The sequence below is a fragment of the Silene latifolia genome, chromosome 2 (assembly GCF_048544455.1).
Source record: "Silene latifolia isolate original U9 population chromosome 2, ASM4854445v1, whole genome shotgun sequence".
Lineage (NCBI taxonomy): Eukaryota > Viridiplantae > Streptophyta > Magnoliopsida > Caryophyllales > Caryophyllaceae > Silene > Silene latifolia.
The window spans coordinates 119,844,731-119,916,819 of NC_133527.1; the positions used below are offsets into that span (position 1 = coordinate 119,844,731).

The 72,089-nt window shown below is 37.1% G+C and overlaps 2 long non-coding RNA genes across 2 annotated transcripts; both read right to left on the reverse strand.

Annotated features, from left to right (window-relative positions):
• Nucleotides 1-17,684: 17,684 nt before the first annotated feature.
• LOC141630119 (uncharacterized) lies at nucleotides 17,685-19,934 on the reverse strand. The gene is made up of 3 exons (XR_012537439.1): nucleotides 19,708-19,934; nucleotides 18,507-18,563; nucleotides 17,685-17,936 (listed from the first exon to the last, which is right to left on the reverse strand). It is a non-coding gene; the product is annotated as an uncharacterized LOC141630119 (long non-coding RNA).
• Nucleotides 19,935-35,590: 15,656 nt separating this feature from the next.
• LOC141630123 (uncharacterized) lies at nucleotides 35,591-38,366 on the reverse strand. Its single transcript, XR_012537440.1, has 3 exons — nucleotides 38,123-38,366; nucleotides 36,921-36,977; nucleotides 35,591-36,352 (listed from the first exon to the last, which is right to left on the reverse strand). It is a non-coding gene; the product is annotated as an uncharacterized LOC141630123 (long non-coding RNA).
• Nucleotides 38,367-72,089: the final 33,723 nt, after the last annotated feature.

Genomic DNA, 72,089 nt, shown 5'->3' on the forward strand with positions numbered 1-72,089 from the left:
ACCCTACTCCCTCTCTCCTCCTTTATAACCCCAACCTCCACCTTTTACTTCCATTAATCCCAAATCATTTCCGAAAAACTCTCCCTCTCTCTAAACCCTCAACCTTCCTTTTCTCTCACCTCGTCGGCTCCACTGTTCCACTCCCCATCGTCTCTTCCACCAGGTCTTCTTCCCCTTTTTCTTCTTCATTTCCATTTTTTCTTTCTTCACCATGGGCAAAACCCGACAATCGTCATCGACCTCCGCTCCTGCTGACCGTAACCCCGACCCAGTCTTTCCTTCTCGGGGACTCTTCACTTACCCCCACGACTGTGACTCCGTCTTCACTCCTGCTGACATTCCCATGATCAAGGTCTTGCTTGGTCTTGGTGATGGGGTGGGTATCGCCATCCTTGAACTGGGTCAGAAACTAATGCCCTTCGTCCCGGATGGGTTTGTTTTTATCTGTACCCGTTTAGATATGGCTTGCGTTTCCCTTTTCCCAAACTCATCCAAGACTTCATCTTTACGAATAATTTTGCCATGGCACAAATCTCTGCCACCGTCTGGAGGGTTCTCCTTTACTCCTTGGCTGCTGGTTAAAACACCGGTAATTCCATCTCCCTGGGCGATCTGGCCCATATGTACAACATCAGGTCCCTGGGTAGGGGCCAATTCTCACTCCGGGGCCGTGGAGAGGCTCTCTTCAGGCATGTGTCAAAATCCCGAGATGAGAAATGGTTTGAGGACTTCTTTATCGTGAGGAAGGACTCCATCCAGCCGCCTGCTAATTATATCTTCGAGAAATGGGTCATAACTTCGAGTAAGTAGCCTTCCTAGCACCTGATTTATTTATCTCGCTGCTTACTAGCTTACTTCATCGTCCTCGTGCAGGCCCCTGTGACCTGACTCGCATTGGTGCCAAGATCCCTGCCTAAAGCAAGTTGTTCTGTATCTCTGAATCCGAGAGAAAGTTCCCTGACCTGCTTCCTGGTTTTTCACCTGCTACCTCCTCCAACCCTCTTCAGTCAGCTCACATCATGTCTTCTGGTAAGCTTCCCACAATTGTTTCAGTTTGCATGCAGCTTTTACTTAACGCTTTAATTGTCTTGACGCCTGAGATTATGTCTGCTTGCAGGTTCAAAAGCCGATCCTTTAGAAATCATCCTCCAAAGCGCAAAAAGAAAGAGATATTCTGCCAGTCCTGACGTGGCATCCGCCTCCAAGAGGAGTGCTCCTGCTGCCTCTTTCCAGACCCCTCCTACGTACTCCAGTTCTGCTAGGCCTGAGCCCTTGGAGGTTGATCCATTGTCTCGCCATCCGCCTACTCCTCCTATCAGTCCTCGTACCTCAGCTAGCGGAAGCACTATTGCTCACTTCCCAGAATGTTTTGGGAATGTTGACAAGGTGCCGTACTGGCCAGAGATTGACCAGCTTCTCTTTCCTCCTCTAAAGGAGGCGTTCTCAGAGTTTTCTCCAGAGGAGATGGTTGAGAATGACGTGCACAATGCCTTTATGGTGAATGATATTCGTCTTCTACCTGTTCTAAACTTTACCCTTTTGATTTCTCTTGCTGACTTCTGAATTTTCTTGCCCCAGACCCTCCAGTCTGCACTTTACAATAGGAAGATGATCAACATAGTGCAGACCACCAGTCGCGCTACCAATGCCAAAAACCAAGAGCTGAAGGGGACAGTTGCCGACTTGGCGCAGCAGCGATCTGATCTGAAGGAACGCGTGGTGGAATTGAAGGCTGAGGTTGCTGTCGCCAAGAAGAAGCTGAAGGAAGGAGCTGATCAGCTGGCCCGCACTCAGGAGGTGTGCATCACCTTCTCTGACTCCCTCAAGCGTTTTGATGATAAGATCAGTGAGCTGATCTCCCTGGCCACCAATGTTGTCGCCTATGCTACCTGGTGGGGAAAAATCAGCGGGATGCGTGTTGCTCTTGAGGAGGCTCCCACCCAGCAAGCTATAGAGGAGGAGGAGAGACAGCTGGAGATGCTTTATCCCGCCCAACCTGATCTGAGTGCATTGATGCCTGAAGTTGGGGAGGTGAATTCTCCTGCGCTGGCTGAGCAAGCTGCTGGTGGAGATGTTGGAATGCCCCAAGATGCTGCTGACAGAGCTCTGGATGCTATGGCAGCTGAGGGTGTGCAAGCTGGTGCGGTACCTGAAACAAAGGGTCAACAGGCAGAGGAGGTGCCAGAAGTGGAGGTCATTAATGTGACCGATAATTAAGTATTTTTTTATGTTAATGAACTTTTTGGTAGTCTTGCCCAAAGGTGGCAGACTTGTAAGTTTTTAAACTCTTTTTGGTTGTTCTGCCAAGGTAGCGGTTAAACTCAGGGGCCGTACTTTGGCCATATTTTGGGAATATCCCTTGCCGTAGTTTGGCAAGGTTTTAGTTTATATCCTGTGTGGTTGTTTCTTAGGTTTCCTTAGTTTAGGAGGTTGTCGTGTCAACCTGTTGGCTGATTTAGGCGAGTCCTGTCATCTTGAAGAGGCTGACTTTCTGACTCAGCTAGCTGCCGTTTCAGCCTGATGACTGATTTAGGCATGTGCCGCAATGTAAGGAGGAGTGGCCGTGTCAACCTGAGAGGCTGATTTAGACCAGTCTGGTCAGCCTCAAGAGGCTGATCCAAACTAAGCTAGCTGTCGTGTCAGCCTGATGGCTGATTTAGGCGTATGCCGCAGTTTTAGACTACTTAACCTTGTTCATGATGCAAGGTGTGTTCATCACATTTAAAGCCATCAGGGGCGTAATTTAGGCAAGTTTATCGTCATTCTAGGACCAATAGGACGCTGCAGGATTCTGGTAGCGCAGAGATCCCTACGTTCCATGTATGTGCATGCATGCTGGGGCCCTGATTAATTGCGATTAGTGCGAGCTACGTCTAGGGGGTGGTATCAGGGGTAGCTGGGTAAGCGTGTTTAGCTGTCAACCAGGCTCCCTTTCGTATGTTCCATAGTTCGCCTGGTGAGGGTGCTCCTTGTGGAGAAAATAGGTTAGGCATGTTGGAGTGCCATGTGCCTTGTCACCCCTCGTTGGCAGTTGACAGTCCTGCTAGATACCCTTTCAACGAACTATAGACACTAGGATTCAGAGTGATGTACCTAGAGAAGCCTGAAAATAGAAAACTCTATTAAAATGATGTGAAGTACCTGACGCCATCTCATGGGGTACCAGAGCAATTATGGTCCCAGGACGTTGCCAGACCACACCATCTAATAGCAGTTTAAAATCTTAAAATAGTTAGAGACACCAGAAATAGGAGTGAAATTGGCAGTATGCCTACTACTAGATTTTTATTTTAATTTCAAAATGATTTGGATTTTCATAGTACATCATCCTGAAGGCTAAAATCTACTTATTATTAAAAGTAATATCTCTTCAGGTGAAGTATGTTCCATGGGCGTTGTATGATTTGACCGTCCATAGTCATCAGTCTGTATGCACCATGGCCAACAACTCCTTCTACCTGGTATGGTCCTTCTCATTTGTAGGCGAATTTGCTGGCCTTTCGATTCTTAGTGTTTTCAAACACCTCTCGGAGAACCAGGTCTCCTACCTCCAGGAGCCTGACTTTCACATTCTTGTTGTAACTCCTGGCCACTGACTGCTTGTAGGCAGTCAGACGTATTTTTGCGCTTGCTCGCAGCTCGTCAACTGTGTCCAGGCTTCTGACCATCTCTGCATTGTTCAGTTCCCCTATCATACATCCATACCTGTGGGTGGGAACTAGAACTTCTGATGGAATGATTGCTTCCGCGCCAAACACCAGGCTGAAGGGTGTTTGACCTGTTGCTACCTTTGGTGTCGTTCTATTTGACCATAATACCAGTGGCAATTCATCTGCCCACTTTCCTCCTAACTTCTGTAACCTCCTTCTCAGATTGTCCATGATGATTTTGTTGCTGGACTCAGCTTGCCCGCTGGACTTTGGAGTCCTGGGTGCTGACTTTTTTAGGGTGATGTTCCACCTGGCACAGTATCCCTCGGTATCGTTGGAGATGAATTGTGAGCCATTGTCACATATGATTTCTGATGGGATACCAAACCTGCAAATGATGTTTCGTTTTATAAACTAAATGACTTGTTTGTCGTTTACTTCTGTGAATGCTTCTGTCTCTATCCACTTGGAGAAGTAATATGTCATCGCCAGCATCCATGTCCTATTTCCTGTGGCTCTTGGCAGAAGTCCTACTATGTCCATGCCCCATGCCATGAATGGCCAGGGAGAAATGATAGGGTGCAAGGGTTCTGCTGGCTGATGGATCATTGGTGCTGAGCGCTGGCAGGCGTCATACTTGCGTGCATATTCTGCTGCATCTGCCTTCATCGCAGGCCAGAAGTATCCCTGCCTGAGAGCTTTATTTGCCAGACTCCTGCCCTCCACATGGTTTCCACATTCGCCACTGTGGAGAGCATGTAACATAGTCTGCGCCTCTTCCTTGTCCAGGCACCGTAAGTAGGGGCCTGCCGGTGATTTCCTGAATAGTATATCGTCAATAAGTATGAGCCTGGAGGCCTTCCCTCTGAAAGCCCTTACTTTCTTCTTGTCATCCGGTAGCTTGCTATGACGCAGCCAGTTTAGGTAGGGTGTGCGCCAATCCCAGTCATCTGCCTGTTCGGTCGTTTGGTCGGTCGGCTGATCGGCTGGCTGAGAGTCTTCACCTATCTCTGTAGCTGCCTGGACTCCTTCTCCGTTCTGTGGATCCTCCAGTTCTCTTTTATCTATTTTATCTGCCTTCTGGATAGAAGGCTCTAGCATGTGTGCTATGGGGATGCTGGACAGTTATGTCGGTTTAAATGTTGCCCCCATAGTTGCTAAGGCATCTGCTTCCACGTTCTGATCTCTAGGGATCTGCTTAAGCTTGCAAGTTTCGAATTTCTGTTTTAACTCCTTTGCTACTTTTAAGTATGCAATCATTTTTGAATCTCTGGCTATAAACTCATCATTTACGTGGATTTACGTGGTTGACTATTATTTGAGAGTCACTGGATATGCGCAGGTGCCTGACTCCTAACTCCAGAGCTAGCTTCATTCCTAATATCAAGGCCTCGTACTCTGTTTCATTGTTGGTTGCCTTGAATTCACATCTTACCGCTTGTGCTATCAGGTCTCCCTGTGGTGACCGCAAGATTAACCCTACTCCTGCCCCCCTTTGGTTGGAGGCTCCATCAATATACATCTGCCAGACCTCTGCTTCCTTGTTCCCCCCTAGGGCGAGGATTTCCTCATCTGCCAGATTTTGGATGGCTGGGCTGAAGTCTGACACAAAGTCGGCCAATGCTTGCGATTTGATTGTTGTTCTGGGGTCATACTGGATATCGTACCCTCTGAGCTGTACAGACCACTTCGACATTCTGCCTGACAGTTCAGGCTTCCTCATGATAGATTTTAGCGGGTAGTTGGTCACAACATGTATGACGTGGGACTCAAAATAGGGGCGCAGCTTGCGAGATGCTACTACCAGTGCTAGTACTAATTTTTCAAGAGATGTGTACCTGGTCTCTGCCGGCAGCAGAGACTTGCTCACGTAGTATACTGGCTTCTGCTCCCTTTCCTGCTCTCTGACCAGAACAGCGCTTACTGCCACCTCTATGACGGCCAGGTATAGGAATAATGGTTCTCCTGGTTCCGGCTTCGATAGCAGTGGTGGGCTACTGAGGTAGTGCTTCAGCTCTCTGAAAGCTTACTCGTAATCCGTGGTCCACTCAAACTTCTGGCTCTTTCTCAGTATGTCGTAAAACACCCTGCACTTATCTGAAGATCTTGAGATGAACCTGCTTAAGGCTGCTACCTTTCCAGCTAGTCTTTGAACATCCTTAGGCTTTTCAGGTGATTCTAGTTGTAAGACGGCTTTGATCTGCTCGATGCTAGCTTCAATCCCTCTTTGAGTTACAATGTAGCATAAGAATTTGCCAGAGGATACCCCGAAGGTACATTTAGATGGATTTAGCTTCATTATGTATTCCCTCAGGGTGCTGAATGTTTCTGCCAGGTGCCGCATGTGATCTTTGGCTTTTTCTGATTTTACCATCATGTCATCAATATATACCTCCATAGTTCTTCTTATCTGCTCTTTGAACATGCGGTTAACCAGCCTTTGATACGTGGAGCCTTCGTTCTTTAGGCCGAATGACATGACGTTGTAGCAATATATTTCTCTCTCAGACATGAATGCCGTCTTCTCTTGATCTGCAGGATCCATCTTGATCTGATTGTATCCACTCCATGCGTCCAGGAATGTCAACATCTCATGTCATGCTGTCGCATCTACCATTACATCAATATGAGGCAGCGGGAAGGGATCTTTAGGGCATGCCTTGTTGAGGTCAGTGAAGTCCACACATACTCTCCACTTCCCATTCTTCTTAGGCACCACCACCACGTTAGACAGCCATTATGGATACTTTACTTCTCTTATTTTCTTTGCTGCTAGCAGACTATCTACCTCTTGGTTGATCACCTTGTTTCTTTCTGCTGCAAACTTTCTTCTTTTCTGCTGGATGGGTTTACACTTTGGGTCCACACTAAGCTTATGCGTTATGATGGACGGATCTATTCCTATCATCTCATCGTTTGACCATGCGAAACAATCCATGTTATCCTGCAAGAATTGGATTAGTTGCTGTCTCAAGCTTCCTGTGCATCCTGCTCCAATTAGCACAGTTCTTTCTGGGTGCAGCTTGTCCAGGTTAATTTGATCTAGCTCTTCTGCCGGGGGCTCGATGTATTCGTCCTGGACAGGCTGCTTCTGTAATTGCTTTGCGGGAGGGCTAGTAGTGCACTTTAGTGCCTTCTTATAGCAGCCTCTAGCTTCCTCCTGATCTCCTATTATTGTCTCTACTCCCCATGGTGTGGGGAACTTTATGAATTGGTGATATGTTGAGGGGACTGCTTTCATCTGGTGTAGCCACGGCCTTCCAAAATGACATTGTAGGTGGAAGGTCCGTCTATAACCAAGTACCTGACTTGCTTGTTGACTCCTCCCACATAGGTTGGGATGACTATCTCGCCTAGTGAGTTGGATGTCTCCCCACTGAAGCCTACTAGCGGAATAGTCTTCTTCTACAAATCCTTCTCGCCGAATCCCATGTTTTCTATGGTCTTCAGCATGATCAGGTTGACCGAGCTGCCTGTATCTACCAGGACCTTTCTAACTGTGCAATTGGCCGAGCCAAGAAAAAAGGAGCTGTTTTTTTAATTTTTTGGTTTGCCAAAAGAATAAGAAAAAAAAACTGTTTTTTTTTCTTTCATTTTGTCGAGCTCATATATAAAAAAAAAAAAATCTGCTTTTTTTTTTCTTTTTCCCTGTTTTGCCGAGTGCAATCAAAAAAGAAAAAAAAATTCGTTTTTTTTTTTGTTTTGTTTTGGCCAATTTTGATTATACATTATTATCTATGATGTATAATAATTGTTGCGAATAGGTTCACAAATTAAAGATACCTAATTATTTTGAAGAGGTTTAAAATAATGTTGGATTAATTCATATTACAAGATTAATATGTATTAAGATTAAAATTATTGTGAGTGATTGAGGAATTGTCACATAATTTGATCATTTAAATAAGTGGTTTGGATAAATTACTCTACATAATTAAGGAATTATGTCTTGAATGTTTAATTTATAGTTGATGCATTTTTATTTAGTTGAATGTTTTATTGAATGGTTTAATTTACATTTTTTTTTGCAATTGGTTGTAATTTGTAATACCTAGTGTGGCCTTAGTTAATTATATTTTCGTAATGATGGAAACATAATTTTTATGTAAATTGAGATAACGTATCTCCTTTTGGTTTTCTTTAAGTATTATGGTTTTGAAATTAGAATGTAAATAGGTTTATTATATAATTTTTAAATTGTAATTTTGAGAAGACTAAAGATGGAGATTGGATTGCTCACTCCCGCTACATGGACCAAGATGGAACATCAAGACAAGCTTCTCGGGTCCAAGGATGGATTCCAAAGTTGTATTTATGTTCATTTTGGTAGATAGGCCACACTAGGACTTTATTTTTGTTTTACGTTTTACCATTCTTATTGCTTTTCATTGCTTGATAGTTAGTGCATCACTTTCCGCCTAAACCAAACCACCTACTAAAATGCATGAAAATTGACTCATATAGATTGAATGTTAGTTTTCATAGACATACAGATGTCACACAATTTTAAGCCATCATCTTAGTTTATTCATTCTCACATGCTAGATATTAGTTCACTTAAAATGAATTAAAATAATGTTGATGGGTTTTTCCTCTAAAACTGAAATTGAGACTAGTCTTTATAGGCCAAACAGCTATGAATCCCTTCTTCGTCGGTAGGCATATAGAACCTTACTCTCCATATGACCCCTTCTACGTTGGGTAAGTAGTTTGTGTTGACTTAGTTTACCTCAAGATTATAATCCGAAGAGTTTCTCGTGATTATGATGGACTAAAGATAGAATTTACAGAAATTTATCGACCGAGAATTCTATAAGTAGAATTAGCCAAGAGGTTGGCTTATCAATTTACAGATAATTGAGTCTTGGGATCATTTATATAATTCTTGAGGGAGGTCAATTGTATAAATGCTTGAGTCTTCGCGTTATAACAGTATTGCATTAGACTTAAATCGTAACGATGAGTATGCTTATTATATCTTTTTCCTTTTCGCAGTGTAGAATACGTTTTATTTTGATAATACTGTTACAACAAATGGCTGGAAATAACGAAATCCATATGCCATGTGCCACACTTGGACGCGAGTCCTGGCTAAAAGCTTTCATGGACCACATGAATCAGTTCACACGTCTGAAAAATGACGGGTCCAACTTTGCGGACTGGGAGGCATCATTGCGGAATGCTTCCATTGCTGACGGTAAGCTCAAGTACTTAACTGAGCCAATACCGGTAAACCCAGGCCCCAATGCAGGAGTTAACGAGTCACTTGCTTATAGTGACTTCGTCATGGAAGCGGGTGCGATAAAGAATGTACTCATTTTTGCAATGGAAACCAATTTGCAAAGACGCTTCATTGCCCAAGGTGCAAACAAGATTTTCACCACGCTCACTAATGAGTTCTCAAAAGCACCGAGAATCGTTACTTATGAGCATACCTATCGCTTCTTTGATGCGAAACTCCAGAAGGGCCAACCGGTTAGCCCACACATTCTTAACATGATTGAGAATGTCGAGAAATTGGAGGCGCTTGATTGCAAAATCAGTGAGAGCATAGTCATTGACCGTATGCTTCATTCACTTCATGATGGTTTTGCCCTCTTCAGGGCAAATTACTACATGAATGACAGGAAGAAAAGTCCTCATGAGCTACACTGATCACTTCTCGTACAGACCGAGAAGGATATGAAATTGAGTGGGAGCATGAAGCAAGATGTTCTCATGATTTCCAACAAGAATAAGGGTAAGGGTAAAGCTCTTGGCGACCTAACTGTAGGAAAGCCAAAGTTTAAGAAGCCAGGAAACGGTAAGAGTGGGCCTGGTGAGACTAGTGGCTCACAAGGCAAGACAAAGAGCAAGGGCGGTGACATTGAGTGCCACCATTGTCACAAGACTGGACATTGGAGGAGGAACTGTCCCGTGTACCATGAGGACATAAAAGGAGCTCGCGTCACTCCTGTTGGTATGTCATCTTATATTCATATGATTGAGATTAACCATGCAAGTTTCAGAACTTGGGTACTTGATACTGGTTGTGGTTCTCATCTGTGTAATCATATGGAGGGCCTAAAAAACATCACACCTCTTAGAAAGGGTGATGTGGAACTGCGAGTCGGGAATGGAGCTAGAGTTGCTGCAGTCTCAAAGGGAACATACGTAATCCAACTCCCAAGTGGTTTTGAGTTATATTTATGAGTTATATTTATATAACTGTTACTATGTACCCAGTATATCTAAGAACATTATTTCTGTTTCCGTACTTGATAAAGACGGTTTTTCATTTTCATTAAAGGATAATAGCTGTATTTTCTCTTTCAATGAAATGATTTATGGCAAAGCAGTTTCCATGAATGGAATTTATATCTTAGATCAAACCACAGACATATTACACGTGAATAATAAGAAATTAAAGGTTGGTGACAAAGATCAAACTTATCTATCGCATTGTCGTATGGGACACATAAATGAAAAACGTGTAAAGAAACTCGTCGAGAATGGGACTATTCCCGCATTCGATTTTTCTACTTTTGGCACGTGTGAATCATGTCTTATCGGCAAAATGACTCGAATTTCCTTCAAAGATGTTGGAATGCGCGCTAGTGACCTATTAGGACTCATACATACTGATGTATGTGGACCTATGTCAATTACCGCTAGAGATGGCTATAGATATTTTATCACTTTCACGGACGATTTGAGTAGATATGGATATGTCTACTTAATGAAGCATAAAAGTGAGTCCTTTCAAAAATTCAAGGAATACCAGAATAAGATTGAGAACCAACTCGGAAGAAAGGTTAAAGCACTCCGTTCAGATCGGGGTGGCGAATATCTTTCAAATGAGTTTGATCAACACCTTAAAGACTGTGGAATCATTTTACAGTTAACTCCACCTGGAACACCTCAATTAAATGGTGTGTCCGAACGGAGAAATCGAACACTACTTGATATGGTTCAATCCATGATGAGTCACACGGTAGTACCTGATTCATTATGGGGTTTTGCTTCTTTGTCAGCTGCTCTTATACTTAACCGAAGTCGGACTAAAGCTATCGACAAGACTCCATATGAAATGTGGAAGGGAACGGTCCCTAACTTGTCCTTTATTCGGGTTTGGGGCTGCGAGGCTTATGTCAAGTGGAGACACGAGGATAAGCTCGGCCCGCGATCGGTCAAGACATACTTTATTGGTTATCCAAAAGGAATGTTTGGTCATTACTTCTATCCGCCTACCGAACATCGAGTTTTTGTTGCGGCTAGTGCGACGTTCTTAGAGAAAGAATTTCTCGAGAACAGGTCAAGTAATAGAACCTTCGAGCTGTCGGAGATTCAAGAACCAACAACCGAGGAACAGATGGAGGAAGTTGTTCCTTCAACTGATGATACGGTTAATAGTCCTTAGGAACCTTGGAGGTCGGGTAGAGTCTCTAATCCTCCAGACAGATACATTGGTATGGTCGAGGAAAATGACGTTTTACTCCTCGAGAGTAATGAACCCGCTACCTATAAAGGTGCCATGACCATTTCTGACTCAAAGCTATTGCTTGAAGCCATGCAATCCGAGATGGACTCCATGTATGAGAATAACGTATAGGATCTTGTTGATTTACCTAATAAGGTAAAACCTCTACAGTGCAAATGGCTTTACAAAATAACGCATTCTGTAGACGGACAACCAGATACCTATAAGGCACGACTAGTAGCAAAAGGTTTCACTCAAGTGCACGGATTGCATTATGATGAAATTTTTGCACCCGTAGTTATGCTACATTCCATTCGGATAATCTTAGCGATTGCCGCTTTTCAAGACTATGAAATTTGGCAAATGGATGTGAAAACCGCCTTCTTAAACGGTTATTTGGAGGAAGAGTTGTACATGGTACAACCCGAAGGTTTCATAGACCCTGAAAATCCTAAGAAAGTGTGCAAGCTTAAGAGTTCCATTTATGGACTTAAGCAAGCTTCTCGGAGTTGGAATCATCGTTTCGACCAGGTGATAAAAGAGTATGATTTCACTCGATCGGTCGAGGAACCATGCTTATATATCAAGTCGAGTGGGAGCAAGATTGTTTTCTTGATATTGTATGTCGATGACATACTCTTGATTGGGAATAACATTCCTCTCTTATCTTCGGTAAAAGGATGGTCCAAGAACCATTTCCAGATGAAAGATCTGGGTGAGGCACAACGCATATTGGGAATCCGTATCTATCGAGATAGATCACGACGGACGTTATCACTGAGTCAGGAGTCTTATTTGGATAAGATTCTTGAAAGGTTCAGCATGACCAACTCCAATAAGGGAAACCTTCCAATGACTTCTGGGATGCATTTGAGCAAGTCTCAGTCACCCACGACGCCTGAAGGGATTGAGCGCATGAGCCGTGTTCCTTATGCATCTACAATAGGATCAATCATGTATGCCATGATATGCACACGTCCAGACGTGGCATATGAATTGAGTATGACGAGTTGGTACCAAAAGAATCCAGGTGAAACACACTGGATAGCTGTTAAAAACATCCTTAAGTACCTACGGAGGACTAAGGATAGGGTATTGACTTATGGAGGAGATACTATGTTGGAATATGTGTCCTCCGACAATAATGCGATCACAACTGTCGATCATGATGATCACATGTTTAAATCGCATTTTAAGAATACATGTGGGATGTAATATTTTTACAGTCAACTGGTCCACACATATCGGTAATGATTGGCTGACTAGAGTTTGACATTACTGTCGTGCGACGGTGGTGATTGTTGGGAAATGTGTCCTCAACAATAGTGCGATCACATGATTTAAATATCATTATTAAATCTCATTACAAGAATACGCTTGGGATGATTCTATTATATATAGTCAACTGACCAACATTTATCGGTAATGATTGGCTGACTAGAGTTTGACATTACTGTCGTTTGACGGTGGTGGTCAGTTGATCCCTTGAGGTCACACCTAAAGGACGATTCCCATAATAGAAAAGATTAATTAATTGTATGACAATACGAGTTAATTAATTCCTTAAAATTGACTAAAAGGTAGTCGAACAAATTATTTAGAGAGAGTTCGAGTTTTGAACTCAAGGCACGGAAATTATTATTTTTATTATGCGATAATTGAATAATAAATTATTTGAGACAAGAATTAATAATTAAGCGGTTAATTATTAAATTTGTACTAATCGATTAATGTGATTAATATTCGTACGTAAAATATATGTGCAGTTGTACACGTATATTTGCGGAGTGACGTTAGACGAAATTAATTGGGAATTATTTAAAACATGAGACGATGTTTAAAATAAAATTACACGTATTTGTGCGACAAATATAAGAACCAAAATGGACCCGTAAATGGGTCATTTTGGACCGTGTAAAATGTGCCTTGAATTGTGTGCACAAGACACAATTAGACACACATGAGACAAGCCATTGTTTTTCATTGGCTCTTGTCTTTCCCATAAATTTTTCTCTAATCCATGCCAAAAGCTATTGGGCATAAATAACATCAAAAATTCACTCCCCATGCTCTCCTCTTTTGACCGTCCTCCCACATCACCTTTGGTGATTGTATTCTCCATTTTTTCATACATTGAAAAGAAAATACTCCAACTTCTCTCTAAACATAAAATTGTTTTTATGGAATTTTGTTCCTAATTTCTAATATATTCTCAAGATTACAAATGTAGTAATCATAAAATATTAGAATATTTTTAAGGTTACTTATATTATTATCTAGTTAATAATAGTGTAAGGATTATGGGATTAGTCTTGGGTGCAACTAATTGGAGGCATTCTACTTTGAGTGCTTGGAGGATCATCCTAACATATGGAAAGCTCAAGATCAAGTGGAGGAAGGAGTTCTCCACTTGTGCCCTTTATGATCCGATTTTTATGGTGAGAAAATTATTTTTCTTCCTTAAATTGTTTAAAAGTTTGCATGCATAAGATCACTTTTAATTTTATGACAAATTAAAATAAAACATATATGAATATGTTAAGTATATAGATCTACTTTTCCTTCAATCGGTATCAAGAGCCATGGTTGTTTGCATGCAAATCGGTTAAAAGTTTTTCCGAGTTATAAAGATTAACATATAAAACTTGTAAAATTTGTGTTATTATGATATATCAGGAAATTATTTCATGCATGTTAAAATTTCTGGTCCTAAAATGTTTTAGGATTTTTTGGTTAAATTTACGGATTTTTATTGTTCATATAATACAATAATGGCATTTAAATGTGATTTTATGAGTAAAAATGTCATTTTTGGTCTAAAATTAGCTATACTTCGAATTTTCGAGTGATTTTTGGATATGTTGTCACACATATTATTTTGAGATAACCTGTAAATTTTCATAATTTTTGGACTTGTTATGCTCGAAAAATGGATATTTCATTATTAAATTCGGATTTAGGTGAAAAATAGGTTAATATGATTTAAATTTCGAATCTGGTCATAGAAATTTAATATGTTGTCACATGTAATTTTACAAGATGTGTGTAAAATAATGGGCTATAGTGAAGTCGTTTTGCATGATTTATGGTTTTTTGAAGAAAAATAGCATAAATAGTGACATTATTAGTGAAAAATTAATAAAACATAATCTATGACTAAGGAAAAACGTCAAATGTTGCATTTTATAATATTTTTCAGATCTAAAATTGAAAAGTTGATGAATATAATTTTTCTCATGTTTTTATGATTATTTTATTAAAAACCGATAAACCGCAACATTGTTTTTCAGAAAAATTTTCGAAATTTTTAACCTAAGTTTTTGAACATTATGAGTGTCATGGTATTTTTTCAGAATGTTCATGAGTTTAAATTTCAAATTTTGAATTTATTTGAAATTTTGTGATTTATTTGAAGTTTATAGTTTATTTTTGTAATTTTTGGTCCATTAATGAACAATTTTAGAAATATGAGTTAATTATGGTCAAATTATTAGTGAAGACTAAATTTTTAGTCCTAAAAGGTTAGGGTAATTAACTTTTGTATAAATATGAATTTATGTAATTTTAGTGATTATAAAAATGTTGAAATCACGCAAATCCGTAAAAACCGAGTAATATACGATATTGGCTAATTAAAGGCGATTTAGCATAAAATTGGGCATGTTCATACATATTATAATGCTGCATTTTCTTTATGATTGTCATAATTTTAATTTATGTAATTTTTGAATTATGTAATTTTACTTAGTATGGCCTTAGATTTTAATTGGTATTTCCCGAAATGTATGGGAATATCGATTCGGTTGTAATTTCATTGTGATCTCGTATCACCGTTTTGTAATTTAATAGATTTATTTTATTTTAGTTACAAATGTATAATAGGAAATTATGTAATTTATTATGTAATTTAAATTCATCTCGGAGTTCCCAAAGACGGATTTCTTCAAGATGGCGATACATAAAGACGGTGTTACCTCGAGATACGTGCCACAACCGAAGTTCAAGGCACCAATGGAGTTGGTTTCCGAATATGTAATAGTTAAATAGTTTTTCTATTTTAGGAAAGGCCATACTAGGATTTATTTATTTTTATGATTGCATTTTATTTTATGTCGCATGCATCGCTAAATCGCCATAACTAAAACATGCATCTTCTTTTATCGAGTTTATCGACCGTGTCAATTAGAATTATCGTAGTTCACCGCTTTAGTTCACTTAAAACGTGATAGATAATAAATTGACATGACCTCTCGCTAAAACAATTAATTGAGACATAGCCTTACCAAATAGTAGAAACCATGAAAACCTATTTCGCGAGGGAGTGCGCTCGGCCCCACCGGGGTACAAACCTTGTTACGTAGGGGAAGTGGGTGATAAATGTCTATCCACCGAATTCATGTTGATAAGGGACGTATCGGCCACACCGTGCCCAAGTTAATGTGGGTTTGGATCATGGACACATTTATTCGAAATTTGGATTGAACTCAACAAAAGTTTTTGATAAGGGATGTATCGGCCCCACCGTGCCCTTGTCGGATGTGTTTTGGGCTAAAGATAAATGTTAATGTAATATTATCGACCAAGAGTTCTAAAAGTAGAATCGATTAAATGTTAATCCACCGAGTTATAATGATAAAGGATGTATCGGCCCCACCGTGCCTAAGTCAATATGAATTTGGGTCTTGGAATCATTTATCATAGTTGGGTAGAGGTCACTATGTAAATGCTATACTTGTTTTTCAAGTATTAATAAAACGATAAATGTTAAGTTTTCCACTATTCCGTTTTTATATTGTTCTATTTCTTTACCACAATTCATATACGATATCATTTCGATTTTGATACAAAACTCCATTAAAACATCGTAACTAAAGACAAAATTTGAATTTGCTTCTAAAACCTCAAACGAACCATTGCTAAGGATCTCTTGTAAAGAGTATAGATTAAAGTTATTCATTATCAAACAGGTTTTTGATTCTAGACTAACACATCTACTTACAATGGATTGTTTTTCATGTACTTAAATGAATTAAGTACCTTGAAGCGATAAATTGTTTTGGTAATTAGTTTTGTCAAGAATTCGTAATTGACCAAAATAACGCAACCACTTCAATGAAAGTTTTAAGACTAAAACGAACAAATGAAGAGTAATCTTCATGAATTCAATTTTGCTTCTCAAAGCAAAGACTCATTGAAATGAGTGGGAGCATTCTCTTAAACCGTTAAGATGGGGACGAGGTTCAAGAAGTAAAGATTATAATGGAATTGATACAAGGTAATGTTAAAGGTAAAGTTGTTGAGAATGACGATACTAAACCTATCAATCCCGACCGATAAAGTTTCCATTGTCTTAAATGTTGGACACAAGAATGGAAACTACCCCAAATTATTGAAGAATCAACAAGTTAATTGTGGGACATCTAATGGGACCTTCTTATTTAAATGTTTATTTGATTAAACATAAATTTTGCTAGTACCACTTCGTCAATATTAGAAACCAGTGGAGGTTTTCATCATTGTACTCGATACATAGGATGATTAGAATATGACGACAAGCAACAATAAATGTCGAGAGATAGAGTAATTGTGTACTCAATCTAGTTTTTAGATTTAAAGTTGTACTTAATTGTGACTATTAAGTGCATAAACTCTAAATAAGAATATAAACTTGTTAAGTGACAAAAGAGGTTTCACTTTTGTGACCCTATACACCACGATTTGATGTATGGCTAGCCCATTATCAAGGTGATTATATTCTAAACCAAACTAGAAAGATATATCATGTAGATGATGTAAGACTCAAATTGGTAACCCAAGATTAAACCTTAAATTTTGGAATGATGAACGCAAAGAGTTATCGAGTACTCTTGAAACCATTAGATTGTTAATGGTATATGCGTATCTTGTATTCAAAGCAAGATGTCTCGTGCCTTTTGGTTGAAAAGGAGATCGAGGTTGTAAATCATCGATCCAAAATAGGTTGATCATTATCTTTACCGACGAGTTAAGTTGACACTAATATGTTCACTTAATAAGGTAAATAGAGAAATCTTTGAAGAATTTCAAAGAGTTCAAGGAATTACGATTTAGTCGTGATGGGATTATCAAAGTGAAGACTTTGATATAAGCCAAATAAATTGTGATATAGTATCACAAATTAATCTCTCTTAGCACGCATTATGGAATAATGTGTGGTTGGATAAGAATTCAAACGCTATTCGATATGGTTTGGACTTCAATCAAGTTACTTTGAGTTACTTGATCCTTTTGGGGAATTTATCATTTTGTCTAAATTATTTTTCCACTAAATCATATGAGATATGAAATGGTAATGTACCATGTTTGTAAGTTTTCACAAGAAACAAATGCTCATTTTTCCCTTACAATTATCACGAGTACGACGGGTTTGCGGCTCGTGAAGCTGTCTTTCTAAAATACAAGTTTATTTTTAGAAGACAGAGTGGGAGAAATTATTCAAGAGCCACAAAGAATGTTATGTTGCAAGAAACTGGTCTTTCTTTGCTACATGAGACGTTTAGTGTAAGTGTAACACCCCGATTTATGAAGGAGCCTTTAGCAAGACATTCCCTAATAAACCGGACTGTTACCATCTCGGGTTCCCGAGGTAGTGAATAACAAATTAAACTCCAAGGCAAATTATATAAATACTTTAACTTAATTATTACAAAACCTCTTTTACATCAAATTACAAAGAACTAACATAAATGAAAGTGAAAGTCTTCTAAATGATGATCTAGTTACTAAGTCTTCTGTTCCAGTGTCTCACGCCCATCAAGCTCCCATCCTATCTCATAAACCTGTCAAGTCTGCTCCCCAATATTTGGATCATCACAGGTGTTCACGAATACACAGGGTCAACCACGAGGTTGAGTAGGGAATACAATGAAACAACAAAGTATGATATGCATGCTCCTCCGTCACCTCCATCTCCATCTCAACTCATATCTCATAACCCGTACAACCCAGCCATACCGATCCCCGGTAGACTATATATCGACCGTAGCCGATCTGCCAGCTCGTAGCTGAGGACACCAGGGCAAGTCCTGCAGAACCCGCCTGGGCCTTATCACAACATCATCATCACCACACCACGTCACCACAACATCCTCCATCTCTAATGCATATGAATGCTCAAGAAATTAATGCAACACAATATGTATATCACTGAACTGGTAAATCATAGAATCATGTCGGATACCGAATGTTGTGATAATATACCCAATACGATCAATTCAGTCAAGCACATTCCAGGATATGAATCATAACAGGAATCAACAACCACGAATCCAGTCAACGTTCACAGTTTGGTCATATGAAACACAAACAAGTCAACACAATTCAACAACAACGATAATAAGTCAAGTGTATTTCCCAACCTCAGTACCGCAGTCAAATAGTTGGGTGCTCAGTAATATTCCACAACAATTCGTCCTCTGAAAGACAAATAAATGATAAACAATTACTTAAACCATTCCCATTCCCAAAATAGAAAGTTACTAAAATAGAAACTTCTTTAAATGGAAAGTTTTCTTAAATGGAAACTTTCCCGATATAGCAGCTTAGTTTTGGTCACGGCGTGGAAACACAGACACGTAAAAATAAAAATAAACACATAGAATAATAAAAACACTCCCCATAAACTAATCTCAAGCTCAAAGCTATTCCACAATATTTAAGTGACTCTCGTCCCCATAATTAACTCAATCTCAACTCATTACTCCATCTCACTCATTACTCCGTCTCATAATATAATACTCCAAGTAGCCACGTATCGTATTTTCATTGTCGAACCTAAGCCAAGGACAAGGGGTGAGTGAACTGGCGGAATAAAACCGCGAAACAATACTTCCATCTTAATATCGATTCCAAACAATATAACTAACTCAATAACCATGGTCATACTAGACCGTAACACATAACTCGGCACAACGGCCCCAATAACTCAATACCAGTAACCAATATTCATCTCAATTTCAATATCGATATTGTCAAAAGTTCAAAGAACCGTGCTCGACACTTAGAGTAAAACTCTAAGCTACTCACCTACGAGTCGAAGGTCAAAGGAAAAAACAAATTAAATACAATACAATCAAGCTCAACCAGCGACATAATATAAGTAACACTTCCCAATATAATACATTCAGACCATGATCTCTTGTAGCAAAATAGAGGTCAGACCAAACTAATTGACAACAACATCACGGACAACTTAGCATACCATAATCAATCACCATTAGCAATTCTAACTCTTTAATTAATATCGAACAGCCCACAAGTACATTACTTATTACAACCCAAATCCACTCTAGTTTCTAAACTAACCTCAACGTCAAGCGCAGCAAAACCATAGTATAGCATCGCCCTAATCGTATGTATAAGCAAACTCATTTGTACCCCATCTCACCAATAATAAAATTAACTTAACAATTGAAAATATAATAGCTAATATTATCGAGTAATAATAATCGCGGTCCAATGCTAATGATCAATTTAAGCACATACAACACGAATAAATAGCACATAAGCATATAACCCCGAACAATATTAATAATAATAGGATCGGTAGAATCGTGTTACCTTAAATTAATTATCACGGATTACTCAGACAAATGAAACATAGAAGAGTTGGTTGATTGCACCAAATTTACGACAAGAGGCAACTATTTGTCGCAGGAGTGAACAAAGAAAATATGCAATAATAATGGTGATGTAGAATCATGTTGACTATCTTAGATAATTGTGTGGTTGGCAATATATATGGGTACAAGAATTAGATGAAGAATAAACTTTTGTTTTGTCTAGGAAACGGCGAACACATGGAGGCAATATGAGTTTTATAAGGAAAGGGTAAATAGGTTTAGCTTGGTATAAGATTAGGCTTTGTATGTCAAATCCGATCGAATTAGGACACCAATTTGACGGAGGTAAAAATAATTATCTTAAATAAATGACGGAAGTTATAAAAAAAAAGTTAAATAAGAAGGTTAAATAGTTGGGCTATTACAATCTTCCCCTCTTGAAAGAAACTTCGTCCCGAAGTTCGATTTTGAAATAAAAACAAATTGAAAATTTGATTGGTATTACATTCCACCCTCCTTAAAATGAACTTCGTCCCGAAGTTCGCCACCCCGTAACGATAACCAAACATCCACAAGCATAAGACAACACAAGTAGTACATATACATAAGCTCTAAAACGCGAAGTGTTATATTCTATCCTCCTTAAGAAACTTTGTCCCCAAAGTTGAACATACGACAGAGGTATGTGGCACTTAAAGAGCCACAACATTGACCGAATAATAATAAATTAAAACAGCAGACTCCATGCATGGTCAATTCTCAGTCAGCCAATCATAACATACCACTTAGCCAGGTCGTAAACCATCAAGATTTTACAATCCTATCCTCCTTAAAACATGGTTACGTCCCCGTAACCCCATTATAAAATTCCACATCCAATGTTCAAGAAGATTACTGAAACAATAGACACAAATCATCTGATAAGCTAATTACTCTATACTGGCAACTAGCATCCGACTTTTCAAGCAACAAAACACACTTGTCAATTTCATGCTACGCATTACACAAAATCAAGGTAACAAATACTTGGATGCTTTGACACCAAATTAACACATTTACATCAATGTAGACAATCAATTAACTCATAGTTTATACTTGACGAATTAAAATATTTCATATCAGTAATCATATCATAGAAGTAAAATCCATATTTCTGCAAATCAGGTTTAGAGAAAGACACTAGGCAAAATTCAAGCAATGTAATAGCGTTTGTATAATTGAGACTACTTTACATAAAACTCACCGAAACAATTAAGATTATATTATCATATAGCAAGGTTCATACTCATATCATATGCCTACCGTTCATGCTACATTCATATCAGTATTACATGGTTACATCACATAATTCATATTTGATTAAACTTTTATATGAAACTCACATAACTTACAATTTCAACAATCAAACATCATGCAACAACTTTCAAAATTCCTAATTAAATAACCGCTTAGCTATTTTGCGAGCTATTATCGTTTTTAGGAAATATAATGAATTAACTAATCCTAGGAAAGAGAATCAATTGCAAAGCTTAAGGAATTTATTTATAACAAATTTTACAACTCAGTTGGTCGGAACAAAAACTTTACAGCAATTAGACAGAAAATTGGGCAACTTGCAAAAATCACTATGAAATAACGACTCGTTAAGATTTTACGTGGCTTATCATTTTGAAAACGTGAATGAATATTCTAAACAGTGAAGTTGGAATTATGCATAAACAATAAACACGTTTTAAATGGTTTCTTTTTCAAAAACATGGGTCGAAACAGAATCGTGCGAAACAATCGACCACTTTGTCAACTAAAATATTTATTTCTCTCAAAATATAATTCATATTAGAATGAATCTAAAAGCATTGAAAAGCTAAATCATAATGTTATCACACATAAAATTTTCACCATCATATAGAGAACACATTTTAAATGGCATCCTATACAAACAAGGTAACATTCTGGAATTTATTAAAAATTTTGGTTCCTTTAAATTACTTCACAGTATCACACAACCATTCTTCCTCCAACACATGTTACATATCATTTGAGGCATAAAAATCACGTTGCACCGTATACATGTAATTGCCATCTAGAAAACGGTAAAGATTGCGAAACCGAAAATAAAATCAACTAAATAACTCAATAATCATGTATGTATATGATGTGAACATTATTTGCGCACATTTAGTCCCCTAATTGAGCCTATTTTGCATACTATTATAGCATGTCATGGCCATTTTATCCGTTAAAACCTTCCTATTTGCTTTTCTATCGCATTTTATATGTTTTGTAGAAAAGGAGATGATAAGGCGGAAATCCCCGTCTTTCATGCATATTTGGAAGCTACTTGACGATACTAGATGGACTAGTATGAAGAGGAAGCAAAGACTAAAGACCAATCCCGCAAGAATAAAATGGGAATGAGCAAAAGGGAAGAAAAGAAGGAGAATCACTGCTGAAGAACAATCCGAGCGGATTGTCTCCAATCCGCCCGTCTCCTCACTACACAATCCGAGCGTCTTGCTTTGAATCCGCTCGGATTGCCCCACCAGAATCCGCCCGGATTCCATCGAATCCCCTCGTCTTCCGTCTGCAGAATCCGCCCGTCCCGACCCCAATGCGCACGGATTTCTTCACAGCATAATTTCGTCTTCTCCAAGCTGCAAAGAAAGAAGCCCTTCCTTCGAAAAATACCGGCTCCTCCTTGCTCAATCTAAAAAGTGTAATTACTATTTTAGCCTTAGTTAACCCTAAATGCATCCACCTAATTTCCACTATAAATACCCCATCTTTGTAATTAATCAAGTGTGTGGTTTTTAGGAGGAAATTCTCTTAGATTAGATTAGGAGTAGATTAGAATAAATTATCATTTAATGTTTCCATAAATTACACATTAATCTCTCCTTAATTATTGTTCAAGTTTATTATTCAAGTTTATTATTGGGTAATTGAAGATTATTGGGTTATTATTGGGAGATTGACAACCTTCCATCAATCATCAAGTTTCTTCTATTATTCTTTGCATTATTATTTGGATCATCTCAAGTTTGGTATAAATCCTTTACTCTTTACTCGTTATTGTTTATTTCCTCATTTTATTATCATGTTTATACTTGTTGTGATGATTGGCACCATTAATGACATGTTTCCCATGATAATGAGTGAGTAGTTTCTTTAGCTAGGATTAGTGGGTAATTAGGGGAAACCAACATGGGATTGATTCATGCTTAATCTAATATGTTCACATGATTAAATTGCTTGCTTGTTGTGATGTCAACTTTATGCATATGTTATGTTTGATGAAATGCCAAGCCTATGAATCCTTGCATTTACAACCATCTCTTATCTATTCAACTTGACTTGTAAGATATAAACCAACTCGAGTGTTGTTAGACCATGCATAGAAGTTGATTAGGAGGAAAGTAAGTCGACTTGTAGTTGTTGTACAATCTAATCGATTCGGCTCCGGGACCCAACTCTTCCTAAGAACCGTAAGATATAACCCAACTCGATTCCCCCACAACATTAATTGCTTGTAACATTGTGAACATGTTTGTATGATCAACACCATGAATCCCCTATGCCCCCATGATATCCTAGCACCTTCTATCAATTATTTACATCCTTCCTTTTTTTACTTGTTTTACCTTATTGTTTGCATTAGTCTAGACACAACTACAAACCCCATCAATTGTGACACTAGCATAAATTGAGATAGATAGATTTACCAAAGCACACCGTCCCATGGATCGACCTCGACTACCACTAACTAGTTGTATGTTGAGTGTAATAAATGTGTTTGATGGATGTGTGACGACCAACTCTTCTCACATCAAAATGGCGCCGTTGCCGGGGATGGTGCTATGTGATTAAGTTCTTACTTGTTTGTCTATTTTGATTTTGCTTTCAGCTTGAGGAACTTGTTCCTCAAGGATTGTTCTTACCATTTTTGTGTAGTTTCCATGTTTGTAGTTGTTTACTTGTCTTAGCTATGATGGCTCAAGACGTGACATATGGAGTATGTGGTGGATCTTTTGAGTATGACTATGGGTATGGGGAGTTTGAGGAGCAAGTCAACACAAACCTACCTTATTATTTGTACAACGAAAATCCTAACCACTACCCCAATTTTTCCCACCAAAATTACCACACCCAATATCAACAACAACCACCCACCCGATACCCATTTCACAATGAACTTCAATTGCCACAATACAACCACTTTCACACCCACCCACAACAAAAAGATGAACCCATTCAAAACATGATTCTCCAAATGATGGGAGACCAACAAAACTTCTTCAACCAAATGCTAGAAGAGAGCCGAAAAGAAGATAATGTTCTTAAAGACATTGTTATCCAAAGAGAGGAGTTGAGGATTCAAATTGCCCAATTAAAATAATTCCAAGCAAACACTCACCACCGTTCTTTGGATATTGAGCATAAATGCGAGTTTGAAGTAGTGACATTTGACATGGAAGATGAAAAGTGGGAGGAGCCAAGTCCCTTGAGCTCTTGTGACTATGAGAGTGTTGTATTCGATGAGGAAGACATGAGGTTGAGTAAGTCAAACACTCTTAACCTTTGTGAGTATGAGGGTGTGTCTTTTGATGTGAATATTGAGGTGTTGAAAAAAGAGTTACATGGAGACCACATTTATGATTCACGTGAGGATAGCAACAATGATGATGAGCCTAGAGGAGGGATTCATATAATCACCTTGCTTGAGGAGCCTATCCTTGAGGTATTTGAGATACCCTATCATGAAGAAGAATGTCCTTCCTTTATCCTTCATGAAGACCACTGGGACCTATCATGGAGCCAATGATCATTGAAGAGGATATGTTAGACCTTCTTCAAAAGGCCAAAGTTTCTTACAAGAGCTATTTGTTAAAAAAGCTTAAAGAGAAAATTGCTCGTGAGGCTACTTGTGAAGATTTGGCACCCATAATCTCAACTCCTATGGTATCCGATCATCAAAGTCATGAAAATTCTCCTTCTACTCATGAAGGATTGATAAATTCAAATGCTATCGTCATCACCAAAATTGAAGAAGAAGTTGGTAAGTGGAAGTCCACGGATGAAAATGAACCACACTTCATGCTTAGTCTTAACAAGAATCATGGGTGTATATATTTGAGGCATCGGGAAAGCTCTAACGCTAAGGAGGAGGCAAGGAAAAGAACATTCTACAAGCCTCCTTGGCCAAATTTCAAATTCAAATTGAGCAACCCATACTTGTGCTTATTTGGAGCTTGTTCACAAGCTTTTGATCTTTTATTAAGAGCTTTGAGCTCTATGGATAAGAGTCTCTACAAATTGAACTAGTTTGGTGGAGTCCTATCTCAAACCACCATTTGTAAGATATTTCTTGGACCCTTTTACTTTGTATAATATTGTACATTTACATTTGCATTTAATTTCTTGCATGAGAGAGAAGAGAGAGAGAGTCATCTTACATGTTTCATGAGCAAATTTCAGAAAAAGAAAAGGAAAAAGAGAAAATCAGTGAAAAGGGGTGTGTCATTTCACGAAAGAAGAAAGAAGAAGAAGGAAAGAAGCAGAAAGACGCCCGGATTCTAGCAAATCCGCCCGTCCAGGGCCCACGGGAAAGAAAAAGTTGAAGCTGAAGAAGAATCCGTGCGGATTCAAACAAATCCTCCCGTCCTGAACAATACGTCCGTCTTCTCCACGGGACGCCCGTCCCGTATGTCGTCCAGAAGCAAGATTTTGAACTGTGTCAAAATCCGTGCGGATTATCGAGAATCCGCCCGTCCAGATCAAGCCGTCCGTCCCGAACAAAATCCGCCCGTCTTAATCCTGCTTCTCAGCCAAAGAATTTCTCTGTTCTAGAATCCGTGCGGATTCTACCAAAGACGCCCGTCTTCTTTCCCCAAAATCCGCCCGTCTCGACTGAAATCCGCTCGGATTGTACTGTTCCCTCGAATAAAACGGGTTCGATCCAATCTTATCCGTTCGGATTCCCTACTTCTTCTATATAATCACCCCCCTTCTCCTTCATTTCCTCACCTTACCAAACCCTAAAACACTCATCTCAATCCTCAAAATCATCCTCCAATCCTCAAAAACACCCCCATCACCAACATCCAAATGGCACCATTGATGAACACCAAAGGAAAGGCCAAGAAATTGATTGAATCAATCGGGAAGAAGCGCAAGGGATCAACCTCTTCAACACCACGAGAGGTAATACTACCAAGGAACACCCGACCCTTAATGAGGGGAGGCATTGAACAACTCAACAACTTCCAAGAAGTGATCTTCCTATCCGACGACCACTGCGAAAAATTCGTCGAGCTTCTAGGTAAGAAGTACGAACCTACTCAATTTGTTGATACTAGGGTGTTGGAAATCCTTAAGATAAGGTACCCTACCGAGATGTTCTTTAATGGCCTTGGCATTGGGAACTTTTTCCACGCCCATGAAGAGACTTACCGTAGTCTCACCCTTGAATTCTTGAGTAGCCTTCGCATTGTGGCGGATACCCACAACAATGTAGGCATGGAGTTTAGGTTATGCAACCTAGACCATGTTCTTTCTCTTGAGGAATTTGCCTATGTTTTCGGTCTTGAAGTACTCACCGACTATACCGAAAAGCCCGATAATTTTAGTGTGGACTTTCTTTGGAAAGCTATCTCCGGGAGGGACTTTACCCATATAAAGCGTTGCTATACATTTGCTATCCAACATCCGGTGATTCGATTCACCGAACGCTTTGTAGCCGGTTGCATCAATGGGAGGTACGAGCAAGATCGGTGTACTCTCATCGACTTAACTTTTCTTGAGTCTTATTTGAATGTTCGAGCGGTGAGGCGTTATAACTTCAACACGCCACTTGAGATACTTACTAGGTTCCATGATTTTGCTCAAGGGACCACCCAACTCAAAACCTTTGTGATGGGAGGTGTAATTACAATTTTGGCCAAACACCTTTGTCCCGGGTTCAATGCCCGAGGAACCTATATTCCTCTTGAGGGGAGGACTTTGATTGATGAGCACACCATCTTCCACAGTCACCGATGGTGCAACTACACTCGAGATGGGAGTGTGGAGTGGCACACCAAGGGATGCACTTCGATGATCCTTGAGGGATGGAAGATACCGGGCATTGACCCAAGATTGAGTCCATACTCTCCTCCACCAAGCTACCTCCTTGAAATCCAAATTCTTGATAATCCCCCTAAAAGGGAAGAACCACACCATCAACCACCTCGTGGAGGGCCGGGAATACCTATTCGCCCACCTTCCTACGTACCCATCCCGCCATACCCTACTCCTTATACCGAATTCCAACCGGAAATCCCCAACACCCCGGGTATTAATGATTTGATGGCACTCATGAATAGAGTGGACCTTGGGGTGCATAAAGGAAGGGAAGACAACTACTTGGCCCTCTACCCCCAATACTATAACATGGCTCAACAAGGGTATGTTGGCCCTAATGGCCCTTTGCCCTCTTGGGCACAACCGGAGCTATTGTTCCCAAATTATGGGGACCAAGCTTGGGGTCGAGGAGACGGAGGGCATTCTAGCCAAGGTGGAGGGTACTCGGGTCAAGGAGGAGGATTTGACCAAGGAGGATATTGGGGCCAAGCACCCGGATATGATCAAGCCGGAAGCTCTCATGGTTATGGCTATGATCAAAATGAGGAAGACGAGTGAAAGAGGCCTACTTCACCACTTCCATTTGTATGATACCCATCTCTCCCTCTCTCTCTTTTGTATATACATTGCATTTAGTGTAGCTTTTGCATGCATTTGTATTATATTTCATATTGCATTTACATTAGTTAGTTCATATAGTATAGTTGCATTGTATATATCTCACATGATTCATGTAGATAGTTGCATATAGAGTAGAATTCATGCATAGTCACTAATGACCAATCCTATTCTTTTCTACACTAGAGATAGTGTTTAAATCGGTTTGGGGAGGTTTGATCATAAGTGACCATAGTTTAACATGCATCATATAATATAGTTTAGATTGCATTCATTTGTTATATATGTCATATAGAATTGCATTTAGTTAGAGCATGCATTCATTCATACCATATCATTGCATTTGTACTTCAATTTCCCAAAAATCAAAAATCCAAAAACATGTTTTTCCTTTTTATTCCTACTCCTACATGTACATTGAGGACAATGTCCAAAATAAAGTGGGGGATGGGAATTTATATTCCAAAAATGATAAAAATTGAAAAAATTTGAAAAATCCCAAAAATATGTCTTTTAATTTCATAAAAACAAAACCCATAAAAATTTGAAAAATTTAAAAATCCAAAAACAAGTTCATTTCCTTTGTAGTGTAGTCATGTATATATTATTGTATATATTGTGTTTGTTCATCCTTTTTCACATTGATTGACTACGCCAGATCCGAGACATGAGGATATTGAAGACCGCATGGTATGATCTTTCCAATCTCCTTTTTCCTCTTTATGTTAATGACTATGTGGCTTTATTTTGATTGATGCGTTATATAAACAATGTGAACTTAGGACTTGCATTTAGTTTATATGGCATATTAGTTGGTAGAATCATTTGCATTAGGATGTATATATGTTAGTTGCATCATGGCATGTAGTTGCATGTTAAAAAAATTTTGCGAAACCGTCTACTTGGGAAGCTTGACAAGTGTATATAGGCCCTAGTAGATGCTTTTTCTTCTTAAGACTTTGCTTGTTAGAATACTTGTAAAACACCCTAGGATGTGTCATACTAGTATCCTTTGACCCATGGATTAAGGCCTAGTCAAGAGTACCTTGTGGTGTGATAACTCCTTGGCTACCGTTTATTCCAAGGTGACCCTTGAAACCATGCATCCATCCATCCATCATCCATGTTCTACCACATTTTTGTCATCAAAGGGAATGGGCACAAAAACAAATTGATTTGAGTTCAATGAAATGAAAAGTGAAAGAAAGTTTGCAAAAATGCATCAAATGAAAAGAGGAGCAAAAATAGACTCCTAAAAGCTTCAAATATAAGCCACCCTCCCTACATATGGGGTGACTTTGAAAATGTTCAAAGAGAAATGCAAAAGAAAATGCAAAAAAGTTGTCAAGTATTGAAATGCCAAAAATCAAAAGAAATGGCAAGAAAGTGTTCTCAAATGTTATATGCCACAAGACATTTGGGGGGAAAAACAACAATGAAAGCAAACTCCCAAAATGAAACTCAAATACTATCAATCCCTTTTCCATCTTATCCATTTTTGTGCATGGTAGAGAGGGGACGACCCTTCTTCTTGTCTAGGCAAGAGGGGGAATTTCGCGATCCTCCAGTGTTTCTAACACCATAGGGAGTCTACTCTTGACAAAAGCATTTAACGATTGAGGACAAAGGTACCCTAGCTTGACACAACTTGGAGGTGATTTATTGGTATCCTTCTAGGCTTAGTAGTTTGAACAAATTGCATCTATGAAGGAGTGTGTACCCTTGAATTGCTTCCCTTGTAGATAATTTCCGCCACTTAGATGAGGAAAGTGGCTATTCTTTTGTAGATGCATCCATTACTTGATTTTGTGTGCTTTAATGTTTGGATGTGTCGCCATTTTGGCAAGACCCACCTTGCCTTGCAAGAAGGCATCCTACCTCATGGTTGTCTTGTTGTGAGTTGAAGGGGCGGAGTGAGACCCGCTAATTGTCTCATATCGGCTATGTTATTAGGTTAGTTTAAATAAAGGTCTAGTTTTAGTCACCTCTTTACTCGGGACGAGTAAAGGTTCGGTTTGGGGATATTTGATGTGAACATTATTTGCGCACATTTAGTCCCCTAATTGAGCCTATTTTGCATACTATTATAGCATTTCATGGCCATTTTATCCGTCAAAACCTTCCTATTTGCTTTTCTATCGCATTTTATATGTTTTGTAGAAAAGGAGATGATAAGGCGGAAATCCCCGTCTTTCATGCATATTTGGAAGCTACTTGACGATACTAGATGGACTAGTATGAAGAGGAAGCAAAGACTAAAGACCAATCCCGCAAGAATAAAATGGGAATAAGCAAAAGGGAAGAAAAGAAGGAGAATCACTGCTGAAGAACAATCCGAGCGGATTGTCTCCAATCCGCCCGTCTCCTCACTACACAATCCGAGCGTCTTGCTTTGAATCCGCTCGGATTGCCCCACCAGAATCCGCCCGGATTCCATCGAATCCGCTCGTCTTCCGTCTGCAGAATCCGCCCGTCCCGACCCCAATGCGCACGGATTTCTTCACAGCATAATTTCGTCTTCTCCAAGCTGCAAAGAAAGAAGCCCTTCCTTCGAAAAATACCGGCTCCTCCTTGCTCAATCTAAAAAGTGTAATTACTATTTTAGCCTTAGTTACCCTAAATGCATCCACCTAATTTCCACTATAAATACCCCATCTTTGTAATTAATCAAGTGTGTGGTTTTTAGGAGGAAATTCTCTTAGATTAGATTAGGAGTAGATTAGAATAAATTATCATTTAATGTTTCCATAAATTACACATTAATCTCTCCTTAATTATTGTTCAAGTTTATTATTCAAGTTTATTATTGGGTTATTATTGGGAGATTGACAACCTACCATCAATCATCAAGTTTCTTCTATTATTCTTTGCATTATTATTTGGATCATCTCAAGTTTGGTATAAATCCTTTACTCTTTACTCGTTATTGTTTATTTCCTCATTTTATTATCGTGTTTATACTTGTTGTGATGATTGACACCATTAATGACATGTTTCCCATGATAATGAGTGAGTAGTTTCTTTAGCTAGGATTAGTGGGTAATTAGGGGAAACCAACATGGGATTGATTCATGCTTAATCTAATATGTTCACATGATTAAATTGCTTGCTTGTTGTGATGTCAACTTTATGCATATGTTATGTTTGATGAAATGCCAAGCCTATGAATCCTTGCATTTACAACCATCTCTTATCTACTAAACTTGACTCGTAAGATATAAACCAACTCGAGTCTTGTTAGACCATGTATAGAAGTTGATTAGGTGGAAAGTAAGTCGACTTGTAGGTGTTGTACAATCTAATCGATTCGGCTCCGGGACCCAACTCTTCCTAAGAACTGTAAGATATAACCCAACTCGGTTCCTCCACAACATTAATTGCTTGCAACCTTGTAAACATGTTTGTATGATCAACACCATGAATCCCCCATGACCCCATGATATCCTAGCACTTTTAATCGTTTGTTTACATCTTTCCTTTATTGCTTGTTTCACTATATTGCTTGCATTAGTTTAGACACAACTACAAACCCAAACAAATTGTGACACTAGCATAAATTGAGATAGATAGACTTAGAACCCAAAGCACACCGTCCCATGGATCGACCTCGACTTACCGCTAACTAGTTGTTTGTTGAGTATTATAAATGTGTTTGATGGATGTGTGACGACCAACTCTTGTCCTATCAAAATGGCGCCGTTGCCGGGGATTCTAGCCAAGGTGGAGGGTACTCGGGTCAAGGAGGAGGATTTGACCAAGGAGGATATTGGGGCCAAGCACCCGGATATGATCAAGCCGGAAGCTCTCATGGTTATGGCTATAATCAAAATGAGGATGACGAGTGAAAGAGGCCTACTTCACCACTTCCATTTGTATGATACCCATCTCTCCCTCTCTCTCTTTTGTATATACATTGCATTTAGTGTAGCTTTTGCATGCATTTGTATTATATTTCATATTGCATTTACATTAGTTAGTTCATATAGTATAGTTGCATTGTATATATCTCACATGATTCATGTAGATAGTTGCATATAGAGTAGAATTAATGCATAGTCACTAATGACCAATCCTATTCTTTTCTACACTAGAGATAGTGTTTAAATCGGTTTGGGGAGGTTTGATCATAAGTGACCATAGTTTAACATGCATCATATAATATAGTTTAGATTGCATTCATTTGTTATATATGTCATATAGAATTGCATTTAATTAGAGCATGCATTCATTCATACCATATCATTGCATTTGTACTTCAATTTCCAAAAAATCAAAAATCCAAAAACATGTTTTTCCTTTTTATTCCTACTCCTACATGTACATTGAGGACAATGTCCAAAATAAAGTGGGGGATGGGAATTTATATTCCAAAAATGATAAAAATTGAAAAAATTTGAAAAATCCCAAAAATATGTCTTTTAATTTCATAAAAACAAAACCCATAGAAATTTGAAAAATTTAAAAATCCAAAAACAAGTTCATTTCCTTTGTAGTGTAGTCATGTATATATTATTGTATATATTGTGTTTGTTCATCCTTTTTCACATTGATTGACTACGCCAGATCCGAGACATGAGGATATTGAAGACCGCATGGTATGATCTTTCCAATCTCCTTTTTCCTCTTTATGTTAATGACTATGTGGCTTTATTTTGATTGATGCGGTATAAACAATGTGAACTTAGGACTTGCATTTAGTTTATATGGCATATTAGTTGGTAGAATCATTTGCATTTGGATGTATATATGTTAGTTGCATCATGGCATGTAGTTGGATGTTAGAAAAATTTTGCGAAACCGTCTACTTGGGAAGCTTGACAAGTGTATATAGGCCCTAGTAGATGCTTTTTCTTCTTAAGACTTTGCTTGTTAGAATACTTGTTAAACACCCTAGGATGTGTCATACTAGTATCCTTTGACCCATGGATTAAGGCCTAGTCAAGAGTACCTTGTGGTGTGATAACTCCTTGGCTACCGTTTATTCCAAGGTGACCCTTGAAACCATGCATCCATCCATCCATCATCCATGTTCTACCACATTTTTGTCATCAAAGGGAATGGGCACAAAAAGAAATTGATTTGAGTTCAATGAAATGAAAAGTGAAAGAAAGTTTGCAAAAATGCATCAAATGAAAAGAGGAGCAAAAATAGACTCCTAAAAGCTTCAAATATAAGCCACCCTCCCTACATATGGGGTGACTTTGAAAATGTTCAAAGAGAAATGCAAAAGAAAATGCAAAAAGTTGTCAAGTATTGAAATGCCAAAAATCAAAAGAAATGGCAAGAAAGTGTTCTCAAATGTTATATGCCACAAGAAATTTGGGGGGAAAAACAACAATGAAAGCAAACTCCCAAAATGAAACTCAAATACTATCAATCCCTTTTCCATCTTATCCATTTTTGTGCATGGTAGAGAGGGGACGACCCTTCTTCTTGTCTAGGCAAGAGGGGGAATTTCGCGATCCTCCAGTGTTTCTAACACCATAGGGAGTCTACTCTTGACAAAAGCATTTAACGATTGAGGACAAAGGTACCCTAACTTGACACAACTTGGAGGTGATTTATTGGTATCCTTCTAGGCTTAGTAGTTTGAACAAATTGCATCTATGAAGGAGTGTGTACCCTTGAATTGCTTCCCTTGTAGATAATTTCCGCCACTTAGATGAGGAAAGTGGCTATTCTTTTGTAGATGCATCCATTACTTGATTTTGTGTGCTTTAATGTTTGGATGTGTCGCCATTTTGGCAAGACCCACCTTGCCTTGCAAGAAGGCATCCTACCTCATGGTTGTCTTATTGTGAGTTGAAGGGGCGGAGTGAGACCCGCTAACTGTCTCATATCGGCTATGTTATTAGGTTAGTTTAAATAAAGGTCTAGTTTTAGTCACCTCTTTACTCGGGACGAGTAAAGGTTCGGTTTGGGGATATTTGATGTGAACATTATTTGCGCACATTTAGTCCCCTAATTGAGCCTATTTTGCATACTATTATAGCATTTCATGGCCATTTTAACCGTCAAAACCTTCCTATTTGTTTTTCTATCGCATTTTATATGTTTTGTAGAAAAGGAGATGATAAGGCGGAAATCCCCGTCTTTCATGCATATTTGGAAGCTACTTGACGATACTAGATGGACTAGTATGAAGAGGAAGCAAAGACTAAAGACCAATCCCGCAAGAATAAAATGGGAATGAGCAAAAGGGAAGAAAAGAAGGAGAATCACTGCTGAAGAACAATCCGAGCGGATTGTCTCCAATCCGCCCGTCTCCTCACTACACAATCCGAGCGTCTTGCTTTGAATCCGCTCGGATTGCCCCACCAGAATCCGCCCGGATTCCATCGAATCCGCTTGTCTTCCGTCTGCAGAATCCGCCCGTCCCGACCCCAATGCGCACGGATTTCTTCACAGCATAATTTCGTCTTCTCCAAGCTGCAAAGAAAGAAGCCCTTCCTTCGAAAAATACCGGCTCCTCCTTGCTCAATCTAAAAAGTGTAATTACTATTTTAGCCTTAGTTAACCCTAAATGCATCCACCTAATTTCCACTATAAATACCCCATCTTTGTAATTAATCAAGTGTGTGGTTTTTAGGAGGAAATTCTCTTAGATTAGATTAGGAGTAGATTAGAATAAATTATCATTTAATGTTTCCATAAATTACACATTAATCTCTCCTTAATTATTGTTCAAGTTTATTATTCAAGTTTATTATTGGGTAATTAAAGATTATTGGGTTATTATTGGGAGATTGACAACCTTCCATCAATCATCAAGTTTCTTCTATTATTCTTTGCATTATTATTTGGATCATCTCAAGTTTGGTATAAATCCTTTACTCTTTACTCGTTATTGTTTATTTCCTCATTTTATTATCATGTTTATACTTGTTGTGATGATTGACACCATTAATGACATGTTTCCCATGATAATGAGTGAGTAGTTTCTTTAGCTAGGATTAGTGGGTAATTAGGGGAAACCAACATGGGATTGATTCATGCTTAATCTAATATGTTCACATGATTAAATTGCTTGCTTGTTGTGATGTCAACTTTATGCATATGTTATGTTTGATGAAATGCCAAGCCTATGAATCCTTGCATTTACAACCATCTCTTATCTACTCAACTTGACTCGTAAGATATAAACCAACTCGAGTCTTGTTAGACCATGCATAGAAGTTGATTAGGAGGAAAGTAAGTCGACTTGTAGGTGTTGTACAATCTAATCGATTCGGCTCCGGGACCCAACTCTTCCTAAGAACCGTAAGATATAACCCAACTCGGTTCCTCCACAACATTAATTGCTTGCAACCTTGTAAACATGTTTGTATGATCAACACCATGAATCCCCCATGACCCCATGATATCCTAGCACTTTTAATCGTTTGTTTACATCTTTCCTTTATTGCTTGTTTCACTATATTGCTTGCATTAGTTTAGACACAACTACAAACCCAAACAAATTGTGACACTAGCATAAATTGAGATAGATAGACTTAGAACCCAAAGCACACCGTCCCATGGATCGACCTCGACTTACCGCTAACTAGTTGTTTGTTGAATATTATAAATGTGTTTGATGGATGTGTGACGACCAACTCTTGTCCTATCAGTATAGACAATGCATTAGTTTCTCATCGTAACAATCACAACTTATTTACATACGAAAATATATCCTAGAAATCACTAAGGTGTCACTTATTGAATACTAACCTTATAACTAAATTAAATGTATATAATTAGACGTAAAAATTGGCATGAAATTTTCAACACACAACTATATAACATTCATGGCTTAGGGCAACACATTCCACATACCACTAGACATGGATTGCTAAGGCAATTAGTAAAATAATAACAATCATAAATCTCAAAATTCGATCACATTTGCCTAGTAAGCAAAACAGTAAACTCTTGCAAAGAATAAGACATTCAACAAGAAGTATATACACACTTAGAATAACAGCAAAACAATTATCAACGGACACGACACCCGTTTCGGTCTACTAGCTTTACGCATAGGACTTAACTTGATTCTTCTTCCTGTAACAACATAGCCTGGTTGGCTCTACTAACCATTCCAGTCAATCATGGTCATATCCCTCCTACACCTAACCTCTTAGGTAGCTATAGCTTATGGTGCCTCTATGATCAACTCATTAAACATATCATTATATTATATCTCTACCTAAGGGTTCAGGGATCAGAAAGCCGCATGCATATCATCATATAATTCATAATTCACAACTCATGTCATCCATACACTAAAATTTCACTCAATTATTCAAATAAGTCAGCATGCCAATATCAACCATATTCTTTCATTGCACATCTTTAACCATGTATCACATCATTACTTACTTCATTCCGCTCCTGCAAAACTGTTAGTATCGTATAGGCAAGGTCTGATCCTTTATTTTGTTACTACCCACTCTCTGCATCACTCAAGGGTTACCAGGTTAGACTGAAAGGGCCAGTGGCTTGGTTTGAGGGGGCCCCTAACTCATTCCAATCCTGGGGGCTCCTAACAGTTACTAGCCTGGGTTCATTTTATTTGACTCTTCCAATGTTCATTATTTTTGTTCATTTGTTTTTAGGCCTGAGGATCGTTCTCTCTGATACCACTTTGTAACACCCCGATTTATGAAGGAGCCTTTAGCAAGACATTCCCTAATAAACCGGACTGTTACCATCTCGGTTTCCCGAGGTAGTGAATAACAAATTAAACTCCAAGGCAAATTATATAAATACTTTAACTTAATTATTACAAAACCTCTTTTACATCAAATTACAAAGAACTAACATAAATGAAAGTGAAAGTCTTCTAAATGATGATCTAGTTACTAAGTCTTCTGATCCAGTGTCTCACGCCCATCAAGCTCCCATCCTATCTCATAAACCTGTCAAGTCTGCTCCCCAATATTTGGATCATCACAGGTGTTCACGAATACACAGGGTAAACCATGAGGTTGATTAGGGAATACAATGAAACAACAAAGTATGATATGCATGCTCCTCCGTCACCTTCATCTCCATCTCAACTCATATCTCATAACCCGTACAACCCAGCCATACCGATCCCCGGTAGACTATATATCGACCGTAGCCGATCCGCCCATTTCGCTTGTTGAGGACACCAGGGCAAGTCCTGCAGAACCCGCCCGGGCCTTATCACAACATCATCATCACCACACCACGTCACCACAACATCCTCCATCTCCAATGCATATGAATGCTCAAGAAATTAATGCAACACAATATGTATATCACCAACCGGTAAATCATAGAATCATGTCGGATCCGAATGTTGTGATAATATACCCAATACGATCAATTCATCAAGCACATTCCAGGATATGAATCATAACAGAATCAACAACCACGAATCCAATCAACGTTCACGCTTTGGTCATATGAAACACAAACAAGTCAACACAATTCAACAACAACGATAATAAGTCAAGTGTATTTCCCTACCTCAGTACCGCAGTCAAATAGTTGGGTGCTCAGTAATATTCCACAACAATTCGTCCTCTGAAAGACAAATAAATGATAAACAATTACTTAAACCATTCCCATTCCCAAAATAGAAAGTTACTAAAATAGAAACTTCTTTAAATGGAAAGTTTTCTTAAATGGAAACTTTCCCGATATAGCAGCTTAGTTTTGGTCACGGCGTGGAAACACAGACACGTAAAAATAAAAATAAACACATAGAATAATAAAAACACTCCCCATAAACTAATCTCAAGCTCAAAGCTATTCCACAATATTTAAGTGACTCTCGTCCCCATAATTAACTCAATCTCAACTCATTACTCCATCTCACTCATTACTCTGTCTCATAATATAATACTCCAAGTAGCCACGTATCGTATTTTCATTGTCGAACCTAAGCCAAGGACAAGGGGTGAGTGAATTGGCGGAATAAAACCGCGAAACAATACTTCCATCTTAATATCGATTCCAAACAATATAACTAACTCAATAACCATGGTCATACTAGACCGTAACACATAACTCGGCACAACGGCCCCAATAACTCAATACCAGTAACCAATATTCATCTCAATTTCAATATCGATATTGTCAAAAGTTCAAAGAACCGTGCTCGACACTTAGAGTAAAACTCTAAGCTACTCACCTACGAGTCGAAGGTCAAAGGAAAAAACAAATTAAATACAATACAAATCAAGCTCAACCAGCGACATAATATAAGTAACACTTCCCAATATAATACATTCAGACCATGATCTCTTGTAGCAAAATAGAGGTCAGACCAAACTAATTGACAACAACATCACGGACAACTTAGCATACCATAATCAATCACCATTAGCAATTCTAACTCTTTAATTAATATCGAACAGCCCACAAGTACATTACTTATTACAACCCAAATCCACTCTAGTTTCTAAACTAACCTCAACGTCAAGCGTAGCAAAACCATAGTATAGCATCGCCCTAATCGTATGTATAAGCAAACTCATTTGTACCCCATCTCACCAATAATAAAATTAACTTAACAATTGAAAATATAATAGCTAATATTATCGAGTAATAATAATCGCGGTCCAATGCTAATGATCAATTTAAGCACATACAACACGAATAAATAGCACATAAGCATATAACCCCGAACAATATTAATAATAATAGGATCGGTAGAATCGTGTTACCTTAAATTAATTATCACGGATTACTCAGACAGATGAAACATAGAAGAGTTGGTTGATTGCACCAAATTTACGACAAGAGGCAACTATTTGTCGCAGGAGTGAACAAAGAAAATATGCAATAATAATGGTGATGTAGAATCATGTTGACTATCTTAGATAATTGTGTGGTTGGCAATATATATGGGTACAAGAATTAGATGAAGAATAAACTTTTGTTTTGTCTAGGAAACGGCGAACACATGGAGGCAATATGAGTTTTATAAGGAAAGGGTAAATAGGTTTAGCTTGGTATAAGATTAGGCTTTGTATGTCAAATCCGATCGAATTAGGACACCAATTTGACGGAGGTAAAAATAATTATCTTAAATAAATGACGGAAGTTATAAAAAAAAAAAGTTAAATAAGAAGGTTAAATAGTTGGGCTATTACAGTAAGACATTGTTTCTTCAAAACCTAGGAGGTTAAATTCGTCACTTGTTAAAAATGATGAATTCATGCTACTTTTAAGAAAGTAAAGAGCTTATAACTTACAAAAGAAATTGTTTGATTCAAGTTGATTACTTCTAGAAAGTAATGAACATATGACTTACATAAGAGTGTTTAAGTCACAACTCAATACAAGGCTTAGAGCCATGAAAATCCGAAACAAAAGGGCTTGATTAGTGACAAAGGGTTTTGCACTAATAAAGAGATATTTCCAAGCAAGATTGGTTGCAAAGGGTTTTGCACTAATTGAAATGATTTAAGTCTATTTGGATCTTCTTAGGGATTGTATTTCATTATGAGGATATGCATACAACAAGTGAATCTAAAACCCATTCTTCAATAGAAGGAATGTATTCAATACATGTTATGAGTTTTATAGATTCTTGCAATCCTAAGATAATGTGAAACTTAAGAGAGGATCTTAAGTAGGACATCAATGAGTTGGAATTAACATTTTGATCATGTGATAAAACATTTCTCGATAACTCGAGAAGTTGTGTTTATACATGGAGTTTAGTGGGAGTTACGGAATTTTTAATTAGTCCGATATGTGGATGACATATTGATCATTGAGAATGATTTAAGACTTTTGGAGTATTATAATACATCTTGAATATCCGGATTTATGAAGATAAATCCACATGATATTAGCGTCGATGAAGAAGTCTTATGTTGATAAGATTCATGACTAGTTCAATTAAATTGAACATATTTGATTGATTTCATTTGCTTCATTGCCGAATCAATTAAAAAGAAATGATGTATAACACTTCATATGCTTTGAGTATGATGAATTGTTTTCAAAATCGAATTTAAGTAATCTTTACCAAGTAAGCTATAAAGATTACCCTTAAGTGCTTGCAGAAGCATTAAGGAAGTAAAGCAAAGTGTTTATGATGCAATATTGTGTAAGGGTGTTACACAAGTGACAATTGACAATTGAGATTGCGCATGGTTTCCGACAAAACCATAATCAAAACACATTAGGATGGTTAAGATACCATTGTGGCAATGTTAATTAAGAAGTAGATTTTCTAGAATCGTTCTAGGCAATAAAGAACAATGAGAGATATTTATAACGGAAATAGAGTACACTTGCAATCATGAGATGTGCAAGAGGATGAGTCCCGCACACTGTGAAAACAGTGGGAGCTATTCTTAGGCTAGAGGGCCTATGTCTTGATTGGATCTCGACACGTACTCGGAAAGTTTTGTAATGCAAATGTATACATTACAAAGGAAAACGAGTATGTAGTGAGGTTGAGTAAGGTACAAGAAATTGATAAAACCCACTAACCAAAGCCTTCTCAAAGGCTAAACATGATGACTCATGTCATTTCAATTGAATTGAAATGAACAACTACGTACAAGATCAAATTAGATTATAGAACATGAAATAGTAATCAGGCATTGACTATTCATATGTGATAATCGCATTTGTCGTTCGAGTTTTACTTTAAAACTCTTTTATTATACTTTGTTACATCCAAACGGGTTGTAAAGACAATTGAACCCCGTTAAAGTGAACACGGATTAGCATTGTATTCGCCCATAGTCACTTATATGAGGAGACGTCTCGAAGTGACTAGAGTGTGATGCGATTGATGGCAAGTTCAAGTGCCATAGAGTCATGTGAGATAACTAGTCGATCACATAGGCAGACTGTTGGGAACACTTTGTCGGGCAGTGACCGCTTACAGAGTTCTGGCAAATTTATAAAGCCTGGTCGTGGCGAGAGCTGCTATAGTATTCTAATGAGTCGATTCTTTGACTAAAGACTATTCACCTAAGATGGCACAGTTTCAGATTAACTTTGATTTGTGTTACTACGACCTTCGTAAATGGGGTCAAATGGGCATATTTTGGGTTATGATGGCTGTGGCTAGTTGAAGGGAATAAGTGCGATAGTAATTGTCCACCCCCTTGTCAGGGTTAAAACAATATCTCAGGGCCACTCGAGGAGTAATGAACTGGAAATGCGTGGCCACGCTCGGAAGGTATCTATGATAGATAAATCCAGTCAATCAGTTATTCTCCAGATCGAGGAAACCACTCTCGATATGATCACTTGCAAGTACGACCCGAAAGACACCTTGCATTGAGTGGGAGATAGTAATAGGACAAGAGAATTGGTGACGCACACTTGTCGAGGACAAGTGGGAGATTGTTGGGAAATGTGTCCTCAACAATAGTGCGATCATATGATTTAAATATCATTATTAAATCTCATTACAAGAATACGCTTGGGATGATTCTATTATATATAGTCAACTGACCAACATTTATCGGTAATGATTGGCTGACTAGAGTTTGACATTACTTGTCGTTTGACGGTGGTGGTCGATTGATCCCTTGAGGTCACACCTAAAGGACGATTCCCATAATAGAAAAGATTAATTAATTGTATGACAATACGAGTTAATTAATTCCTTAAAATTGACTAAAAGGTAGTCGAACAAATTATTTAGAGAGAGTTCGAGTTTTGAACTCAAGGCACGGAAATTATTATTTTTATTATGCGATAATTGAATAATAAATTATTTGAGACAGGAATTAATAATTAAGCGGTTAATTATTAAATTTGTACTAATCGATTAATGTGATTAATATTGGTACGTAAAATATATGTGCAGTTGTACACGTATATTTGCGGAGTGACGTTAGACGAAATTAATTGGGAATTATTTAAAACATGAGACGATGTTTAAAATAAATTACACGTATTTGTGAGACAAATATAAGAACCAAAATTGACCCGTAAATGGGTCATTTTGGACCGTGTAAAATGTGCCTTGAATTGTGTGCACAAGACACAATTAGACACACATGAGACAAGCCATTGTTTTTCATTGGCTCTTGTCTTTCCCATAAATTTTTTTCTAATCCATGCCAAAAGCTATTGGGCATAAATAACATCAAAAATTCACTCCCCATGCTCTCCTCTTTTGACCGTCCTCCCTCATCACCTTTGGTGATTGTATTCTCCATTTTTTCATACATTGAAAAGAAAATACTCCAACTTCTCTCTAAACATAAAATTGTTTTTATGGAATTTTGTTCCTAATTTCTAATATATTCTCAAGATTACAAATGTAGTAATCATAAAATATTAGAATATTTTTAAGGTTACTTATATTATTATCTAGTTAATAATAGTTTAAGGATTATGGGATTAGTCTTGGGCGCAACTAATTGGAGGCATTCTACTTTGAGTGCTTGGAGGATCATCCTAACATATGGAAAGCTCAAGATCAAGTGGAGGAAGGAGTTCTCCACTTGTGCCCTTTATGATCCGATTTTTATGGTGAGAAAATTATTTTTCTTCCTTAAATTGTTTAAAAGTTTGCATGCATAAGATCACATTTAATTTTATGACAAATTAAAATAAAACATATATGAATATGTTAAGTATATAGATCTACTTTTCCTTCAGTGATCAGTTGATCCCCTTAGGTCATACCTATAGGGAAATACTCTTAATTGATTATTTAATTAATCGTATGCCGATACGAGTTAATTAAATTACTTAAAATTGACGGATGATTTGTGAGTAAGATTAACGTATCTTATTATAATTCGAATAAATTGGATGCGGTCTATGTAATCGAATTGTTTTATTACTTGGATAAAATTATTGTTTACGAAACAATTGATGTTGAATTGAGATTGAATGAATGATTTATTATAAATACAAGATGTTGTGATTTATATTCGATAAACCATTTTGGTACAAGTAATTACGAATTACTAGTCGATATTATATATGACATATTTTATGAGTATGTTGATTTTTAATATGTTAAAAATACATTACAATTTCACATGTCAAGTAACATGTCACATATGTCACAATTGACAAATGACAAAATAAAATGGACCTCCCATTTTATAGATATGTACCGAAATATTGGAGAGAGTTAGTGGAAAAATTGTGTTAATTGTTTTAAGTGGAAAAACACAATGATTAAAGCTAACTACTAGCCATGCAACCCAATAGCTCTTGAGAAAAACAAACCTATAACTAGGGTTGCATGCCTAGTCTCTTGTGAAGAGCAAAAATGAAAATATTGGGCAACCTACCCAACCCCCTTTTTTCGGCCAAAACAAAAGAAAAAGAGAAGGAGTTTTCTCTTTAATTAATTATTCATTCAAAATCTATAATTTCTAGAGTATGAAAGAAATAAAAAAAAAAGCTCTCTACAATTTGTGAAAATTCTAGAGAAATAAACTCACATAATTACTCCCTCTTGAACCGATTTTTCAAGAGCAAAAATTATAATTTTTGTGTCAATTTTATAGTAAGACTTATATTATTTCTAGTATAAAATAATATTAGTTATTAAGAGATTTCCTTGGGTATATGCTTTTGGGAGAGATTCTAAACTTGAATCTTGTTCATCCATTATTGGAAAGCTCGAGAACTAACAAGAAGGAGATCTTGTTGGTGCCCATAAAACCAAAATTTAGATGGTGAGAAATCGATTTTCTTATCTCTTCTTATTTAGTTTCCATGCATAAGATCAACAATTTATTTTATGACTAAATAAATAAATTTATATATGAATATGTAAATTAATGAGATTAAAATTCCAACAAGCGGTATCATGAGCCTTAGGTTGTTTGCATGCAAATCGGTTATTGTTTTTCCGAGTTATAAGATTAACAAACAAAATTTATAAATTTGTGTTTATTATGATATATCACAAAATTTATTATGCATGTTAAAGTTTCTGGTCCTAAAATATTTTAGGATATTTTGGTTTAATTTATGGATTTTATTGTTCATTTTATATTATAATGGCATTAAAATGTGATTTTTATGATAAAAATGTCATTTTTGGACGAGCTAAACTTCGATTTTTCCAGTGGTTTTTGGATATGTTTTCACATATATTATATACTGATGGCCTGTAAATTTTCATAATTGTATGAGTTGTTATGCTGGAAATATGGATTTTTCATTTTAAATTCGAATTTAAATGAGAAAATAGGTTAATATGAGTTATATTTCGAATCTGGTCATTGAAATTTAGTATGTTGTCACATGCAATTTTAAAAGATGTGTGTAAAATATTTGGCTATAATGAAGTCTTTATGCATGATTTATGAATTTTTGATGAAAAATCACATAAATAGTGACTTTAATTAGCAAAAATTGCTAAAACATACTTCATGACTAAGGAAAAACGTCACATGTTGCATATTATCATATATTTCAGATCTAAAATTGAAAAATTAATAAAAATAATTTTTCTCATATTTTTATGGTAATAATTGATAAATCCGATAAACCGCAACATTGTTTTTCTCGATAATTTTCGAAATTTTTAACCTATGTTTTTGAGCATTATGAGTGTCATGGTATTTTTTTTCCAGAATGTTCATGAGCTTAAATTTGAAATTTTGAAATTATTTGAAATTTTTATGATTTAATTGAAGTTTATGGCAAAAATATTGTATTTTTGAGTCCATTTATGAACAATATTAAGAAATAGAAGTTAATTATTGTCAATATGTTAGTGGAGACTAAATTTGAGTCTTAAGTTGGTTAGGGTAATTAACTTGTACATAAATATGAATTTATGTAATTATTGTGATTATAAAAGGTTAAATCATGCAAATCCGTAAAAACGAATTAATATACGATATTGGCTCCTTTAAGGCGATTTAGCATAAAATTGGGCATGTTCATACATATTATAATGCTGCATTTTATTTATGATTGTCATATTTTAAGTTTATGTAATTTTTGAATTATGTAATTTTACTTAATATGGCCTTAGTTTTAATTGGTATTACCCGAAATGTATGGGAATATCGATTCGGCTGTAATTTATTGTGATCTCGTATCACCGTTTTGTAATTTAATAGATTTATTTTATTTTTAATTACAAATGTATAATAGGAAATTATGTAATTTATTTATTCCGGAGTTTCTTGAAAACGGTGTCACTCGAGAAGGCGATCCATTAAAGAAAAGTGTTGCCTTGAAATGCGTGTCAAGACCGAAGTTCAAGGGACCAAAGGAGTTGGTTTCCGAATTCGTAATAGTTTATTAGATTTACTATTTTAGGAAGGCCGTACTAGGATTTTAATTTATGCTTTGCATTTTATTTATATGTTGCATGCATCGCTAAATCGCCATAACTAAAACATGCATTATCATTTTAATCGAGTTTATCGTTCGTGTCAATTACAATTATCGTAGTTCACCACTTTAGTTCACTTAAAACGTGATAGATAATAAATTGACATGATCTCTCGCTAAAAATTAAACAATTAAGAAATAGCCTTACCAAAAAGTAGAAACCATGCAAAACCTATTTTGCGAGGGAGTGCACTCGGCCACCCCGGGGTACAAACCTTGTTACGTAGGGGAAGTGGGTGATAAATGTCTATCCGCCGAATTCATGTTGATGAGGGTTTCATCGGCTACCCCGTGCCCAAGTTAATGTGAATTTGGATCATGGACACATTTATTCGAAATTTGGATTGACCTCAACGGAAGTATTCGTGACCGTAGTCGCATGTGTTTCGGGCTATAGATAAATATTAGAGTAATTTTATCGACCAAAAGTTCTAAAAGTAGAATCGATTAAAGAGTTAATCCACCGAGTTATATTGATAAGGGTTCCATCGGCTACCCCGTGCCCAAGTTAATATGAATTTGGGTCTTGGAATCATTTATCATAGTTGGGTAGAGGTCACTATGTAAATGCTTTACTTGTTATTTACAAGTATTAATAAAATGATAAATGTTAAATTTTTCCACTATTCCATTATCATATTGTTCTATTTCTTTACCACAATTCATATACGATATCATTTCAATTTTAATTCAAATCTCCATTAAAACATCGTGATTCTTGACTAACATATCTACTTACAATGAATTATTTATCATATGCTTAATTGAGTTAAGTACTTTGAAACGTCACATCATTTTGGTAACTAGATTTCTTTGAAATCAAAATTGACCAAAATACCGCAACCACTTCAATGAAAGTTTTAAGACTAAACGATTGAATGGAAGAGTAGTCTTCATAAGATTCAACTTTGCTTCTCTAAGTAAAGATTCTTTGAAATGAGTGGGAGCATTCTCTTAAACCGTTAAGAATAGGACGAGGTTCAAGAAGTAAAGATTAGAATGAAATTGACAAGACAAAGGTAAAAGTAAAGACTAAACCTATCAATTCCAATCGATATAGTTTCCTTTTTGGAAGTGTTGGACACTAGAAAGGAAACTACCCCAAATTATTGAACAATAAGCAAAGTAGTTGTGGGACATCTAATGAGACTTTCTTCTACAAATGTTTATTTGATTAACATAAATTTTGCTAGTACTACTTCGTCAATATTAGAAACTAATGGTGGTTTTCATCATTATGTTTGATACATAGGATGATTAGAATATGGCGACTAGCAACAATGATGTTGAGAGATAAAGTCATTGTGTACTCAATCTAGTTTTGGGTTTAGAGTTGTACTTAATTGTGACTCTTAAGTGCATAAACTCTAAATAAGAATATAAACTTGTTAAGATACAAAAGAGGTTTCTCTTTTGTGACCCTATACACCATGATTTGATGTATGGCTAGCCCATTATCAAGGTGATTATATTCTAAACCAAACTAGAATGATATATCATGAAGATGATGCAAGACTCAAATTGGTAACCCAAGATTAAACCTTAAATTCTGGAATGATGAACGCAAAGAGTTATCGAGTACTCTTGAAACCATTAGATCTTATGGTATATGCGTATCTTGTATTCAAAGAAAGATGTCTCGTGCCTTTTAGTTGAAAAGGAGATCGAGGTTGTAAATCATTGATCCAAAATAAGTTGATCATTTTCTTTTACCAACGATTTAAGTTGACGCTAATGTGTTCGCTTAATAAGGTAAATAGAGAAATCTTTAAAGAAGTTCAAAGAGTTCAAAGAATCACGATTTAGTCTTGATGGGATTATCAAAGTAAAGACTTTGATATAAGCCAAAGGAAATATAATATAGTATCACAAATTAATCTCTCTTATCACGCATTATGGGATAATGTGTGGTTGGATAAATAAATCAAACACTATTTGATATGGTTTGGACTTCAATCAAGTTACTTTGAGTTACTTGATCCTTTTGGGGATTTTATCATTTTGTCTAAATTATTTTTCCACTAAATCTAAAACGAATCATATGAGATATGAAATGGTAGGGTACCATGTTTGTAAGTTTTCAAAAGAAATAAATCCTTACTATAATCACGAGTACAACGGGTTTGCGGCTCATGAAGCTGTCTTTCTAGAATACAAGTTTATTTCTAGAAGACAGAGTGGGAGAAATTATTCAAGAGCCACAAAAGAATTGTATGTCGCAAGAAAATGGTCTTTCTTGGCTACATGAGACGTTTTGTGGCAGACGTTGTTTCTGTTGGGAAATGTGTCCTCAACAATAGTGCGATCACATGATTTAAATATCATTATTAAATCTCATTTTAAAGAATACAATTGGGAAGTAATTTTGTTATCACAACTCGGTCAACATATATCGGTAATGATTGGCTGACTAGAGTTTGACATTACTGTCGTGTGACGGTGGTGATCAGTTGACCCCCTAGGTCATACCTATAGGGCAACACTCTTAATTGATTATTTAATTAATCGTATAACGTTACGAGTTAATTAAATTATTTGAAAATTGACGGACGATTTTGAAAGTAAAATTTACGTATCATATTGAAATGTGATTAAATAAGATACGGTCTGAGTAATTGAATTGTATCATTACTCGGATGAAATAATTGTTTAAAGTAACAATTAAATTGAATGAATTGTTATAAATACAATCAGTTGTGATTTATAAATTGGTAAAATTTTTGGTACAAGTAATTATGATATTACTAAGTCGATATTTGTATGTGACGTATTTTATTAATACGTTGATTTTTAATATGTTAAAAATTACATAACAAATTTATGTCACATATGACATGTGACATATTGACAAATTGACAAAAATAATATGGACTCTATATTATCCATTGTGCCGAAATTAGGGGAAGAAATAGGCTAATATTGTGTTTGATTAAGATAATGGTAAACACAATGATTACCTTATTTCCTAGCCATGCAAGCCTATTATGTATTGTAAAGAACAACACTTGCATGCATTGGCTCACCCTAAAGGCTCCTCTTACACGGTTTTGGGGAAGAAAAATGATCATTGTTTTCTCTATAATTTTACCTAATAATATACTAAAAGTAGTGTATTATTATTCATCCCAATTTACTCATCCAAAATACAAGTTCTAGTGAGAAGAAAAATCCTCTCTTCTTCTCTCTTAAAAAACGAAACATATAAGTGTTTTATAAAAGTTTTGGTTCAATTTTCTACCTTGATTAATATTATACTAGTATTTGTAATATTAATCAAATTAAGAGAAGCCTTGGGTATAAAGCTTAGGGAGAGATCTTATACTTAGATCTTGTTCATCCATAAGGAAAAGCTAAAGATCAAAAGAGAAAGGTGATCTCTTTTGTGCCCTTAAATCCGAAATCAACAATGTAAGGACATTATTTCTCTTCTTTTATATTATTGTTTGCATGCATAAAATCCGTTTTAATTTTATGACAAATTATTTTAGACATATATGAGTATGTTAATATGTATATGAATCTACATATCTTTCAATCGGTATCATGAGCCACGGTTGTTTGCATGCAAATTGGTTAAAAGTTTTTCCGAGTTATATGAATAACAAATAAAACTTGTAAAATTTGTGTTATTATGATATATCACGAAATTATTACATGCATGTTAATATTTCTGGTCCTAAAATGTTTTAGGATATTTTGGTTAATTTTTCGGATTTTTATTGTTCATATTTTACAATAATGGCATTTAAATGTGATTTTATGAGTAAAAATGTCATTTTTGGTCGAAAATTAGCTATACTTCGAATTTTAAGTTGATTTTTGGATATGTTGTCACATATATTATTTTGAGATAACATGTAAATTTTCATAATTTTTGGACTTGTTATGCTCGAAAAATGAATTTTTCATTATTAAATTCGGATTTAAGTGAAAAATAGGTTAATATGAGTTAAATTTCGAATCTGGTCATAGAAAATTAATATGTTGTCACATGCAATTTTACAAGATGTTTGTAAAATAATTGGCTATAAAGAAGTCTTTTTGCATGATTTATGAATTTTTGGAAGAAAAATGGCATAAATAGTGACATTATTAGTGAAAATTAATAAAAACATAATCTATGACTTAGGAAAAACGTCTAATGTTGCATTTTATTATATTTTTCAGATCTAAAATTGAAAAGTTAATGAAAATAATTTTTCCATGTTTTTATGATTATTTTATTATAAATCGATAAACCGCAACATTGTTTTTCCGGTAAATTTTCGAAATTTTTAACCTAAAGATTTTGAACATTATGAGTGTCATGGAATTTTTCCAGAATGTTCATGAGTTTAAATTTCAAATTTTGAATTTATTTGGAATTTTTGGATTTATTTGAAGTTTAATAGCTTATTTTGTAATTTTTGGTCCATTTATGAACAATTTTTTAAATATAGGTTAATTATGGTCAAATTATTAGTGAAGACTAAATTTTGAGTCCTAAGAGGTTAGGGTAATTAACTTATGCATAAATATGAGTTTATGTATTTTTGTGATTATAAAATGTTGAAATCACGCAAATCCGTAAAAACCGAGTAATATACGATATTGGCTAATTAAAAGGCGATTTAGCATAAAAATTGAGCATGTTCATACATATTATAATGCTGCATTTTTCTTTATGATTGTCATAATTTTAATTTATGTAATTTTGAATTATGTAATTTTACTTAGTATGGCCTTAGATTTTTAATTGGTATTTCCCGAAATGTATGGGAATATCGATTCGGTTGTATTTTTATTGTGATCTCGTATCACCGTTTTGTAATTTAATAGATTTATTTTATTTTAGTTACAAATGTATAATAGGAAATTATGTAATTTATTATGTAATTTTATTCATTCCGGAGTTCCACTATACGGATTTCTTCAAGAATGGCGATACATAAAGACGGTGTTACCTCGAGATGCGTGCCACAACCGAAGTTCAAGGGACCAATGGAGTTGGTTTCCGAATATGTAATAGTTAAATAGTTTTTCTATTTTAGGAAAGGCCATACTAGGATTTTTATCTTTGTGCTTGCATTTTATTTTATGTCACATGCATCGCTAAATCGCCATAACTAAAACATGCATCCTTATTTTATCGAGTTTATCGACCGTGTCAATTATAATTATCGTAGTTCACCGCTTTAGTTCACTTAAAACGTGATAGATAATAAATTGACATGACCTCTCGCTAAAACAAACAATTGAGACATAGCCTTACCAAATAGTAGAAACCATGAAAACCTATTTCGCGAGGGAGTGCACTCGGCTACCCCGGGTACAAACCTTGTTACGTAGGGGAAGTGGGTGATGAATGTTAATCCACCGAATTCATGTTGATAAGGGATGTATCGGCTACCCCGTGCCCAAGTTGATGTGGGTTTGGATAATGGACACATTCATTCGAAATTTGGATTGAACTCAACAAAAGTTATTAATAAGGATTGAATCGGCTACCCCGTGCCCTTGTTGATGTGTTTTGGGCTATAGATAAATATTAGAGTAATTTTATCGACCAAGAGTTCTAAAAGTAGAATCGATTAAAAAGTTAATCCACCGAGTTATATTAATGAAGGTTGCATCGGCTACCCCTGCCTAAGTTGATATGAATTTGGGTCTTGGAATCATTTATTATAGTTGGGTAGAGGTCACTATATAAATGTTCATATCTTGTTAAATTTGCAAGTATGATTTAAAAAGACAAATGTTAATATTTCCTTTCCTCCATATTTGTAGTGCATTACAATGAATCCATCAAATGCTACCGCACCGATAACTATTGAGTCATATCACCATGTTCTTGACGACGTATGCTCCAACAATAATTTCGATACAACTAGAGAACTTCATTTCGGGATAGGTTCGGATGGAAACCTTAATTTCATCACCACTTCTAAACCACCCACTACTACTAGACCTCGTGTGAGTCCGTCTCGGGAAGACTACCTCATACGATCTATAGGGTCTTTATCTCTGGAAGATAAGGATGCCAAAGCTAGTGGGAGCTCTAGCAATCAAGTTCTTGCTTCAAAGGGCAAGAGGTTCAAGAAGAAAGGAAAGAAAATCAAAAACTTCAAGCAAGTTAATGATGAGTGCCATTATTGCTATGGCATGGGACATTGGCTTAGGAATTGCCCTATGTATTTGCGAAATATAAGGGAAGGACTCATTACTCCAAAAGGTACAATTCCTAAAGAAATTTATGTTATTGATATAAATTATACTTCCACTACGACATGGGTACTAGATACCGGTTGTGGTTCTCACCTTTGTAATCATTTACAGGGTTTAAGAGATGTGGAGAGGCTTAGCAAGGGAGATGTGGATCTACGCCTTGGAAATGGAGCTCGGGTAGCGGCCGAATCCAAAGGAACTTATGTTCTAGCTTTGCCAAATGGATTTGAGTTGTATTTGCATAATTGTTTTTATGTGCCTACGCTCTCTAAAAACATTATTTCAATCGCCATGCTAGACATGGACGGTTTTTGTTTTGTCATTAAGAACAATCGTTGTACTATTTCTAGGAATGATTTGGTTATTGGCCAAGCTTCTTCCATTAATGGCATTTACATTTTAGAGACCTCAAATCCAACAAATGATATTTATAACATTCAATCAAAGAAACTCAAATCAAGTGACCCAAGTGAAGCGTTCATTTGGCATTGTCGATTAGGTCACATAAACGAGAATCGCATCAAAAGATTAGTTTCGACTAATGTGATTACACCATTTGATTATCAATCATTTGGTACATGCGAATATTGCCTACTTGGCAAAATGACTCGTAATCCTTTTAGCGGTAAAGGGACACGAGCTAGTGAGCTATTGGGACTCATACACACCGATGTATGCGGACCAATGAGTATCACCGCTCGTGGTAATTATGACTACTTTATAACCTTCACCGATGACTTGAGTAGATATGGGTATATCTATTTAATGAAACACAAGAGTGAAGCATTTGAGAAATTCAAGGAATTCCAAAACGAAGTAGAGAACCAATTGAACAAAAGAATTAAGGCACTACGATCCGATCGTGGTGGTGAATACCTTAGTCTTGAATTTGATTCACACTTGAAAGGTTGTGGTATTATATCACAACTTTCTCCACCCGGAACACCACAACTGAATGGTGTTGCCGAAAGGAGAAATCGAATCCTACTTGATATGGTTCGATCCATGATGAGTCAAACCGAGTTACCTAACTCGTTTTGGGGATTTGCAATCCAAACCGCAATTCTATCTTTGAATAATAGTCCCACTAAAGCCACCGAAAAGACTCCATTTGAGACATGGAAAGGAAGAGTTCCTAATCTATCCTATATGAAAATTTGGGGATGTGATGCTTACGTCAAGGCTAAACCCGACAATAAGCTTGCCCCAAGATCTGAAAAGTGCATCTTTGTAGGCTATCCTTTGACCTCTCGAGGTTACTATTTCTATAAACCTCAAGAGAACAAAGTGTTTGTGTCTTGCGAGGCTATCTTCTTAGAACGAGAATTTATTTCTAAGAGACAGAGTGGGAGAAATTTTGAACTTGATGAAGTTCAAGAGCCACAAACCGAGGTAGAGACGCAGGAAGATGTTCCTTCGTCGTCTAACGCGGTTGTACCTCCTCCATTAAGAAGGACGGGCCGAGTTATTCGCCATCCCGATCGATATGTGGGACTTATCGAGGAAGATGGAACACTCGATGTGTTGCTTATGGAAAGTGACGAGCCCGCCACCTACAAGGTCGCAATCTCTAGTCCTAATTCCACCTTATGGCTTGAAGCCATGAAATTCGAAATGGATTCTATGCTTGAAAACCAAGTTTGGGACTTGGTAGATTTGCCTAAAGGGGCAAGACCCCTTCAATGCAAATGGATATTCAAAGTCAAGAATGGCATAGAAGGACATGACGATGTCTACAAAGCTAGGCTAGTGGCAAAAGGATTTACCCAAGTCCAAGGTCTCCATTATGATGAGACCTTCGCCCCCGTAGCCATGCTAAGATCCATACGGATTTTGTTAGCGATCGTCGCATTTCATGATTATGAAATTTGGCAAATGGATGTCAAAACCGCTTTTCTAAATGGGCATTTAGAAGAGGAGGTGTACATGATACAACCCGAAGGTTTTGTTGATTCTAAAAATCCTAACAAAGTGTGCAAGCTTAAGAGATCCATTTATGGTCTTAAGCAAGCATCTAGAAGTTGGAATCATCGATTCAATCATGTTATAAAGGAAAATGGTTTCACTCGAAATATTGAGGAACCATGTTTATACATGAAATTCAAAGGGAGCAATGTTGTGTTCCTAATCTTGTATGTCGATGACATACTACTCATTGGAAATGATATTCCGATGTTGTCTTTCGTTAAGAAGTGGTTAGGTAACCACTTCCAAATGAAGGATTTAGGAGAGGCACAACGCATATTAGGTATCCGGATCTATAGAGATAGACCCAAGAGGATATTGGCACTAAGTCAAGAGTCTTATGTCGATAAGATTCTTCGACGGTTCAACATGGACAAATCCAAAAGGGGTTTGGTACCTATGGTAACCGGGACGATATTGAGCAAGACTCAATCTCCCTCCGAGCCCCATGATGTTGAACGCATGAAGTTGATCCCTTATGCTTCCGCTGTTGGATCAATCATGTATGCCATGATATGCACACGTCCTGATGTCTCGTATGCCTTGAGCATGACGAGTAGATATCAAGGAAATCCAGGTGAGAGTCACTGGATTGCTGTCAAGAACATCCTTAAGTACTTGAGAAGAACTAAGGATTCTATCCTTGTGTTTGGAGGAGACACTGAGTTGCGTGTTACTGGATACACGGACTCAAGTTTTCAAACAGATAGAGATGACATGAAATCACAAGTGGTTTTGTTTTCATGCTCAATGGTGGTGCCGTAAGTGGAGAAGCTTCAAGGAAGTCAGAATCGCGGATTCGACAACGGAGGTGAGTACATAGCAAAGATCGAAGGCGCCAAGGAAGCTATGTGGATCAAGCAATTCACGGAAGGTCTAAAAGTAGTACCTACCGCCAATGATCCCATCACTCTCTATTGTGATAATAGTGGGACGATCTTCCAAGCTAAGGAGCCAAAGTCTAGTAATAGATCTAGACATGTACTTAGAAAGTATCATGTAATAAGAGATTTCATTGAAAGAAAGGAAATTGCGATTTGTAAGGTTGGGACGGATGACAACATAGCCGATCCGCTCACCAAGCCTTTATCGCAGGCTAAGCATGATGGGCATGTTACGTCCATGGGACTTAAACGTGTACCAAATTTCTGTTAGATTTTGAAATGAAATAAAAGTGTTGTTTTTGTTCATGTTCATAATCACATTTGTCTTTTATCTTTAATATTATACTTTGTTACATCCATACGGGTTGTAGAGACAATTGAACCCCGTTAAAGTGAACACGGATTAACATAGTATTTGCCCATAGTCACTTGTATGAGGTGACGTCTCGAAGTGACTAGAGTGTGAGGCGATTGATGGCAAGTTCAAGTGTCATAGAGTCATGTGAGATGACTAGTCGATCACATAGGCAGACTGTTAGGAACATTTTGTCGGGCCTAATGACCGCTTATAGAGTTCTGGCAAATTTATATAGCCTGGTCGTGGCGAGAGCTACTATAGTATTCTAATGAGTCGATTCTTTTGACTAAAGACTATTCACCTAAGATGGCACGATTTCAGATTAACTTTGATTTGTGTTACTACGACCTTCGTAAATGGGGTCAAATGGGCATATTTTGGGTTATGATGGCTGTGGCTAGTCGAAGGGAATGAGTGCGATAGGAATTGTCCACCCCTTGTCAGGGTTATAACAATATCTCTGGGCCACTCGAGGAGTAATGAACTGGAAATGCGTGGCCACGCTCGGAAAGTATCTATGATAGATAAGTCCGGTCAATCAGTTATTCTCCAGATCGAGGAAACCACTCTCGATATGATCACTTGCAAGTACGACCTGAAAGACACCTTGCATTGAGTGGGAGATAGTAATAGGACAAGAGAATTGGTGACGCACACTTGTCGAGGACAAGTGGGAGATTGTTGGGAAATGTGTCCTCAACAATAGTGCGATCACATGATTTAAATATCATTATTAAATCTCATTTTAAAGAATACAATTGGGAAGTAATTTTGTTATCACAACTCGGTCAACATATATCGGTAATGATTGGCTGACTAGAGTTTGACATTACTGTCGTGTGACGGTGGTGATCAGTTGACCCCCTAGGTCATACCTATAGGGCAACACTCTTAATTGATTATTTAATTAATCGTATAACGTTACGAGTTAATTAAATTATTTGAAAATTGACGGACGATTTTGGAAGTAAAATTTACGTATCATATTCAAATGTGATTAAATAAGATACGGTCTGAGTAATTGAATTGTATCATTACTCGGATGAAATAATTGTTTAAAGTAACAACAAATTGAATGAATTGTTATAAATACAATCAGTTGTGATTTATAAATTGGTAAAATTTTTGGTACAAGTAATTATGATATTACTAAGTCGATATTTGTATGTGACGTATTTTATTAATACGTTGATTTTTAATATGTTAAAAATTACATAACAAATTTATGTCACATATGACATGTGACATATTGACAAATTGACAAAAATAATATGGACTCTATATTATCCATTGTGCCGAAATTAGGGGAAGAAATAGGCTAATATTGTGTTTGATTAAGATAATGGTAAACACAATGATTACCTTATTTCCTAGCCATGCAAGCCTATTATGTATTGTAAAGAACAACACTTGCATGTATTAGCTCACCCTAAAGGCTCCTCTTACACGGTTTTGGGGAAGAAAAATGATCATTGTTTTCTCTATAATTTTACCTAATAATATACTAAAAGTAGTGTATTATTATTCATCCCAATTTACTCATCCAAAATACAAGTTCTAGTGAGAAGAAAAATCCTCTCTTCTTCTCTCTTAAAAACCGAAACATATAAGTGTTTTATAAAAGTTTTGGTTCAATTTTCTACCTTGATTAATATTATACTAGTATTTGTAATATTAATCAAATTAAGAGAAGCCTTGGGTATAAAGCTTAGGGAGAGATCTTATACTTAGATCTTGTTCATCCATAAGGAAAAGCTCAAGATCAAAAGAGAAAGGTGATCTCTTTTGTGCCCTTAAATCCGAAATCAACAATGTAAGGACATTATTTCTCTTCTTTTATATTATTGTTTGCATGCATAAAATCCGTTTTAATTTTATGACAAATTATTTTAGACATATATGAGTATGTTAATATGTATATGAATCTACATATCTTTCAGTTTCTACAAAACCTAGGAGGTTAAAGTCATCACTTGTTGAAGATGATTAATTAGTGTTACTTTTAGAAAGTAAAGAGCTTGTAACTTACAAAGAAATTGTTTGATTCAAGTTAATTACTTCTGGAAAGTAATTAACATATGACTTACATGAGAATATTTAAGTCACAACTCAATACAAGGCTTAGAGCCATGAAAATCCGGAATTAAAGGCTTGATTAGTGACAAAGGGTTTTAAAGCTTGATTGGTTGCAAAGGGTTTTGCACTAGTTGAAATGCTTAAGTCTATTTGGATCTTCTTAGGAATTGTGTTTCATTATGATGATATACATATAGCAAGTGAATCTAAAACCCACTTCTTCAATTAGAAGGAATGTATTCAATACATGTCTTGAGTTTTGTAGATTCTTGCAATCCTGAGATAATGTGCAACTTAAGAGAGGGTCTTGAGTAGGACATCAATGAGTTGGAATCAATGATTTGATCATGGTATAAAACTTTTCTCGATAAGTCGAGAAGTTGTGTTTATACATGGAGTTTAGTGGGAGTTACGGAAATTTTAATTAGTCTTATATGTGGATGACATATTGATCATTGGGAATGATTTGACACTTATGGAGTATTATAATACATCTTTAATATCCGGATTTATGGAGATAAATCTACATGATACTAGCGTCAAATAAGAAGTCTTTTGTTTATAAGATTCATGATTAGTTCAATCGAGTTGAACATATTTGATTGATTCCATTTGCTTCCGCTGCCGAATCAATTAAATAGGAAATGATGTACAACCCTTTATATACTTTGAGTATGATGAATTGTTTCAAATCGAATTTAAGTAATAGTTACCAAGTAACCCATAAAGATTACCCTTAAGTGCTTGCAGAAGCATTAAGGATGTAATGCAAAGTGTTTTTGATGCAATTTTGTGTAAGGGTATTACACAAATGACAATTGACAATTGAGATTGCGCATGGTTTCCGACAAAACCATAATCAAAACACATCAAGATGGTTTAGTAACCATTGTGGCTATGTTATTTAAGAAATAGATTTTCTAGAATCGTTCTAGGTAATAAAGAACAATGAGAGATATTTACAACGGAAATTGAGTACACTTGCAATCATGAGATGTGCAAGAAGGATGAGTCCCGCACACTGTGAAAACAGTGGGAGCTATTCTAAGGCTAGAGGGCCTATGTATAGATTGGATCTAGACACGTACTCAGAAAGTTTTGTAATGCAAATGTATACATTACAAAGAAAAACGAATATGTAGTAAGGTTGAGTTAGGTACAAGAAGTTGATAAAACCTACTAACCAAAGCCTTTTCATAGGCTTAACATGATGAGTCATGTCATTTAAATTGGATTGAGATTAATAACTACATACAAGATCAAATTAGATTATAGAATATGAAATAGTAATCCGGTATTGACTATTCATATGTGATAATCACATTTGTCGTTCGAGTTTTTAAAATCTAAAAACTCCTTTTATACCTTGTTACATCCAAACGGGTTGTAGAGACAATATTGAACCCCGTTAATGTGAACCCGGATTAACATGTATTTGCCCATAGTCACTTGTATGAGGAGACGTCTCGAAGTGACTAGAGTGTGGTGCGATTGATGACAAATTCAAGTGCCATAGAGTTATGTGAGATGACTAGTCGATCACATAGGCAGACTGTTAGGAACACTTTGTCGGGTCTTATGACCGCTTATAGAGTTCTGGCAAATTTATATAGCCTGGTCGTGGCGAGAGCTACTATAGTATTCTAATGAGTCGATTCTTTTGACTAAAGACTATTCACCTAAGGTGGCACAGTTTCAGATTAACTTTGATTTGTGTTACTACGACCTTCGTAAATGGGGTCAAATGGGCATATTTTGGGTTATGATGGCTGTGGCTAGTCGAAGGGAATGAGTGCGATAGGAATTGTCCACCCCCTTGCCAGGGTTAAAACAATATCTCAGGGCCACTCGAGGAGTAATGAACTGGAAATGCGTGGCCACGCTCGGAAGGTATCTATGGTAGATAATTCCGGTCAATCAGTTATTCTCCAGATTGAGGAAACCACTCTCGATATGATCACTTGCAAGTACGACCTGAAAGACACCTTGCATTGAGTGGGATATAGTAATAGGACAAGAGAATTGGTGACGCACACTTGTCGAGGACAAGTGGGAGATTGTTGGAATATGTGTCCTCCGACAATAATGCGATCACAACTGTTGATCATGATGATCACATGTTTAAATCTCATTTTAAGAATACATGTGGGATGTAATATTTTTACAGTCAACTGGTCCCCACATATCGGTAATGATTGGCTGACTAGAGTTTGACATTACTGTCGTGCGACGGTTGTGATCAGTTGATCCCCTTAGGTCATACCTATAGGAAAATACTCTTAATTGATTATTTAATTAATCGTATGCCGATACGAGTTAATTAAATTACTTAAAATTGACGGATGATTTGTGAGTAAGATTAACGTATCTTATTATAATTCGATTAAATTGGATACGGTCTAAGTAATCGAATTATTTTATTACATGGATAAAATTATTGTTTACGAAACAATTGATATTGAATTAATATTGAATGAATTATTTATTATAAATACAAGATGTTGTGATTTATATTCGATAAACCATTTTGGTACAAGTAGTTACGAATTACTAGTCGATATTGTATATGACATATTTTATGAGTATGTTGATTTTTAATATGTTAAAAATACATTACAATTTCACATGTCAAGTAACATGTCACATATGTCACAATTGACAAATGACAAAATAAAATGGACCTCCCATTTTATAGATATGTACCGAAATATTGGAGGGAGTTAGTGGAAAAATTGTGTTAATTGTTGATGCGTGTCTTTTATATGATGTTTTACACCCTATTTACACGTATTTCAGAGCTCAATTATGTAGTTTAATGCTACTATTTGCCCTAATTCGTCTACTTTCGTATTTTTATGTAATATTGCAGATTTATGCGGAAATGAGTAGATATTGAGCTAAATCCGTTCCCGAGTATCTTGCATTGCATTTGTCATGAAGTATTTACTCAACGAACGAGCTTGGTGCGCATTTCGAGGCCTGAAAGATAATTTTTTTAAGAATTAAAAGCGGACTATCAGCTAAACCAGTCGATCGACTGGCCTTCTTGGTCGATCGACCAACGCACGACTTACAAAAGCTACTGTTCAGCATAGTTCAGTCGATCGACCGGCTGCTATGGTCGATCGACCATACCGTTAATTCTGACGTGAATTAATAGAGCGATATTTCCAAAGCCCATTGTATATTAGGTTTAGGAATAAGTGTTACGCGATATTCTATATAACGTAACCTAGGTTATTCAGAATAAGGAGGAAGCTTTAATTCAGTTTTATCATCAAGTTCTAAACATTCATTAGTTAGATTATTTTCCGTCAATAAAGTTTACTCTTGCATTCGGTTTTGATCTTTCCTTCCTGTTCTATACGGTATTCTACTGTTCTTATATTCCGTTTTATTGCTTTCATTCGTAGTATAGAATTGCTTGGTTAGATTTCCCGAAGCCAAATTAATGTTTTATGTTAATTGTTCGTTTAATTAATTTAAGCATGAATTCGAATGTTTTAATGGTTAAGTTTATTGTTGTTATTATTTCCAGTATGAGTAGCTAAATACCTTGTGCTAGGATGTAGGGAATGTGTAGCGTAGGCGGCATTAGAATAGTAGACCTAGATCGCGCCACGGTCGATCGACCGCACACCTTGGTCGATCGACCGCACACCTTGGTCGATCGACTGGCCACGTGAGATATGCTTCGTTTTAATTAATTTAATTTCCATATTTGACGAATCGAGTGCACGCGACTAGTTGAATGCTTAGGAATTGACCGACCCAATAAAGATCGAAAGATAAGGAAGGGAGATAGCCTACCTAATTGAGACGACTAGATTAATAAGATCGAGAGATGAGTTAATTTAGCCTTTTTAGTCACTTTTCAGGACGAAAGTTAGTATTAGTGATATTAGGGACCTGTAGCGAGATCGAAAGATGCTACCTGTAAGAATGGACCGAGAGGACTTCTTATTTTCCCGTCTCACGTGTTTGTTTTAGACCTACCTAGTATACTGCTGCCGAAACTATAGTGAACCGACCATCTTAGTACCCTTTTTAATATCTGTTTCATCCGTTTATTTAGTTTATTGTCTTTTATTGCCTTTAGCTATAGACCAAATCAAAGAAAACCCCCACACACTGTTACCTTTGGACATAAATAGAACAACTATTGATTGCATCGCCTCCTTGTGGTTCGACCCTGACTGCCACTAGCTATAGTAGTAGTTTGGAATTATAAATTTATTTTTGGTGCATACAACGACGGGCATCAAATTTTGGCGCCGTTGCCGGGGAGGCAATTGTTTAAAATTTTTAGTTTTTTCTATTTTTAGTCTTTCTTCTAGTTTAAGGGACATCTGTTCCTTAAACTATTCTCATATTCTACTTGTAGTTTCTTCTTATGCGCAGGTCACATGGTGGTGAATTACTACCGTTCAATCCTGAGATTGAGAAGACATTGCGTGAGTTGAAACGATCATCTAGGATATTGCCGACAGAGGAAGAGCTGAGTACTCTGTCTAGTTACTCTGAGAACGAACTTTTTGAAGAGGATCCACCTTCGTCACCTATTTCTACTTCTTCAGCTGAGACCGTCACATCTCCAGACATGGCTGAAGAAGCAATTATAGCTAGTCACTCTGAGCCGACAGCTGAGAATCTCTATAAGGGATTCGCATTACCAGGGACGGACAGAAAATTCGAGCCGAAACCGTCCTATATCAACTTGGTTGAGAGAAACCAATTTGGGGGAGCTGCAAATGAAGATGCAGCTAAGCATATGGAGACTTTCATTGATTATTGCTGTTCCATACCCCCACCAACCGGTGTGACCCAGGACCAGGTGAAGGAGACCATGTTCATATTCTCTCTTCGTGATGCTGCAAGGGAGTGGTATCGAGACCTGGATCGAGTTGCTAACGGGATCACTGATTGGATGTCGCTGGCCTTGGCATTTTACAAGAAATATTTCTCTGCCTCGAAGACCAACGCCATTAGAGCTCAGATCACGAGTTTTAAACAGGGTCCGGATGAGAATTTTCATGAGGCATGGGTCCGTTTCAAGAAGCTGGTGCAAACTATTCCGCACTATGGGTTCGAGAAATGGAGTCTATGCAATCAATTTTATAATGGGCTCTATGACGATCAGAGGGCTATCCTGGATGCGGTAACTAATGGAAGATTCCAGGAGAATGTGGGAGAGACTAAGGGGTGGAAAATTATTGATGATTTAGCCACCCATAAAGCTGAGTATGGAAATTCCAGGGGAAATCAAAGGAGGAGTGCTGAATCCCTTTCTGTAGCTGCATTAGAGGCTCTTACGGCGAGATTTGATAAGTACGAGTTGGGAGGAGCTTCAAAAGGAGGGATATATCACGTGAATGCTATTTCAGACGGTCCTTTCGTCTGTAAAAGATGTGGAGTTGAGGGACATGTTTCAGACCATTGTCCTAATCCCTATGAGTCTTGTGCTGCCTTTCAACATTATAGGCAGACAAACACTTATTTTGAGCCAAATGTCCATCCGAATCTGAGGTGGAGTAGCCAAAATGTCCTAAATCCGACTCCACCTCCACAGCAGCTGCAGCAGAATTATGTGCCCCCTCATAAGCAGCAGCAGCCATACCAAAAGCCTTCGTATGTTCCACAGCAGCAGCAGCAGTCCCAAGGCTCTGAATTTGCCGAGTTGAAAAATTTGTTGCTGAAAGAATCTCAAGCTAGAGAGGCCGGGATGAAGATGTTAGAGAGCCAAATTGTTCAATTGGCTAGCAAGAGTGCAACTCGAGCTCCGGGGCATTTACCGTTGCAGACGGATCAAAAGGAGACCCTTAATGCTATTACTTTGAGGAGTGGGTCTACCCTTGATGGGCCCGCTATGGTCGAGGAAGCTACTGAAAAAGATGAGGCGGAACCAAGCAAGAAAAAGGCAGTGACAAACAATGGCAAGAAAAAGACGTCTGCCAGGTATATCAGTCGATCGACTGACATACCCAGTCGATCGACCAGTCCGCGAAAAATTATAGCTACTGTTCCTATAGACGTCAGTCGATCGACTGACATTCATGGTCGATCGACTGACGATGCTGCTAAGGGTGAGTCTTTTCGTCCTCCAATGCCAAATAACTTGAGGGACCACTTGTTTCGGGGTACGACTACTCCGAAAATATTGAGGGAAGACCCAAATGCTGATGGGTCAGTTCCGATTCCAAAGTATGGCCCGATGACGATTAATGGTTCATTTTTGAGACAGTCTGAAGAAGGGTCAAGCTACAACAAAGAGAAGGTAGTGGATTTTCAGCCTAAATCCACCGATGCCGGCATGAGAGACTTAGAGGAGAGGGCTAAGTTACTTCTTTCAGCCCCTTATCCAGAGAGATTGGTGCCGACAAAGGAACAGGTATCGTTTAGCAAATTTGAAAATGTTATTCGTAGCTTAAACGTACAAGTTCCTTTTCTTGAGTTAGTTAATCAAGTGCCTGCTTACATGAAATTTATGAAGCAACTCTTATCTAAAAAGAAGTCACTTGAAACTGTGCAAACTGTCGCACTAACTAAGGAGTCATGTTCTTATCTGACCCACACTGCACCTCATAAGCTAGAAGACCCAGGTAGTTTTTCAGTCCCATGTAGTATTGGCACCTTTTCTATTGAGAAGGCCTTGTGTGACCTAGGAGCCAGTATTAGTGTCATGCCCTTGAGTCTTGCTAGGAAGTTGAAATTGACTAGGTTTGCAATTACCAAGATGACAGTAAAGATGGCTGATCGATCTGCGGTCCAGCCTATAGGAGTCTTAGAGGACATTCATGTGCAAATAGGAAAGTTCTTTTTCCCCGTTGACTTCGTTGTACTAGATATGCCCGAGGATGCCCATATTCCCATCATATTGGGTAGACCATTTCTGCACACTACTGGTGCAATTATTGATGTTGGTTCAGGGACTTTGACCTTCAAAGTAGGAAAGCATTCCATTGTCTTTGCCCAGACAGCTAAGAAGAAAGACCCCATGTGGCTAGTCACTTGTAATACGGTTTCTGAAAAGAAATCCTATTTTATGCTTCCTGATATGCCTACCTCTGTGCCTACTCCTGTTATAACACCTCCGCCCCAGATTGGGAGCAAATTGGAGGAAGATTCTTCTGTTTTGGATATTGCAAGAGCTGGTTTGGGGAAGGAAGAGTTGCATGTTGCTCCAGCTGTGAAGGAGCCAATCGTTCAAAGAGGCGGTCTAGGATGTCTTAGCTATGGCACTGACGAGGAGCCTGATGAGGAGCCAGTCAAAGTGACGGAGTCCGATTTGGATTCTGATGAGCCGGATGAGGTCATTAATTGGGGAGATGCTGAGGCTGTTGATCCGTTGAGTTCTGCGGATGTTGGAGTTGAGAAGAGTGCAGTTGAGGAGATGAGCACTGTAGAGGCTACTTCTTGCAGCCAGAAGCCGGGCAAGTGGGCCATTCTGTGGCCGTTCTTGATCAACTATTAGTTGATCGAATACTTTACAAACATTTTATTTGCTTTCATTAAACTTTTTTCTTTTATTGCTTTTGTGTGCGCGAGACTTCGCATTTTGATAAGTTTGCTTAGGATTTTAAACATTTTAGACAGTTACTATGGGTTTTGCGCAATTTTGGGCGCGTTATTGTGTGTATTTGCAGGTTCATAGACCTTGATAGCTCAATTTATTGAGCTAATTCGAAGAAATCAGAACTTACAGCAGGTTTTCCAGTCGATCGACTGGCCAGTATGGTCGATCGACTGAGCTGCGACTTCCAGGAGCTTCTGTTCCTGTTCACCCTGGTCGCTCGACTGGGTGATGTGATCGATCGACCATGTTCGCTGTTGTACGTACCTGCTCACGATCATTCCCCTGCTGTGTTTGGTCGATTTGCGGAATTGAGGGAGTCTTTTCTCCACTTTATTCTCCGACTCATTTCTGTTTTCTTCCGTTTTTTTACTTTACACATAATTTTGCGTTTCTATAATTGTTTTCTCGGATTTACGCATGGTACTTTTGCTTCTTTTCAGGTACTTATTGGTAGCACTGCTGGCTACTGAAACCTCCTCGCTCACGCTGGTTTGGGGAGGTTTCCTTTTGCTGCGCTTAAAGTCTTGTTAGTTTTCCGAGTCCTTACTTTATGTCTTGTTTAGTTAATTTAACGCAAATTCCCGTTTTCTTTTATTTTATTATATGATTTTGCACAATGGGGACATTGTGCGATTTGGTTTGGGGAAGGGTTTTGCGTTGCATTTCATTTGCTTGCATTCACGTTTACATTTTGTCTTGCATTTGTTATTTCATTTCTCTTATATATACAGAAAATTCAAAAAACAAAATTGAAAAAATTTTAAAAATTCAAAAAAATGCACGTTTATTTTAGCATATAGGTTGAGTCGGAACGGTAGTATTTCAATGATGACATTGCATTTTCAGCTGTTTATGCCTAAGCCTTGCTAATTGACATGTTTTTAGTAGAATCGTATATTCATATCTACGAGTTTTCGTTAATATTTTGCTGGACTTGAGATTTGACTTTAAATTTTGGCAAACTACTTATATTTTCTGAGGTTTAGAGCCTATAACTGGTGACATCTGTGACCGGTTTATCTAGGATTGTGAGTAGTTACTCCTTGTGAGACATGTTACATCAATATGCATAACTATGAACTTAATCTGCTTAATACCTGTATGCATTCGGTTTGTGGTTTGTTGACACATGTGGAAGAGGTTTCCTTTATTCATTTTTGCCCATAAGCTCCACACTGCCAAAAATAGCCTTTTTGTCCCGCTAACTACATCCTACATTTAGCCTGCCCTTGTCAAGCTAGTAGTTTATGTTTTCGGGATTGTCACTTCATTTTTGGTTGCAAATGCTCCTTTAAGATGATGTTGGGAAGATGAAAAAGAAAGGAAAGGAAGAAGAAAAAAAAATATAGAATTGAAAAGAAAGAAAAAAAGAAACAGGAACGCATGTGTACTGTAGAGGACGGTCGATCGACTGGACTCATTGCTCGATCGACTGAAGCCCGAGAAAAGAAGATTCGCATAATTCAAAGTCTTTATCAAATGGCGATTTTTGCTCCCATGTTGAATTCATATCTTATGGGAGTTGATTATATCGGAGATTGTGAGATTTGTGCTTGCTATTAGCACCGTTTCGATTGAAATTTTGAGCAAGAAGTTGGATGTTGTCATAATTTGGTTCCCTTGGTTACTAGCTTGGCTTTTAACTCTGTTTTTATCCAAATTTATCTTAGCCACTTCTTAGCCATACCTCACATATCCATATTTACCTCGGCATGTGTCATGGTCATTTGTTTGGTTGGAATGCATATGTACGGTTGTAGAGATTATTTTCATATTAGATTGCAGGCATGTTCTTATAGGTCGTAGTTAGGTAAGTGTCACTACAAAATGAATTCCTTCTATCTTTAAATTATTCACCTGTATTTATTGTGTGATTTGAGCGACCCGTGAGAGTCCACAATGATAAGTCTCTACAGTTGACGGTTCAGCAGTTTTTAACGACTTCATAACTCGTTTGCACGATTCACATTGCTAATTGATTGTTGGTTATTGCATTAAATTGGTTTAGGCTTTACAGTTTGCATTTCGCTCTGAGTTTGAACTCGTTCCATTAGGTTTTAGGATCGAGTCTAGTTCTTGCTTGAGGACAAGCAAGGGTTGGGTTTGGGGAAGTTTGATGCGTGTCTTTTATACGATGTTTTACACCCTATTTACACGTATTTCAGAGCTCAATTATGTAGTTTAAAGCTACTATTTGCCCTATTTCGACTACTTTTGTATTTTTATGTAATATTGCAGATTTATGCGGAAATGAGTAGATATTGAGCTAAATCCGTCCCCGAGTATCTTGCATTCCATTTGTCATGAAGTATTTACTCAAGGAACGAGCTTGGTGCGCATTTCGAGGCCTGAAAGATAATTTTATGAAGAATTAGAAGCGGACTATCAGCTAAACCAGTCGATCGACTGGCCTTCTTGGTCGATCGACCAACGCACGACTTACAGGAGCTACTGTTCAGCATAGTTCAGTCGATCGACCGGCTGCTATGGTCGATCGACCATACCGTTAATTCTGACGTGAATTAATAGAGCGAGATTTCCAAAGCCCATTGTATATTAGGTTTAGGAATAAGTGTTACGCGATATTCTATATAACGTAACCTAGGTTATTCAAAATAAGGAGGAAGCTTTAATTCAGTTTTATCATCAAGTTCTAAACATTCTTTAGTTAGATTATTTTCCGTCAATAAAGTTTACTCTTGCATTCGGTTTTGATCTTTCCTTCCTGTTCTATACGGTATTCTACTGTTCTTATATTCCGTTTTATTACTTTCATTCGTAGTATAGAATTGCTAGGTTAGATTTCCCGAAGCCAAATTAATGTTTTATGTTAATTGTTCGTTTAATTAATTTAAGCATGAATTCGAATGTTTTAATGGTTAAGTTTATTGTTGTTATTATTTCCAGTATGAGTAGCTAAATACCTTGTGCTAGGATGTAGGGAATCTATAGCGTAGGCGGCATTAGAATAATAGACCTAGATCGCGCCACGGTCGATCGACCGCACACCTTGGTCGATCGACTGGCCACGTGAGATATGCTTCGTTTTAGTTAATTTAATTTCCATATTTGACGAATCGAGTGCACGCGACTAGTTGAATGCTTAGGAATTGACCGACCCAATAAAGATCGAAAGATAAGGAAGGGAGATAGCCTACCTAATTGAGACGACTAGATTAATAAGATCGAGAGATGAGTTAATTTGGCCTTTTTAGTCACTTTTCAGGACGAAAGTTACTATTAGTGATATTAGGGACCTGTAGCGAGATCGAAAGATGCTACCTGTAAGAATGGACCGAGAGGACTTCTTATTTTCCCGTCTCACGTGTTTGTTTTAGACCTACCTAGTATACTGCCGCCGAAACTATAGTGAACCGACCATCTTAGTACCCTTTTTAATATCTGTTTCATCCGTTTATTTAGTTTACTGTCTTTTATTGCCTTTAGCTATAGACCAAATCAAAGAAAATCCCCACACACTGTTACCTTTGGACTTAAATAGAACAACTATTGATTGCATCGCCTCCTTGTGGTTCGACCATGACTGCCACTAGCTATAGTAGTAGTTTGGAATTATAAATTTACTTTTGGTGCATACAATGACGGGCATCAATTGTTTTTAAGTGGAAAAACACAATGATGAAAGCTAACTACTAGCCATGCAACCCTATATCTCTTGAGAAGAATAAACCTATAACTAGGGTTGCATGCCTAGTCTCTTGTGAAGAGCAAAAATGAAAAATATTGGGCAACCTACCCAACCCCCTTTTTTCGGCCAAAACAAAAGAAAAAGAGGAGTTTTCTCTTTAATTAATTATTCATTCAAAATCTATAATTTCTAGAGTAAGAAAGAAATAAAAAAAAAACTCTCTACAATTTGTGAAAATTCTAGAGAAATAAACTCACATAATTACTCCCTCTTGAACCGATTTTTCAAGAGCAAAAATTATAATTTTTGTGCCAATTTTATAGTAAGACTTATATTATTTCTAGTATAAAATAATATTAGTTATTAAGAGATTTCTTTGGGTATATGCTTTTGTGAGAGATTCTAAACTTGAATCTTGTTCATCCATTATTGGAAAGCTCAAGAACTAACAAGAAGGAGATCTTGTTGGTGCCCATAAAACCGAAATTTAGATGGTGAGAAATCGATTTTCTTATCTCTTCTTATTTAGTTTGCATGCATAAGATCAACAATTTATTTTATGACTAAATAAATAAATTCATATATGAATATGTAAATTAATGAGATTAAAATTCCAAAATACTAAGCTATGCGCAATCGGTTACGCAGATGCTAGCTTCCAAACGGATCGAGATGATTCGAAATCTCAGTCCGGGTTCGTCTTTACTCTTAATGGTGCTGCGGTCAGCTGGAAGAGTTCCAAACAGAATGTTGTAGCAGATTCAATTACTGAATCCGAGTACTATGCCGCTTCAGAAGCAGCAAAGGAAGCTATATGGATGCGTCAATTCATACAAGGACTTACGATAGTTCCTAGTTCGAATGACCCGATTACCATCTATTGTGACAATAGAGGTGCCATCTTCCAGGCTAAGGAGCCTAAGTCTAGCAACAAGTCTAGACATGTACATCGGAAAGCTCACCTGATCCGTGATTACGTGGAGCAAGAGGAGATAGTGATTGACAAGATAGCTTTGGATGACAACATCGCGGATTCTCTCACTAAACCGTTGAATTATGGTAAGCATGAAGGGCACGTTATTTCCATGGGAATTAAACGTGTTCCTGAGTTGTAGTAGTTGATTATGGATTCGATACATTATCTTTTTCATATACTATTTATAACTTTATCGTTTTATTTCATATTTTGTTTTTCATGTGGATTGTACTGACAACATTGAACGCCACAAAGTGAACTGAATTACATTATATTTGTTTTGATCCGTAATCGCCTACATGAGCTGATAACCCTGGCTATTATTTTGTGAAGTTGATTGATGGTGGGTTCAACGAGCCATAAGTCAAACAGTTGGCTGATCGATCACAGATGCGAGTTATAACGATACCTCGTAGGACAAAAATTGTGACAACGTAATGGAGTCATAAATGTTTAAAAACATTTTGTGCCAGGTCGTGGATTGGACGTCCATTGTATTCCTAGAGTCGATTCTTTTGACTATCGACTGTCTCTTGAGATTAAGGCAGTTTTTGGGTGACTTTGGTTTCTTTCTCATGGTCTGCCGTAACAGGGGGCTAAGCAGTTTTTTTCTGGGTCATTTCATACTGTGCTTATATCTGCAGGATTCAAGTTGAAGAAAATATCCAACCATTATCAGGTTTAGTTATTTCTCAGGGCCACTCGAGGAGTTGTAACTGAAATGCATGGCCATGCTCGAATGATGATTCGTTTATCAGTTATGTTACTCTCTAGTCGGGGAAACCACTCTTGATATTGATCACTTTTAAAATACGACCTTTGTGAATACGGATTTTGCAAATTGTTTTACAATGAGTGGGAGAAATTTTAGGATATGAGAATCGGTTATCGCACATACACTTGTGAGGACAAGTGGGAGATTGTTGGAGCTTGTGTCCTCCACAATTAGTGTGATAACATTTATAAATCTTCTATAGGTTCACAAGGGTATACTTAGTATTTTATCAGTTGATTAACGATTACCTAAATAACGGTTGGCTTGCTGGAAAGTTTGACGTTATTATCATACTGATGGCGGTGATCAACTGGTTCCTAAAAGTCACACCTAAAGGATGTGTTTGAGAGATGTGATTATGGAAATGTAATCACATTGATGCCTTATATGACTAAAAGGTTAGTCCATGTATTTGACTAAACAGTTAGTCAATATGATGATGAGATGATTATTTAATACAATTAAATAATATTAGTTGAGACGAATTAACTGTCAATTCGTAAATTGAATATAATATGTTATATTTAATTAATGTATATAATGTTAGCTTAAACGAATTAAGATGTTAATTCGTAATTAAACATAATCGGTTATATTTAATTAGTAAATTATAAATATGCGATATTTATAGTTAATGTATATATTATACGATATTGTCAGTATAAATGTTGACAGACCGGTATTAATAAATCGACTGCAACCTGTTGTGTGTGGACTTATTAATACATGTCGACATAATTGACAATTTATAAAATATATACTTTTTATACATTAAGATAACATCTAAAAATAAGAGGATTTCATCTTCATTTTTTTGGAGGTTCGGTCAAACCGAATTGGAGAAAAAAAGGAAGAAAATAATCTCCCCTTAATTCCTCCTTATACAGGTTTAAAGGGAGGGGGAGATTATTATTATTCCTCAGTTGTTTTTCTTTAACCTAATATTCTCTCATCAAAAATCACAAAAACCCTAAAATTAATTAGTGAATTTGGGGATCTCATTCTAGCAATTTGAGGGGCATTTCTCGGAGCATCTTGGGTGCAACAATTAGGAGAATATCATTTTGATATTGTTCTTAGGCCATTTTGCTAGGACCGAAGGTTGATTCTTAATCTTATTCTTTTTGTTTATGCAATTTCATTTATGACTAGAAATTTCATTATCATAATTTCGTTATAATCCTTATAATTAAAAGGGAAGTATACTGATATTTCTTACATCATGATTGTGTTTGTTGTGAAAGTGACAACACAACTCGAAGAACCACGACGTGGCTCACGCCTCTTTGAGCAACCCAGGTGGCCACGTCGCTCAAAACTCACACAACCACTCATTCTCCTATAAATACCCCTCAAATGCCACTCATTTGAGACTTACGCGAGTGTCCGCCCCCTCTTTTCTCCCTTAAAATTCTCGACTCGACTTCTTAAGTCACAACCCGACGCGTATTTACGACCTACCGATCGTAAACACGGGCCTTACACATTGTTTGGTACCGTCAACGTGCATTAAATCACTTGACCGACCCCTTCGACCACTACACCATCACTAACATTAAAAACACTCTTTTTACTTACCAAAACGGTTTTAAACCGAGTTTTTTCCGATCAAACGATTTGTTACACTTACGTCGGTCACTCGCCATAACCAAACATGTAAGTATGAGGGTGTAAAAATCCTCTTTTATTATGTTTTCATTTGTTTCATGACTATAACATGCTAAAACGTGCATAACATGAACCAAAACATGGAATAAACGAGCCAAAACTGATTTTTGGTCTGAGGCAGAAGCCCCTTAGGTCGCCAACTTACCCGTGCCTAAATGGGGTGTTCAGACCAGAGATCAACCGTGTTTGTTCTCGTCATTTCACTTTAATTCATTTTCATATTTGTAATCGGTTTTTACCATTCCAAATACTTTCGAACCCTTTTTATTTTATATTATTTGTTTTAACCATAAAACGTTTTTCACCCTTGGTTCCTCATACCATGACGGTTAAATCCGTGTTTCGGTGATAATATTTCGTTAATGACATTTAAAAGGTATTTTAAAACCTTTTTATTTCATTTCCTTACATTTTTCAAACAAACATATTAGTCCCCAACACAAAGTCATCCTTGGTTCTACATACCATGCCGGATTTTAACCCGGGTACGATGACGAGTATCGACTAATAACATTCAAATGGACTTAAAACAATTAGTCCATAATTACTTTCAAAACTATTCATGTCAAGTTTGTCAAATCGAACCCGACACCGAATATTATCCAAATAATGATGATTATTCGAGTCTAGTTCTTCAAATCAACAAATGCCGTCTAAACAACCCCTTCAAATCAAACCGGGTTCGAACACCCATTTTCAACGCGTTTCTAAAAGGTCAGAACACGGTACATAGACCGTGGGCTAACCCGCGCCCAAACAGGCCCAACATTTCGCATTTTCAAAACCAGAGGGAGGCCCTTTGTATCGCCGGCTGGCTCGCGCCTCATATAGTCGTCTGGTACAGGGCCTGTTCCCTTTCCAGCATTAGTCCAGGATGATCCCGACTCCGATTAGCCCGGATATAGGACGGATCAGATGACTATTCAAAATCACATTTGCAAAACGCTTTACCAAGACAAATGGATCACGTTATGCACCGTAAACCTAATTTGGTAAATGGATGTTTAATTTCCGTCTTGCATGCAAATCAATCATTAATCCAACTCGACATCTTATACTTGATACTTGTATTAAATCAACCTACTTAGAAAGCTCTCACATGTTAGGTTTAAATTATTGGATGCGCATTCATGCATTTAAACCGTTTTATCAACTTTTGCATTCAACCAACCAAGATCGATCAGTAGAGGCCGCTAACGCGGGCG